The sequence below is a fragment of the Ctenopharyngodon idella genome, chromosome 13, assembly GCF_019924925.1.
Source record: "Ctenopharyngodon idella isolate HZGC_01 chromosome 13, HZGC01, whole genome shotgun sequence".
Taxonomy (NCBI): Eukaryota; Metazoa; Chordata; class Actinopteri; order Cypriniformes; family Xenocyprididae; genus Ctenopharyngodon; species Ctenopharyngodon idella.
The window spans coordinates 20328195-20400283 of NC_067232.1; the positions used below are offsets into that span (position 1 = coordinate 20328195).

Genomic DNA, 72089 nt, shown 5'->3' on the forward strand with positions numbered 1-72089 from the left:
TTGCTCCTACCTGCCATAACGACATCATAGAGAAACTATTGGTCATGGTGCTGTTAGTGCATTACACAAGCACTTTAAAGCACTCCTGTGCCCTTCTCTGCGGGTTTAGACTAAATGCAATAGAGAAAATGCCCAATTTAAATGTTTGAAATCTATATAAAACATTTTGTCCAAGCTAATCAGAGTGCTGAGTTAGTGCAGGAACTATTAGCACAATTATATACGTGATTTCAGCAATTCTTTCACTGCCACATTCGGTAGAACAGGGCAAATGGTAAGGACAAGTGGAACTTGGTACAGCAGTCTAGATAAATCCAAACCCATTATCATGCATTACAAATGAGCTCAGGGAATTCAGCATCTTGCTTAAGCTAATTATCAGTGTCCTAACATGCTGGCAAACAAAGCTAACATCGCTTCAGCTGACTGCACTATTTGTAATGGTCCAATTACACAAGATAGACAGCTTAGTAAAAACTCTGTCAGGGGAGAGGTTTTTGAGTTCATAAAAATGAAGTGTTTTCAGTTCAACAAATCTAGTGAACTGTTTGTGAGTCATTTGACATTTCTGGGTATTCTCAGAACTGCAAAAAAACAAAACAAAACAAAACAAAAAGGACTGTTTTCAGACAGGTTTCCTGACAAATGCTCCCCCGTCTGACATTGTTCCCACCCCCAGACTCGTACCATTGGTTGAGCTAATGTGTCTGGATGTTTAAACAATAAGAGCATGCTTTAAAACTTAAATCTGCTGTTATTTTGGATTTTTGTAAACATTATTCATTTTAAGAATTTGAAAATTTAAAGTTTGAAAATGTCCATATACTTGCATTGAAAAAAAAATCTCCAAAATGCTTTTTTTTATTATTCACTTTCATTATATTGAAAAGAGTATCCAGGGTTTTCTTTGAAAATTCACATTTAATGATCCACAGAAGACAAAAAGTCATACAGTATACATTCAAAACAGTATGAGGGTGAGTACATGGTTATAGAATATTCATTTTGAGGTGAACTAACCCTTTAATTTAGAAAATACCATATGAAATTACCCAACAAAAAATTTTTTTTACAGTGTATTTATTTACAGAGTCTATTTACACTAAGTGCAAATAGCATCCCTTGTTGGCAAATGCTATTTACACTAGCTCTGCCCACCAATGTCTGGTTGGGACACTCAAGTATTAAAAAAGACACATAGAATTCAGCATCTTCAGTGGTGCAGCAGTAGTGAACAAGGCTCACAGATCTGGCATTTAGTGCGATCAACAGGGTTTCGAATCCGGCTTTTGCCAAGCTTGAATTTATTTTCAATAAAAATGAAAATAATGTTCTAAAAGTAGAAATAAACTGCGAATGAGTGTTTAATAGGTTAGGGGAAGGTGTAGGGAGGGTTTTTATTCTCCCAATAAGGCAGCATCCATTTAATAATTTTAATCAATATAATCATTTACACTCTATGATATTATTGCATCCTGTTAATGTCCAAAACAACTGAGGTGCAAATAGTATCTGCCAATATAACATACAGATAGCATCTAATTACTATTTAAACTTATTGCAAAGAACTGATACTTTTACATGGTGTAAATATAATCTATCGCTATTTTCACCTAGTGTAAATAGCATATCGCTAAGAAAATGCTGCTATTGTCACTTAGTGTAAACAGAATATTTAGCTATTTTCACTTAGTGCAAATAACATCTACAGCTATTTGGACTAAGTGTAAATAGCATCTATCGCTAAGAAAATATGCTATTTTCACTTAGTGTAAATAGCATCTATCGCTATTTGCACTTAAATAAATGGCAGCAGCTATTTGCATTATCAAAACTATGATGATATGAAACATGCTTTGTGTAAGTGTGAAGTACACTAAGGTGAAGTGACTGGAAATGTTTGTGTGGTTGGGTGTGTGCGTGTGGAAATGACCTTTATTATTTTTAAAAGGCTTATTTCTCAGCCAATTGTGCAATACTATTGGTAGCCACTGTTTTGGACTGTTAAAGAAAGAGGAAGTCCTATGGTCTGAATTGGCAGACCCTCCTATTTTCCTGCACTTTGTTTTCTTGTGCACTATAAGGATCAGAAATCTCTGAATCAACTGATCCAAAAATGAAATCTTTGTAGTTGGGGAAAGAGTGGAAGTCTGGCTTTCGTAAGGAGTCTGGTCCCGTGTCCATGGGAAGGAAGAAACACACAAAGCCTCTAGGAGGGGATTGTTATGATTGAGATGCATGCGTTTGCCCCTGAGGAGGGTGAAGTTTGGGCTCGCATCAGCACTTTAAACAGTGGCACTGCCAAAACGGCCCGCATGATAAAATGACTCTAGGGAACACGCAGAGGAAGAGAAGTCTCTCATTGCTAAACTGTTTTGCTTATTTTCTATAATTTCTCTCAGTGTTTTTCTTTTTGCCTGTGATTGCTTCCAGAATAAATAATGATTAAGCATGGGTTCACTCTCATTACTGTGTTTGTCCCTCACTGAAGCCAGATAAGAGCCTCGGCTGTTTTTCACAAAGCCTGACATGCACCGTTTCTCTCAAAAATACCACAAACACCTAACCAGAAGTCAATCTCACATTACCAAAGGTATTTACCATGTTTTTTGGAGATGTGTTGGACATCAACACACCTTTCCTCACAGGCATTTTCCACTGCATTTAAGCAGGCTCAAGTAACCCCACTGCTTAAAAAAACCTACATTAAACATTGCACTTGAATAAAGGCCTGTCATTCTCCTCTCATTCGTAGCGAAAACACTTGAAAGAGTTGTTTTTAACCAGGTATCTTCTTTCCTTTCATAGAACAACCAGCTGGAAGTTAACCAATCAGGATTTAAGTGCAGCCCCTCATCTGAGACTGCCCTGCTGTCAGATAATGAAGCTCTGCGGATTGTGAGAGCTGATTCCAAGTCATCTGTTGTCATTCGGCTAGATCTATCTGCGGCTTTCAACACTGTGAATCATTAAATCCTTCTGTCCACCCTGTCATCACTGGAACTTCACTTTGCTGGTTTGAATCTTACCTCACAGATAGATCTTTCAAGGTTGCCTGGGGAGGGGAGGTATCCAAAACACATCCACTGGTCACTGGGGTACCTCAGGGTTCAGTTCTAGGCCCCCTCTTTTTCCCATATACACTACATCACTGGCACCCATTATAAAGGCACATGGTTTCTCCTACCATTGCTATGCTGATGACACTCAGCTCTACTTTTCATTTCAACCTGACAATCCCACAGTAGCTGCACGGATATCATACTGCCTGATGGATATCTTGGCATGGATAAAAGAACATCACCTGCAACTTAACCTAGCAAAGACAGAGTTTCTCATCTTTGAGCTTCCCAGGCACTCTGTCAGTACAGCAGAATTTCACCATTCAACCAGGTTCATCAACAATAATTTCACTGAACTTGGCCAGGAATCTTGGGGTAGATTCCTTGGGGTAGTACTATGGTGGTAATCAACCAGTATTCATGGTGTATATCAGAGAACCTTAGTATTACCATCTGATACCATCACTTGGTATAGTAATGGCATATATAGTTTTAGAAAATAAACAGTACTAATTTGCCTTTACTTTAAAAGGAGACTAATTAGGATGCATTAATGGAATTGAATTGATATTTTTACAATTTAACAAGACTCCATCCAAACTTTTAGTAGTACTCATAACAGTACTCATTTTATATAATTATTTAATTTAAGAAATTTAAGATTTAAAGTTTAAAAATTGTCCCATTTTACATTTGCATTGAAGAAGAATACTTTCCAAAAGTCTGCCCGCCAGCAGTGATGTCCTGTTTGCATACTGAATTCAGATTGGCCTTGTTGCTTACATCGATTTGCATTTTGATTGGTCTTTTCTTTTTTCAATATCTATTTAACCACACAACGTAATTTGCTGGAAATACTGTATGTTGTCACAATGTGTGTAAAATCTAAGCTTATCCAAGACCTTTACACCATTTCCTTTGCTGAAATGTACTTCAAAAAAACATTGCAAATCTAGTTTAAAAACTTTTTTTTTGCTAATTTCCTTTCATTTTAACTTGCAAATGTCATTTTGAAATCATAGGGAATTGAAAATGAACAAGCTGTGTCTAGAATTGGGCAGCAGCTCAGAATGCGTTATGGATCAATGGACATTATGCGGGGTGTTGTTAATGGTTTGCCATAAGTTTCAGGTTGACTTCTTTGACAATTTTTTTTCTGTTTGCTAATACAACGCTTAGACGCAGTACCTGTGCAAAGACGGGAAGCTGCGTGAGGCAACCTCCATTTGTGTCCATCTGTCTGTGGAAGATGGAGAGCGAGGAAAGGATGTGCGTCATATTCCAAACAGAAATAACAAGGACAATAACAAATAAATGAGAGAGGCGGTTTGGCTAGGCGAACGTCCAGCTAACAACTCAGCACAGAAGTGACTCCACAGGTGGTGAGGGAGGAGGACATTCGCTGAGTTTGTGTGCTTGATAACATTCAGCTAACCTACGGGTTAGCCAGGGACACCAGTTAGTTTGGCACTGGTCTTTAGACCCGTTCTGGCATCCTGTAATCCATTCTACATTTATAATCTGCATTCTCACTGTTTGTGGTTTTTACAAAGTCTCTGTAATGCCCTTTGGCATCAAAGCTGCCACTATTGGTTATAATGGCTGAGAGGAACAGAGTTTGCTAATGGAAAGTTCCTTTAATTACCATGTCAGTACTGGCAAACATCCTGGGGCTATTAGGACATTTTCCTGGGCAGAGCAATAGCTTGCGGGGACATTTAAGGCAGGGCTGTCTGTCCCTGCATTTCAGGGTCCAGGAGTTATGCGGTTAGTTTCCCCAAGTCAATTTAAACTGCAGTCTATCCATCCACTCAGCACATTAGTGAAATGTGTATGTCATTCTTTGTCAGTTACTTTAATAGCTGTATGTTGTGTCTTTTCTGAGAAGTTATAGGTGCTGTGTCCTCCTGTCATTATTTAAAAAATTAATCAAGTTAAGCCGTGACATACCATTGAGATGACAGAAATAACATACTGCCGCTCTGACAGAGCCAAATGCACACAGCTTACTTGTGATTGATGCTGTATTTGTTTTTAGAATAGCTGAGCTGCAGATTTGTTTCAAAGCTGGAGGCCCATTATTGAAAGGATTAAAGGGTTTTTATACAGGTTTTACATCAGTAACAAATGTATACATGTATACATGTTGTAGTTGGCTCACAGTTGAGTCAAATACTTTTTAAAGGCACAATATGTAATTTTCGCCACTCACTTATTCAAAACAAAGGCATAGTTTGATGATGCCGTGAATGAGCGTGGAATAAGGGGCGTTGTCATCTTCACCTTCACAGCCAATCTAAAGCAATCTGATGGACTCGGGCAGAAATCATGTTCATGGATAAGAGTTTTACAAACATTATGGTGGTAAGAATTAGGATGGGTCAAGAGCCGTGGGAGCGGGACGAGGCCGCTGGAGCGAATGCTAATGATAGACACCTGCGATACACACCGATCTTGAGTTCAGCGGTGCTGTTATTATGCTTTTGCTGCAGTTGGCTGCTTCTGCTCTTTTCGTTGCATATGTAGGGTAACGCAGTGCTGTTTTACATGGTTAAAACAATCATACTAAATACATTTGAGTTTGTTGAAAGTTATGTTATAATGTTACTCTGTGCGTTTGCTCAGTGGCTGCTATGAGAGACTTGTTGCACTTTGCAGTAATCTAGATCGATATTAGTGAAACTGGAAATCGAATGTAGCGCGTATATGACGTCATTGACAGGCAATGCAATGACACACTCCATGTCCTGGTTAAAATGGCTGATTTCTCTGGATTTAAACGTTGGAAATGTTGGGGTAATGTAAGTACAAGTCAACAAAATACAGTCAAACCAAAAAGTATTCAGACATTTTTGATATATTTTTACTAGTGGGTGCAGGACACTGTAGTTCATTTATGTAAGTGAGGATAGCAAAATAAACTGTGACATATTATACCCAAAAATTCTTCATACAGTGGACTACCAATAAAATTGATAAAAATTTGGAACCAAAAATTCTTCAGACACTTTGACCTGACCATGTTTTGCTTAAGTGTTATCTGACATAATTAAGATTATTTTTTTTCTAGCACAGTTTAACTCTGAGATCTTGTCATATTGTATTACCATTTTTTTTTTTTTAAACTGTGAATAAACTGTATTAATGAATGAAATGTTCAAGGTGTCTGAATACATTTTGGTTTGACTGTATATATATAGTCTCTAAACTATATTACAGTTTGTTATTTATTATTATTATTATTATTATTATTAATAAATGTAACTACTGAACATTAGTGTCTTAGTGTAATCATATTGCTGTCGCCACCCTTTTATTAAAAAAAAAAAAAATAGTGCTTTGTGCCCAAGAACATGGTCAAAATCACTGTAAAATCATGGCTAATATTATTTCTACTATTTTTACTATAACAAAAACATACCAAAATGTAAGTGATACCATGTTTTTCTACATTTAATATGGAAATACAATGTTGTTTTGGACTTGTGCCATTGAACAACCTTGATTTTTCTTGTACTTTGGAGCTGGCGCATTGCGCAAGAGTGATATTTGTGCCATAAATGAATACAAAAAAGAAACCAGGAACAGAAGATTGATATGCTTTAATAAGATATCAGTGCAGAGATACAACTTATTGGGTAAAATTTCCCATACAGTAATGTCAACAATAATCATATTAACAGTATTATAATAATGTCAATATACATTTAGCATATTAAAATATGTACTGTACGTACTTGCTTACTTTTTAATGAGAAACTGCCTAATTTATATATCAGCATCCAAATGTTGTCTTTAAAGTTGAAGAATAACCATAAAATCCAATCGAGGACATAAGGGCAGTAACAATCGAAATCCAAAGGCCGTAATGGGTTTATGGGGTCTCAGTCTGGTGAATGACCTTCATAGTAGTAGGTATTAGACAGACATACATGTACCAGCACTCTCTGCACATTCAAAAGCACAACTCTCACTGTAACATCATCATCAACATCATTATGGCTGCACTGCTTTAAGAAAAACTATGACTGGACCACAAGGTCACCATTTCCTCCGTTTGCATTAACATCTGAAAATTCAAGTAATTAGTATACTGCATTGCTTTATAGCTTAGTTTTTGAGTGACTAAATGGGCAGTGACCTAGATTTGCTTGTGTTAAGGCACCTGTAACAGTTTAAATATGAAATTATTGCCATTTACTAAACATTTTACTTTTTAAAAGCATATGATTTTCTTTGACCCAGACATAAAATAGTCAATTCAGTCTAGATGTATCTGGTTTATTCAGGGAAATATTCAAAATTTCACCCAACAATATAGTTTTCCCTAGACACAAAGAGTGATCCATCTTGAGGAAAAGTCTGGAGAGATCTACATCAGTGGACAGGCTGAGCATGTGTTATCTTTTTGTCTGTCCCTCACAGCTCGGACACCTGTTATCTGTCTACCGGTCTCTCTCCTACTCTTGTATTGTGTCTACTGTAACTGTCTATCACTGAACCAGATAGGAGTGTCAATCTGCGAGTCTTGAGCATCAAAATCTAGTCTGTGAAATCTAGTTTTAAATCTCTGACTTACTGTAACATCTGGATAGTTCAAGGAGTTAAAATACCTATAAGCCACATAAGACATGTTAGAACCTATAGTGAACATGCACATTTCAGTTAAGTATTAAAGTCTGAGTAAATATCACTAAAACATGACCAGGTCACATTTTACCTCAAAATTATATATACACAGTGCTGGGTAGATTACTTACAAATTGTAGCGCTTTACTGATTACTGATTGTAGTTAGTGGCGTAATCTTTTAGATTACACATTTTAGGTAATATACCATCTGACCACTATTTGATTAGTTTTAGATTACTTTTGACCTAACTCATGTATCACATAGATTTGAATAAGATTATTTTGTACCACATTGAGACATAAAAATACAAAGAGAAATATATAACAAAGTGCTTTAGGGGTTCGTGAGTTGATGAAAATCTAATACTTAATTAAATCATAATTATGTAAAATAAAGCAATAAATCACTTTAAAATAAAAACAAAAACACACTCACTAAGAAAATGTACATTTTATTTGTTTTCCTGCATGACAATGTAAAGAGACATGTAAAATAGGGAAAAATCAATAAATTATGAATAATTTACTGTGTTTATAATATATAAAATCAATAAAAAAAATAACTTTAATCTGATTTAAATCAGAGCATTTTAAAATTAATATAATTACAAGTACTTTTCGGAGTACTTGTAATTTTGGACTACAAGTAATTTTTGGAATCTGATTATGTAATCCAGATTACATATAATCAGTTACTACCCAGCACTGTATATGTAGAGCATTGTGACATTATTTTCATGACATTCCCCTTAAATGTGACCATGGACCACAAAACCAGTCATAAGGGTACATTTTTTGAAATTGAGATTTATACATTATCTGAAAGCTGATGATAAATAAGCTTTCCATTGATGTATGGTTTGTTAGGATAGGACAATATTTGGCCGAGATACAACTATTTGAAAATCTGGAACTATTGAAAATCTGGAATCTGAGGGTGCAAAAAAAGTTGTCCAAATGAAGTCCTCAGCAATGCATATCTACTTACAAAAATACATTTTTGATATATTTATGGTAAGAAAATTACAAAATATCTTCATGGAACATGATTTTTACTTAATATCCAAATAATAATTGTTGGCATAAAAGAAAAATCAATTTTGATCCATACAATGTATTGTTGGCTATTGCCAAAATAGCTAAATCTACCCATACGACTGGTTTTGTGGTCCAGGGTCACAAATTTGGTAATTCCCATTATTTGTCAGTGATAATTCTCATTAAATTTTATAAGAGTATAAATTGAAATCAGCAGAACATACTGCTTTTTTTTTTTTTTTTTTTTTTTTTGGAGTGAAATATGACCTGGACAGATTTTGTGCCATTCACTCCTGTGATGAATTACCTTTGTTAGTTGTGCATAGCCACTCTCTCAGACACAGTCTCACACAGCTAATCCACCATAAAGCAACACATCTCCAGTCTGGTCACAAATCTGGCTATTACTTTAAATACTGGATTGTGTGCCAAACCTTATCTTTGTACCTTGAATTACATAAAATCTTAGCAATATGTCACTGTTTTTTTTTTTGTTTTGTTTTTTTCCACCAGGGGTTTAGATTTGTGCTAGAATTTAACAGAAGATCTAAAGTTCTCTGTGAATGCGTGTTTAAGCATTACAGCACAGGAAAAAAAAAAAAAAAATCCACAACCACAGTTCTTGCTACATTGCTACATATTGCAAAGGTCATACCCAACAGACAATTTGGATGCTTTATGATTCAACTTTAAAGATAACCTAAGGGCAATTCAAATAAAAAGACAGTTAATGTTATTATCTAAGTATGCATATGGGTCAGACTGCATGAAGCACCATCTTCAAACAATGCAAAAGATCACTAAGATTAAACTCTTTTAAGGATCCAATATGCTACATAACATATCTAAAACAGATTTTTTTTTTTTTTTTTTATATTAAAACTCCAAATTTTGAACCCAACTGTACTGGCCTGCCAAGAAATGTAATATGCATTTGCATATTTCCAGAAAAATGCCACCAAGAACGAACACAGGACACCAGCACTGCAGACTCTATAAGGACTCTGATTCACATCTACTGAGTAGACAAGACAAAGTACCAGAACAATTAAATGCTTAACGTTATCATCAAAGTAGAAATCTATAGTAGAAATCTTAGAGCATCTTCCTTTAAATATGTATGTTTACAGCTAAATTGACAAAAATATATGTATTTAAAGTGGTCTGCACTATAAGGCAATAAACCAGATCAGAGACAGAAACACAGTATTGCCACAAATCGAACAAAGGCACATGAATAACATTAACATTGAAAGTGGTCAGTGAAGACAAGGCATAAAGACCCCATGAAATGAATTGCGGGCACAGTTTTCCTGCTGAAAAAGGAAGTTTGGGTTGGAAATATTGAAGGATTATTATTATATATATATATATATATTTTTAAATTGGCTTTGTTATGTTACAGTCTTGAACCATGATTTGCTATTTACTAGCTGATTGCACAGAGAAGGAAATGTTCATTCAGAGAATCTGATTGGACAAAAATTGTTGTAGTACAGGATGATGTCATCAATATTTTTCTCCATTTTCCCCAAAAAGTCTAGATTTTAGTAGTACACTTGCACAGTGATTCCCAACCTTATGTCCTTAAAGCCACTCTTCTTACGTATTTAATGTGTTGAATTATTATAATAATCCATGTCATTTGATCGTTTTCAATAATATTTCACATTGAACTATTTTATTCATAATATATTACATTTCTTGCATTTTAATTTAGTAGAATACTGGTAATATCTTTCCCTTATTTTTCTGGTACAGTTTTGCCATTTCTGCTTATTATAATGCATTTTTAAGGGGCTTGTTTTGAGAATACTATCTGCTACCAAAAGCACAATAATTGAGGTCACTGTATGTATTAAATCAGGTTGCTTTTTTGTGATATCTGGCAACTCTTCATTTAGAGCGAACACATTTGTGTGAGGGAAGAGTTGAGAAGCGAGTGGAAGGAAAACTATTATTAATATTTATTGAATAAAGTGGCTTGAACACACACCTTGGACACCAAATTGGGAACCACCGCACTAGAGTGAAGACAAGCTCAAAACTGACATTTATATTTCATGGGGTCTTTAATTATGTGCCAGAGGTAGGAAAGTTAGAACAAATGAAAGAAATTAGAACATTTAAAAACAAGTAGCTTACAGTAGATTTTTTTTCTTTCTTTTTTGTGTGACATTGATAGAGAAAGAGATGAGGAAAATATGCTAAAAAACAGCTTCAATGAAATCATCTGACAAGCAGAGGAACACACAGCCAGCTGAAGACAACACAACATTTAAACTTCTCCAAAAATACTTAAATTCATTCAGAAACGTTCTTGTAACTAAAAAAAATAGTACATGTATATAATTTATGAAGATGTAGACAATAAAAATAGAATCAAAGCTACATTTGTCATGTATGCAGTCAGGTAGGTATGCCTGTGAGGGGGTGTATAAGCATGTCTGTGTACAAGCTGAGGTGCGCTAAAGCTGGGATGGTTATTGTCAGGTTTGTGAGGGTGAGATGAGCGATAGGGTCGGGTAAAGAGGGATTGCATTTCTGTGGGCTAGTGTAGAAACTGGTCTAAGTGGACTGGTCTAATGCTCTTAGGAGGTCACTGCCCTGCAGCAAATGAAGATTGCCTTGCAACGGGACGTTGACCTCGCAGTCGTAACGCGTCAGTTCAGGCAGAGAGTAGGTCTCGAAGGAGGGCCCGATAAGACGACTCGCAATTCCTGCGAACACAACCAGCTCTGAGAATCAGCATCAACAGTGCATAAAGTACAAGTGCAGATGTGTGATTGTATTATTTAAGAGCTCACCATCCATTTTGGAGGAAGGCTGCATGCTGAACTCTCTGTAGTTACAACACTGTTCTCGGTAGCACTTTGCTGCCTGTCCGGTCTGATTACCCGAATACTGGGTCTTCCTGTGCTGGTGGTCCATGCCTCTATTATGGGCCATGCCTTTGTCTAGGAATAAATAAATTTGATTATTAATTTTTTGTATGTAATACGGTTGCTAAAAATCTTTTAGCATTTTGCTATTAAGCCATCCACTTTTTTGGGGGACTTAAAAAAAGTATTTTCCCATTCATTTTTAAAAAGCCTTCGTTAAATAGCTAAAAAACAACGAACCAAACCAACCAGCTACGAGGTAAATCACAACATAAACTTTGATTTCAAGCAAAAAACGTGTGTACTTGACAAACATATTTTTGTTTATAGCAATATAGCCCTTAAAATTTTTAATCTAATGAATTACATGATGTGGCGATTAATTAATTGAATTAATCGGAAATTAATCTAATCAAATAATTAATGAAATTTGGCTGAGAAATTACCCCCAAAAGATAATTTAAAGTCATTATTGTGTTAAATGAGAAAAGCATCAAATAGACATTACAAAAAGTAGCTTTAGGGGCCGTTCACATATCGTATCTTTTGCACGCGCAAGTTCGTTATTTCAAATGTAGGCGTGCAGCAAGCGCACTCATAATAGAAGCGACGTGGTCGCGCATGCGGTGCGGTGCGGTGCGCTCGTTTTTTCCAGGCGCGCATATGCCGTGGCACATCTCAACTTTTGACAAGAACTAACCAATCCGCTTCGGCCTTTACATAACAACATCGAAAGCTCAGCCGAACAACTGATCATAGCCGTACAGGGCGGGTTTTAATTTCTCATCTCCACATATATATCTAGTAATAAACCTAATGCAAGGGCTAGAAATCAATAAATCGTTTGCTGATACTTCCTCGTCATCATGGAGAGCACAGTTCATGGTTGCATAGCAACAACAGATGCCACGGGAGCGCAAGTGCTTGTGGAAAGGAGGAGAAAGCGGAGCGGGCGCGCTTTCTACGCGTTTTTAGACATGATACAGTATGTGAACGGCCCCTTAGAAAGAAATATTTTATATGATTAGAATTTGTTACAGTTTTAGGCTTCAACGGCCATGAGGGTGAGTAAATGATGACATAATGTACATTTTTGGATGAACTATACCTTTAATGGGTTAATTATTAATATGGAAATATGATTTTTTTTATTTTATTTTTTTTTTTATGAAATGATACTCTAAATAAGAAACTAAAACTGCCAGTAGGTATGGTAAATGTCTAATGACTAAGTCATTGATTCATTCATTCATTCGATTTGTTCAAAGTAAACGGGCCACTGAATCATTGGTTCACCAGACTGATTCGCTCAAAACGCTGATTAATTCAGAAACAAAACACCGCTGTGTGTTGCTCGGAGATGCACAACAGTTCTGCTGTGGCTTTACAGGTAATATTTTTGTTGGCAAAATTGAGCAAAAGCAGACAATATTGTGTCTAAAATATAACACAATATTAACTTCATATTTATTGAACTGTTTTAGGGTCATTCTAACTGCAGTTGTGCCCTGCATCACGTTTATCACCAATCAACTGTATGAAATGAAAGATGACCTACGTAGGCCAGAGGCGGAGCAAGTACGTTAAATGCGTTAATAATTTTAACACGTTATTTTTTTTCTCCATAACTAATTAATTAAATTGATGTGTCAAATCAACAGCCCTTATATATATACACACACATACATACACACATGTAATGTAGTTTTTCAAAAGGAATTCTTAAAAACACCAATAATAATCAATTTTCAGTGTACTACCTGACAAAGCGCTAGTGCTGAGTGATTTCCTGTCCATAACGGCACAGCTCTCATTCCTAAGTCTCTTCCACAGTGTCTGTTGTGACTTAGTGGGGGGTGACTCACCCTAAAACATGTAATATGATATAAGACATATAAGACTATACTACAAGACATTTATATAAAAAAAAAAAAAAAAAAAAAAAAAAAAAATCACCCAATATTGGATTAAAAAACATAAATATAATAAAATCAGCTAAAGGTTTAGATATACTTGACTGAATTTACATTTCTCATGATCTTAAAAATTAGTGATGCACCAAAATTTACTTTTTACCAAAACCTAAATTAAAGTTTTCATTTAGCTGAAAACCAAAACCAAATTCATTTAATCAACACTCAAATAAAAATAATAAACATTTAAATTGCACATATAAGGCAAGATTTTATTTCAACTTTAAAATAAATAAATAAATAAATAAAATTATCTTTTTAAAACTTTGAAGTATTGCACCTATATTTTGCAAAATGCTCCTCTCTAGATTTATTTTTTTTCTAGCTGACTAATGATGTATAGAAATCGACTGTCTGTTTTTCAGCAAACATTCATTCATGTTTATTTCGTGTTAGCAAAGGAACTCTTTTAAGATAAAATATGAGGTAGTTTTTGTTTGTTTAACAGTTTGTCGTCACTGCAAAGTTCCTGTAGTTTTTAGCATGAATTTATTATCATTCTAAACTGTAGAAATAGTAGTAATAAAAAACAAGTAGTGTTCAAACCTTTGACTGGAAGTATTTGAAAACTTAGCAAATCAAGTCATTTCAAGTTAAATATAAACAAACCATGGTCATCTGCGTGAACGAGCGCTTGAAACCGTTAGTGAGAGCAAGTCGAGCTGGACTCATATCTCTGTAGTTCTGCACAAAGTTCTCCACGGGCCTGCAAAACAAACACATGTGTCATCCAATGCAAATCCAAAGACAGCAGCACAGCAATGTTATCCTATGACTGAATCAAGAGAAACGTCCTGTAATATGCAGAATTACCTTTGCAAATAAAGTGGCATTCGATTTGCTGGCATGGTTTGGCAAGAGCGCTTTGCAGCTAAAGGATCCATCATTCCAGCCTTGCTGGGTAACGGAGGGTCAGGGGGCCACTGCAGATTCTGACGCCCTCCCATAGAGGACAGCGGGGTGCTGGCGGGATCATGGTAAGGAGGCATCTGCATGGGGCCCCTGCTACAAGGAATGGATGGCCATGACCCTACAGAACCTCCGCTGATGCTCTTCTTATCCCCTCCTGAACTCATGTTGGGCTGGAAGTGGGCAGCTGAAGGTGACCCCAAGGGTTGGAAGAGGCTTGTGATGTTGCTGAAGCTCTGCTGGTTGGTTACCAGGCCTCCAATTTCAGATGCTGGCTCCTCCTGGCAAATGGGATTGAGCTGGAAGTCCTCACCATCCATGGGGATGTAAGGAGCCAGTGTCTCCAAGTCCAGATCACTCAAGTCATTCTGGAAGGCAATGAAGAGGTTAAAGGTCAGAAAGACTAGAATCTACATTCAACATCTGTTTTTTTTTTCTTCTTCAAAATCTAATATTGACAGGATAATGAGAAAAAAATTTTTACTTGATCTCTGGAGATAAAAGACTTATGCTAACTTTCAGGTTTGTTTATAAGAATTTAAAGGGATAGTTCACCCAAAAATTAAAATTCTGTAATCATTTACTCACCCTCAAGTTGTTCAAACAGTTGATGGGCCCCACTGACTTCCATATTATTTTTTTTTTTCCATACTATAGAAGTCAATGGTGCCCATCAACTGTTTGGTTACCCATATTCTTCAAAATATCTTCTTTTGTGTTCAATAGGTTTGAAACAATTTAAGGGTGAGTTTGGGTTAACTATCCCTTTAAATATTAAATATAAATAAAATATTATTAATGTTACAGGCTGAAAATGTATTAACCTCTTGGTTGCAGGAAGCCTTTGTCTCTTGTGTGTCCAATGAAAACAGTTTCTCAGTCAGCTCCACCTTCAGGTCACTGTCCACTGGGGTGTAGTAATCTCCGGGGCTGCTGGGCTGTTCAATGTATAAGATATGCATTGAACACATAATGTACAGTGATAAGACATCAAGTTCTTACATAAACAAATGTATGAGGATAAGAAGATTTAGTATTTCAGTTTACCGTAGAGCAACTGCTTAGGCTGGGAGTTGCACTACTGGGAGGCGGAGCTTGGGGCACAGAGAAGGTGGCGGCCATCTTGGGCATGTCTCCAGCATAGCTTGTCTTGTGGCCATCATGAATAGAGTGAGAAACAGGAGGAGCAACAGAAGACACTTTGCTGTACATTGGGTGCTCCTCATACTGGGGCTGACCTGAAGAAAAGAATAATGGATTGTGCAGATAAAGATTTGTATTGTAGGTAGTGGCATAAACGGTGATAAACCAATATATCAGCTGTTTTTTATATCCGGCCTTTTTGAGACTACACTAGCTGATAACTCTGCACCTGCTTGACTGATTAACAAAGGTTATAGTTGGGTCAATCTATTAAAAAAATAAAATAAATAAAATGAAAATAAATCATCCCCAAAAAATTCCCACCAACATAACGTTACAGAAAATTTTAGGGGCTAAATGTGTTTAAAAAAATCCAAATGGCCCAAAATGATTTTCTTTGTAAAATTGTTGTTTATATATTTATTAGTAATTCATCATTATTTGTTAATTATTAAATTAATAATTTACTGCAATATACACTATACTGTTCAAAGGTTTGAGGTCAATAAGATTTTTTTTTTAATGTTTTTAAAAGTAGTCTCTTATGCTCACCAAGCTTGCATTTATTTGATCAAAATATACAGTAAAAGTGATATTGTGAAATATTATTACAATTTAAAAGAACCGTATTCTATTTTTAATATATTTTGAAATGCAATTTATTCTTGCGATAAAGCTGAATTTTCAGCATCATTACTCCAGTCTTCAGTGTCACATGATCCTTCAGAAATCATTCTAATATGCTGATTTGCTGTTCAAGAAACATTTCTTATTATTATCAATGTTGAAAACAGTTGTGTAAACTGATATAACAAAGTACAAAAGAACAGCTTTTATTTGAAATATTGTCTGTAATATCTACTGTAAAAGTAAATTGTAAATTGTTGGTTTAACTTAAAAAAGCAAGTTACCTGGTTGCCTTAAAATTTTGAGTTCATTGAAATTAAAAAAATAAGTTAATACAATGAAGGCAATTGGTTTAATCAACAGAAACGCAAAATATTATGTAATCTGAACCACATTAATTATCTAAGTTAATTTGACAAAAGAAAAAATGCTGTGATAACAAATCATGAAAATAATTTTTTACAGTGTAGATAGCAGTACCATTGGAAATCCCATATTGGCCCAAAACTGCAAAAATGACTATTGTTCTCACCAAAGTCAAGAGAGATGATGGTGTCACCCGGTGTAGGTGCAAGCTGGGTGAGATCTTCAGGCTCCTCTTTGAGTTTGGTGAAGAGCGCTTCACTTTGATCACTGCCCAGGGATCTTTTGCTTGGACTGAAGAAACTGTTCAAGTTGTGAGGCTTGAACAGAGACTCAGTCTGATCCATAGAGAAGATCATGGATTTCTCCTCAACGTCACTATGAAAAAAGAGCACAATGAAAGGTTGATGGCTTCTTGTGTCACCATATACAGTAAGCAACACTGTAGTGTAACAGTAAAGTTGAGTTTTGAGTTGTGTGAACATTCATCAAACTTTCTCCTTTTGTGTTCCACAGAAAAAATAATTTCATAGTTTTCATTTTTGAGTGAACCATCCCTTTAAGTTGTATTTTCTGTCTTTAATTGGATCACAAGCGTCGATGAGCAGAGAACAGAAAGTGCAGATGCAGTACAAACACATCACAAGCTTTGTCACCTTTCATTTTTTTGCCTTACCTCAGCACGTAGTTCACGCACACAATGCACTGGGGCTGGGAGTTGCGACTGTTGTAGATGACGGTACCCTGGGTCTCCACCCACACATAGCCCCCATTCTTAGCCAACATCCTGTACTGACCGCTCACCGCCTGGCCTTTGGTGCACACTAGAGAGGGAAGAGCAGTAAATAATATAAAAACCATTTTGAGAACACATACATTTTTTTAAATCGACTTTTTCTTCCCACTTTTGTACTGATGTTTTGATTAAATGGCTGGTCCAAATGTTTCCTTAGAGATCTCCAAAACAACATGTCTAATGACTAAGAGGGTCTTGGGTAGCTATAACAAACTGGGACAGACAGCCAGACCCATCAAGGGAAAGCTAACATAAGCAACAGGACAAACAGAGACGCAGACAATGAGGGATTGCTGATCTGAGTTTTGACAGTCTGTCTCCATGGCACGTTCGCCCTGGACTCGGTCCAGATCTGCCGTGGGAAAGCATTGGTTTCGGGTCATACGGTTCATTCCCGGCCTGCGCTTGCACTGCTCTGCAGGACGGCAATGTTGTCGTGGAAAGCCTTGCGACTTCATATACGCATTTGGAAAAGGAAGTCGCGTAGAAAGATATAGGTTCTAAGTGTCCTTGAGTCAACAAGCTTGGTCCTCCCAAAAGCACCACTAAATATTGAGTCGTACATCATCTATCAATTTAAAACTTATATTCCTTCCCACTGATTTGTTAAAAACTTCCACGTCTCATGCGTGGTGTTTAAAAATATAGGAAAGAAACTTTTTTTTATATGTACACTACCGTTCAAAAGTATGGGGTCAGTATGATTTTTAAAAAAACGTATTTTTAAAGAAGTCTTTTATGTTTACTAAGGCTGCATTTATTTGATCAAAAATACAGTAAAAACAGTAATATTGTGAAATATTATTACAATTCAAAAGAACTGTTTTCTATGTTAGTATATTTTGAAATGTAATTTAATTTGTGATGGCAAAGCTGAATTATCAGCATCATTACTCCAGTCTTCAGTGTCACATGATCTTTCAGAGATCATTTTAATATGCTGCTCAAGAAACATTTCTTATTATCAATGTTAAAAACAGTTGTACTGCTTAATATTTTTTGGAAACAGTGATATGTTTTTTTTTTTTTTTTTTCTTCAGGATTTACTGAATAGACAGTAAACAAAAAAAAAAAAAAACAGCATTTATTTGAAATAGAAATATTTTGTAACATTAATAATCTTTACTGTCACTTTTGATCAAATACTGTAATCCCTGAATAAAAGTATTAACTAAGAAAATCTTACTGACCCAACATTTTTTTAACAGTACTGTACATGCTTCTTTTATTTATGAATCAATAGATATACGTTACTTAAAGAGCAGGTAAAAAATGCTTAAGGTTAACAAAAAATTAACTGTTGATTAAAATGCTAAATTTGGTATTACATTGGGGGTGGAAATGAATAGGCTTGGGCTTGGTGCTGGTAACCCAATGCACAGAACAATGTTGATGAAAATATTCATGAAGCTGAAAATACAGAAAAATATGAAAATGCACTCTGTCATTGACTAGATATATTTAAAATAATGTAGGCCCCCCCTTTTTTTTTTTTTTTTCTTCACTGGTAACACATTGCATTATTTTACATTATATTCAACATTATATATAGTAGTTCAATGAAGAATTGACACTAAAACTCTGTAAACTTGAATTTTTCCCCCCCTCACACAGTAATTTTCATTTTGGGTGAACTATACACAATACATATTGTTGCATTCTTGTATTGCAATATATTGTGACACGGTATATTGTTACATCCCTATTATTCATTCTTTAATGTGAAAAACTTGTTTTTTTTTTGTTTTTTTTACAGGCAAAAAATGTACAGTGGAGATGCAACGAGAGGCAAATTTTGTGATGACGAAATCAGAGAAAAATTTCTCTCAGTAATGAATGGGAGTGAGTAACAGAAAATCCAGAACTGTCACACTGTATGAAGAGTGCTTCAGATATGCATTTCTTTTCTGAGAAGTACACAATCTGTAAGACTGTGTCTTCATGTATGGGAAAGGTTTTTTTTTTCTTTTTTTTTCTGGTCGTTTGATAAATAATGGAAGCTCTTGGAAAGTTCAAGTGATGAAAATGAGTGCTGATACATGCGAAAAGAAAGTGGTTGATTAAAACTCAGAAATGCAGTCACGAGGCAGCCCCACACTCTTCCTCTTAACAAGCCTAATCCAGATCAACACTTTTTTCCCCCCTCATCTACACACTTTGAAATGACTCTAATTACATGTTAACGTCACGGTGGACAGAAGCCACTCCACATCCAGCATCTGATTAAGGAGCAATCTGGGACACCTGGCCAGGCTGAGGAGCACCGTAGCTGCCTACTGCTGCGTTCTTATCTCCTCTGTCACTCCTAATGGGGTTCAAGATGTCCTAATGGCTGCTCCGGTCATCCTTAATAGAGCCAATCCAATAAGGCTCTTTTGAATCGTATTCATAACTCAAACATGTATTCGAAATGCAATTTGTCTGAAATGCAATTTGACTCGGGGGGCTGACGATCTCAGTATATATCTCGTTGTTTGCTGTGTGCGGACAGTCTGTGTTTGTGAACGTCAACAGATATTAGGTTTCACCTCTACTTAACAAGAAAGAGAGAGATAAATAAAAGCTTAAAGGCAATTAGGTGCAAGCAGCAGGTGAGAGATGAGTAACAGTGGCTGATGTATATAATGTTGTATGTATGATGATGATGATATATGTGACCTGTGCTTACAAAATAAGTCGCAATAAGCAAATTTTCAAAAAATTAGTTGTATTTTCACATTCTCTATTAAAAAACCTTCAAAATTATGTATTTGTTGGGAAAAAAAGAAAAGAAAAAAAAAGCTACACCTGTTTGAAGTCGATAGAGTCAGCAAAGTCAATTTTGAGAAAAATCGAGTTGAAGTTTTCTGAAGGTTCATAAAACAAAATCACATAGCAACCATACTTTAAAATCCCTGGTAATAACACCAAATTTGGCTCATACCAAGTCAAAACCGAATATCAAAAAAAAAAAAAAAAAAAAAAGTATATTCAGCTTTTTTTCCCCATGATACCACAATTGTTTGATTAACATTAATGAAACAAACAGCCTATATATTAATACCTACTGTACCACATGGATAGGTTATAATACAATGTTACACATCAGATGTTTTTCCCCAACAGGTAACCAAATGTTCACTTAAGATATAACAAATAATGTTTGCGTGAATACTCGCCAAGACAGATATTTTGAAATACTGTATTTCTGTGTATGTGTGTAAATCTGAATCGCATGCTGTCTGAGGCGTCTTTGTGTGCATGCTTCAGATGTGTCAGTCAACGCGAGTAAGATTGGTTTGTTTACATCAGCATGTGTTTTAAAATCACATTTCATTGGTTCAGACTGATGCCATCAAGAAAGTTGGAATACTGCGCTTTAAAACGATACCAAACTTGTGCTGAGGGGAAGCGCCAGTCGCCGAGAAGTGAGCGGAGAAAAACTACATTTTTCATGGACAAAGGAAAGATATTCCTCTCAGAAAATGTACAAATAAAAGATACTTTTAGATGTTTAATTGATATGTGGAGCATTGGGATCGCTAGACAAGGGCTAACTAATTTTTGTGAAAACCTCAAATTCAGCCAAAATTGAAATTTTTCACTTGTTTTGCCTGTATCTTGTAATTAACCCATGCACATTGCACGTAATTAGCCCATCCGACTCATTTTGTCAGCATGGGTCACATATTTCTGTCATGACATCTCTTGGAGTATTTGGCATGGTAATCGATATGACAATGTTGATATGTTTGGTCTTAGCAGAATAGAAGCTCATTGGTTCATTGGCTGCTGATACAGCAGTAACCAATGAGCTTTAAATACTTGGTCAGTGTCTGCTGTAGCAGTTTGCAGTGTGCTTTCCACCTTCCCCAGCTCCACCTGTATAGATTTTCCACAGGTAATTCATGTATGCTATATTGTACAGCAGCAGCAGCAGCAGAAATGATCAACAACAGCAGCAGTGTAGCAGATGTATTCTGCCAAGACTAAACATATCAACATTGTCATATCCATTACCATGCCAAACACTCCAAGAGTGAATTACTTGTAGCATCTCTATACAGGTGGAGCTGAGGAAGGTGGAGGGTTTCTGAAACCATGCTGCAAACTGCTACAGCAGATGCTGACCAAGTGTTTGAAGCTCACTGGTTCATTGGCTGCTGATACAGCAGGAACCAATCAACTGTGAGATGTGATTGCAAGCAGATTGAGTTAAGGACCTATCAGACTGTGACATCTCAAGTTTCATGACAGAACTTTGTATGTGTGTGGTGTATGTTAATAAATAAAATATAAATAAATATTATTGCTTTAATTGTGTTTTAAATATAGGTCTAAATGTAAAATTTGCAATTGGTAAGGTTTTTAATGTCTTTGATAGAAGTATTTTATGCTCACCAATGCTGCATTTATTTGATCAAAAATACAGTAATACTGTGCATACAATAATATAGTGAATTATTATTACTATTTAAAATAATTTATTTATATATATATATATATATATATATAAAGTTGTACATATCAGATAGCAGTTACACACCGAGTGGTTTAATGCTGACTTGTTCTGTGTTGAGGGGTTGAAACAGTAAACCTTGGGAACGCAAGCCTTGCCACCTGTGCTGACCTGATCCGCTGCTCTTTCTCAGAAGCGGACTGCCAGCTCTTGCTTTCTAACCACACTCTCTAATCCTCTTCCCCGGTTCGATCACATGGCATCGTTTGATGCACGCAATGGTAAGGCGATGTTAGGAGTGTGTGTGTTGTGTAGCAGTCATAAGATTATACATGTGATTGTGATTTTCTTTTCTTAAATGTGTTCAATTATATCACAATAACACTTAATTGAAGTGTGAAACTTTTGCACAAGCAAAGAGCTGAAGGGGGAAACGAATGACACATACGGTTCTGGTGGCTTTTGGTGACGTTGTCTGAGTCCAGAGCGTGGTAGAAGTCATATGCAGATCGACCGAGAAGATCTTCAGGACTGTAACCCATCAACTCAGTAACTCTGGAAAAGTGAGAGGCAATTAACATTAACACACACACACACACACACACACAGAATTGTTCTAAAGCTCTCAGCTATTTTCTTTGATCTGCACAAGCTTAGTATTTTTTAAGCCAATTTAATAATGATCCATTTCATGTGATTTGTTTGGCTGATATCAAGAACTGGAGTTTTCAGAAACCTTGTGTTTTCTGAGGGTGAATAATTGAAAAAATGAGAAATTACATATTAAATATTTAATATATCCATAATAAAGGATGATATACGTATACCAGAACTGTATATGGAGAAAATGGACATTGAACATTTTACACTTTACACATTAAATTTTCCTCGTCATGGTTTAAGTAATTTTTACTCTTTAATCAAGAACACAAGCCAATGTGTGATTGTGTGTAATGAATGTGACAGGAGTATTATTTAGTTATGAAAGTGTGCGTTTAGTGTATTTGAGCTGATCCTTGTACTGAAGTTACATAATGCCAGACAGCTGCAGGTCACTGACTCTGTATGCATGAGTGTGTCTGCAGGCCTCTGTTCATTAAAGAGCCCTCTATTCATTCAACTAACCATCTCTGAGCTGATGAGGCAAAAAAGACACACACACACACACACACACACACACACACACGGGGCTGGGGTGGATCTTAGCCAATGGCTGAGAAAAGTCTGCACCTACACAAAAACAGGTGATTTTTCGTCATCTATGAGAAAAGTGGGGAAAACTGTTTGAAAGCTATTTTGAAATACAACAAATATGTTGTTTAATGAAGGCCTTGTATTCCTCTTTCCATAGACGCTGTACTCCAAAAAGGAAATAACCATGTTTTAGACCAATCTTCTCTAAATTTGTGCGCTGACATCATAGTAATGACCATAATTACCACTGGATAGGTGCTCGAGTAAGTCAAATGACTCTACTTTTCTCTTATTCTCAAGGTGACATAAGTCAGAGCTCTTCTCGAAAGCAGGGAACACTTTCAAAAGCTACTACGGAACATTTCAACATTTAGCCAATCATTACATCCATTAAACATGTCTCATCTGGTCTTTAATGTAATGTGTTTTTCAGCTTTTTTTTTTTCCCCCCATTTCCTTATGCAAGCTTTGCAGACAAACTGGCCATTATCCAACATCCAACATGCAGATCAATGACATTGCACTATATTTTTGGTACTAAATCATTATTAAAATACTACTCCTATGACTTGAATTTCCCTCTTGTATAATGAACATGTTTTTAATTTCTGACTTAAAACTGACTTTTTTCTTTTTTTTTTAAATGGGGATGGGGTAATGGAGTGTATGGAGAACAAACCCTAATTTTTTTTAAAAAGATTTATATTTTTAAAAATAAACATCAGCTAATTTGGCCTTTTAAGACAAGGTAAGTAGTAATTGCTAAGCAAATTTTATGCTATAACGAGCTAGCTTTGAAAGCATAAGATCCCACCCTCCCTTCAGAGCTCTTTACAAAGCCACGCTTCCTCCAAAACACATTAATGCGTACAGCAGGGAGCAAACAAAAGAGTCACAAGAGACGTCGTTAAACTGCCTCATGTCTCAAAGCACATAACATTACAATAATAATGAACATAAACAACTTAAAGAGCACTGACCTATACCACCTGACTGCTGCAGATTCATTTTGCCATTGATAGTGTTGTCATTGAAACATAAATTTGAGTCACAAACCACTCCGAGTATAATGTCACGGGTTTCCATCTCTTCCAAATTACGGTAGTTATGGCGTGAATGCAGCATAAGCTTGTTATTTTGATTCGGAAGGAACTGCAAAATGTTGCTGCTGTTTTGGTTGCGGTGTTCGGTGACTGACGTCTGTCTAACTCTGCATAGCATGAAACGCGCTGATGACGTGTGATGTCTGCGCAAACGGTGTGAGAGGGTATGTAAAAACATACGCTGACAGGCAGGTAGGACATCCTATCGTATGCCTCGGACCGAGGGATATGATTGGACGAACATTTTATGGCCCTATGCCTTCCACAAACGATATAAATACATATAAATACATTTAGACCACTTAACTTAGTGTTTGCTATTGGGATGTGAAGTGACTTTTCAACCAGCATAACAAAAAATGTTTTTGAAGCAAATCACCTACCCTGCTTTTAAGAGCACCCTTTATTGATGGTGTCTAGCATCACAAATTTCCTATCATTAACAGGAATTGTGTTCATGTTTATTGTTTAAAATTAATGAGTGACTCCAGTGTCAATTGATAATACAATTTACTCAAACTGCACATTTACTCTAAGAACGCAGGTTTTTGTGTTTGGAGAGGGGAGGTACCTGTCATCACAGTAAGTAAATTTCATGTCCATGCTGTGGCGACTCAGAAACGCCTTGCTGTCGAGCGGTGTGTCGATGTTTGATGGATGGGGAATGGGCTCGCACATCATGACTACACAGGTGAGCGGCGGTTCTTTAAAACCACAGAGAACTCGTGCGGGACAGCCGTTACACACCTTCAGGTGCCCTGTGCAGTGCAGGACCTGGAAGAACAACCATTATGAGTTACAAAAAGTCTGACTCCGGATCAGCGATTATCATAAAGGAGAAGTTATTCACCTTCCAGCTGGCTGATTTGAGGTTGACAGTGCGCCCGCGATTCGTGACTGTGCATTTCATTCTCATGAAGAAATCCCGCTCGGTGTTCAGCTCCTTGCCTTTCTTTCCCATGCCTGCAGATTTACAGACACACACACACAGACACACACACAGACACACACACAGACACACACACAGACACACACACAGACACACACACAGACACACACACAGACACACACAGAGTCTCAGCTTAGAAATGGGCCAAAAATCCCAGGAAAACATTCCAAGCATTCTTCTTCTGTGCATACGGAAGCTTAAACTCAACAGAAATATTTTTTCTTGGTTTATCAAATTCCAAAACATCTTACAGTACTTTCGGCTTTTGATATTATCTCTTTTATAAAAATAAATGTGTAAGCTAACTCCAAACAGAATTAATAATAATAATAATAATAATAATAATAATAATAATAATAATAATAATAATAATAATTAGAATGATAATAATGTGTTTAATTTATATAGCGCCTTTCCCAAGCTCAAGGACGCTTTACCATAAATCAATCAGTCAAACAACCAATCATATAGACAATCATATGGACAACGGACATTTGCCCAGTCCAGAACAAGAGCTGATGCAGTTGCATATAGCGGTTATATCAAATTGTGCAAGACATTCAAATCTATAACAAAGAACACATGTAGATAGCATAGAAAGGTAGACCGTATAAGCATATAAACACAGTGAGAGATACATGAATACACATTATGACTGATAATATTGGGAGAACAAATAGGTTTTGAGCTGAGATCTGAATTCATCAACAGAGGTAGTTGTCCTACTGTAAGTGTCAGTTCCATTACAAGCTGAAGCAAAATGTGACTGTTTGAACATTTAATGCACATCTTATTCTTAGCAAACAGTATGCCATTAGATTTTCACACAATATGCACAATATGTACGATTTTTGGATTAAAATATCCAAAAAAACACTTTTCTTGTGTACTTACATTATCCCAAATGTTTCCAAGAATGTTTAAATCCAGAGAAATAAGCAATTTTAACCAGGACACAGACCATGTCCGTGTGTCGCCTATCAATGACATCATACCTGCATTACCCTCGGTTTCCGGTTTTATTTTGTAGAAACCATGGAAACACCAAAGACGCTTTAATATATTATATGTTTTATTAGACAAGGGAACAACTGTTTGGATACATTTATAGACAGAAAACGAATCATTGTTATATAGCTCAACACATTTAGCCTTATAGTTTGAAACAATTGTTTTCTTAATTATATTAATATGATATTCTAATATCGATCTAGCTTACTGCAGTGTGCAACAAGTGCCTCATAGCAGCCGCCGAGCGAACGCACAGAGTAACGTTATAACATCTAATATGATAAAACCTAATACCTAATATGATAAAACAGTGCTGCGTTACCCCACATACGCTTGACGGGAAGAAGCGGAAGCGGCGACTGCGGCATAATAAAAGTCTCGAGGCGTGTGTCGCGCTCGTCTCTCATTAGCAATCGCTCCAGCGGCCTTGTTCCGCTCCCACAGCGCTCGGCCCTGCTCTGCTTCATACTACAGTAACATTAATAATCTCATCCATGAACATGATTTCTGCTCGAGTCCCTTCGGCTGTGAGGTGAAGATGACATCTCCCATGATTCTGCACTCAATCTCAGTGTCATCAAGCTATGCCTTTGTTTTGAATAGGCGACCTCTAGCGGCAAAAAAATTACATATTGTGCCTTTAAAGGGTTAGTTAAAAAGATGAAAAATTGGTCATCATTTGCTCACTGTACAACAATGTCAGACAAATCATGAGCCAATCGTTCACCAGCAGCTGCTGAATAAGAGGGTCTTGGTTTGGCCACACGACACAGGTGACCACCTGACCCTCTCAACAGCTCTATTAACAACTCAAAAAAGAAGGAGCGACATGCTGCAAAGTTTTATCATAGTGAAGGAGGCAAACACCTGAAATAGCACAATGAAACTTGACCTTAACAGCACAGAGGAGAGAGGTTATAAGAGGCATGCAAAGAGGGGTATGAAAGTGTGGAGGTCAAATAAAGGAGACACAAAATAAAAGAGGAAGGGGTTGTGGGTCGATGTTTTTGAAGGCATGATTGTTTTTTCTTCACATAGCTAATCCTCTCCTATGAAGCTATGTGTTTTCTTTGCATTAGGCCTTTACATACTTGTTTTGGTATTTCTGAAAGTCTGTTTGTAGAAGCGATAAGAAAGTTTCTTGAGAGGCACATATGTTCAACTTGCTCCATCTCCTTTTCCTTTATGCCTAAAACCACTTTAGTCCAATTCATCTTAAAGGAGAAAAGCCCATAAGAAAGCATGTGAAGTAAATTTTACACTCAGAAGCCATGCTGAACTATGCTCTGAAATGTTGGATGCTTTCATGCAAGAGCTTTTGGTTGGTAATTTAGAATTTGGTTCGTTTGGTTGGTGTGAATGCAGTTTTCCAAAGTTGAATGAGCACCAACTCCATAAACGTTAACCGAAATGTTATTTTATTTTATATATGGCAAAACGACTGAGTGGCAGCATTGGTTTTCAACGTGAATGCTGCAAAAAACACACAAAACGGCAAAGAGCTTTGCTATTGACTGTACAAATAGATTTGACAAGAAATCTGAGGTATATTTTTGAAAGCTAAAGAAAAGAGAAGCAAATTGGATCGCTGCAATTTCACAGAAACAACTGGACTCAAGGCAGCAAAACATGGATTTGCAGTTATCATTTTGTCAATATGTTGAATTTTGGGGTAAAATCATACCCTACATATTGTATTGTTATATATTGTATTGACAACTCATCAGTTAAATATTTACCATCATATATTCTGTACAATTGGGTTTTTAAATAAACACTGACAAAAACTATACAAGTTTTAGGACTGGATGACATAGTTGTTATATAAAATATTGATATAAGTGATCACCCGGATTTAGACCTACCAATATTGTATTTATATAAAGCGTTCAAAGAGAAATTTGTTTTACTCGCATTTTACTAGCATTTTTGTCATGCAACAGGCACTTTTGCCACTCAGTCCGGCTGAGGGGGCGTGTTCCGGTGGGAAAGTGACGTCAATGCATACCCTCTATATAGGCTGACCTTTTTATAAATTTTGTAAGCATGTTGTGTAGCTGTGCTTGGAGTCAACTGTTTATTTGTGATAATGCAATCACACTTTTTATAAATTAAGGGAACAAATTAGTAAATCGTTCGCACAATTTAGCAAATTGAGGGAATGAAATAGTAAATTGTGTGCATGATTTACTTTTCTTTTCTTTCTTTTTTTGCATGTCATGTGCGGGGCTCCGTAGAAACATGCCAAATTGTGCAGACATAAGTTTTGGCCAGGCTGTCATACAGAGAAATTATGTACAAACAGCAGGATTTGAAACTAGTGAGGCTGAATAAACAAAAGTGACATACCGGCTTTGAGGCTGAGGTTCTCACGGATCTCTTCATGGTCACAGGGGTGAGTGAAATCAAAGATGCTGTGCCCTGTTAGTTCCACCTACAAAGACATGCAGATGCTGTAATTTCTTTAAATCTTTTTGACATGGATGAATCTCATGAAACCTCTCATTATATAACACTAATGTTCAAAAGGGTGAGGTCAGTAAGATTTCTGTTTGAAAGAAAGTAATACTTTTATTCAGCATAAAGGGCATATTAAAGTGATCAAAAGTGACAGTGAAGACTTATAATGCAACAAAAGATTTCCATTTCAAATAAATGCCTGCTAAAAACTCAGTTTCACAATCATAGAAATAAATTACATTTTAAAATATATTAAAATAGAAAATTAAGCCTACTTTAGGCTCAATATGATTAATTATTTTTTTTTGCCCCAAAATACCCAATATATCAACATTTCTTATAATTATTTTTAAGGTTGATTCTCACTTAGTTCCTATTACTACAATACAGTAAATGTTTTATATAATAACAGTAAAAAATACTGTAATACAATGATTTAAAAAAAAAAAAAATAATTTAAAACAGTAAAACAAATACTGTCATAATATTTTCACATAATACACCACTTTTTATTTTACAGTACTGAGAATTTTTAGCATTACGCATTATTTTTAGCATATATATTATTATTTTGGTGAAATATGACCTGTACAAGTTTTTTGAGATTCATAAACATCATGGATCTTTGATCTTTACTATAATGGAAATTTATCTGATAACAAATAGATAACAGGCCATAGTTCTAGAAAACAGCAGCCATGTGTAAGGAAGCAATTGGCAGCCAGGAGATAAGTCCAAGAGCTTCTGCAAGGGTACGAAAAAAGTGACACATCCTTCCTCCCATACAGTGCTGGAAGGAAACAGGCTTGTGCTGTGGTTAATAATGGCATCTCGTCTGCCTATGATTAAGTGAACCCTGAGGAAATAAATGCTAAACAGACAAACAGCTAATAGTAATGTGACTAAAGGTGAGTATCTGAATCATTTCACTGCAGACGTTGCTGGGCCTCTAATTCTCACCTGTGTGAGACCCATGAATTTGTTGATGTTCTCTGACAAGAAAATCATGTCTCCGTCTGATGTTACCACGGTAATGAAGCCGCCCAGTGACTTCAGATACCAACTGTCCATCAGTCTGTCTACATCTGTCGTCTCTGTGGCAGCAACACAGCCTGAAAAATGGCACAAACACGAGAGTTTCAGAATGTGTGTGCGCATGTGAGTGTGTGCACATTCGCTAGTCTTGCTCTGGCTCTTAAATCCCTGGCTGACGTCCAAAATAAACAACAGCAACTTCATCCTGCTACTCTGAACCCTCCCAACAACACTGACCTCCCTTCTGTCAGTGCCCTCAGCTCCACACATACACACACACACACACCAACATGTGCTACAAATACCCACATATACAGACACACAGACACCCACATGCCCTGCTGTTTGATGGCACTAAATCTGAGCATGTCAATTTAAAGAGAAAAACTCCAGCTGTTACCCTGTATATGGAAAACCCACATCTGTGAGAAACATATGAGAAGGGGTTACGCAATCCAAGCCAATATTTGTGATTATGCTTCTCCGGAGATCATATGCACTTTTGGAAAAACACAAACTTATACAGGGCAATGCAAATATACAATATAAAGTGCATGCTCTAATATATGCTTATTCAATTTCTGCTGCACAAAAATAAATAATACAGTGGGGTCCAAAAGACTGAGACCACATTGAAAACATTTTTATTTAATTCTTTTTTCTTTTTGAAACCCTAAAAATGACATTTTATAGTATAAAATAAGCAAGAAATATTTAAGAGTGATGTCAAAGAAAGAACTCCATTGCATTGTTAATTAGCAGACCCCACTGTATATATAACCGCTTGTTAAAAAATAATTGAAAAAAATAGTTGATAAAGTCAAGTGATCATTTGGAAAAACCTAAATTCCCACATGGTTGGTAATATCACCACTGAAATGTGGACGGGGTGCCAGACTGTGGTTGAGTACTGCAGTAGATCTGGCAAAGCTTCAGGAGGGAGGTGGAGTGGACAAGGACATGGAGAACAGAGTGGCTCCACACTGGGGGGTCGGAAGCTTGTGATTGCTCCAGTGTGCTTCCTCCAGATAAGAAACTTTCTCAAGGCCCATTGAGAGCCTGAGGGCTGGATTTGGGCCGAGCCTAGAGACCGTGGCCCCAGGAGAATTAGAGTTACGTCTTTGAAGGGGCTCTTGCCTTGCAGCTTTCATTCTGAGATGAAACAAATCTGCTCCCAAAATTGGGGTTTCAGAAATTGATCATGTGGAAGAGCACTAACTCAATCTATCTAGGAAAATGATGGATCTGCTCTGTAGAAATATTGACTATTGATATGTCAAGATAGCGCAGAATATCTGGCAACACTTCTGCCCACAAAGATTACAAGATGTTTTGCTTGACATAATATGGAGCTAAAGGTTAAAAAAAAAAAAAAAAAAAAAAACACAACACCACAAAGCCCAACACCAAATGACACAAAAACCAAAACACTAAATGACAAAAAAATAAATAAATAAAAAACACACCAAGACACAAAAGCAAAACACCAAATGACACAAAAACAAAACAAAACACTAAATGACACAAAAACAAAACAAAACACCAAATGAAACAAAAACAAAACAAAACACTAAATGACACAAAAACCCAAACAACAACAACAACAACAACAAAAAAACACTAAATGACAAAAACAAAACACATCAAATGACAAAAAAAACAAAAAAAACACTAAATGACACAAAAACAAAACAAAACACCAAACGACAAAACAAAACAACAAATGACACAAAAGCAAAAAACACCAAAAAAAAAAAAAAAAAAAAACAACAACAAAAAAACAAAACCTTGTAGAAATTTGTTTTGTAACAAATCTACAGACCTTTAATATCTCTGAACTTTGATCAGAATAAACAGGAGGAAATGGCATTTAAGGCCTCTTACTGACAAATGCAACAACAATCACTCCTACATATAGTTTTCAGTCTAAAATGACATACAATCCAAAATGATATGAAATGAAACCATTATGTTTTGTTGTGACAGTAGGCCTATTTGAGACTGTAAAGAATCACAAGAATTGTAGAAGTAGCAGTGAGTCATTGATTTCAATGAGATTACATCTCGTCAACCATTATTTCATAACATTTCTGGAGCCGCCCATGGGCGAAAAGAGCGAACATAGAGAATATCAGGGTGAATGACAGAATCAGTTCTAAGCATCAGTGCAGTGGGAGTGTGGATCTTATGTAAAAGGTGTTTCCCATGCACCCTCAGCATGGGTAGGGTGATGGCGGGAGGAGGAGGGGATGGATGGATGTGCGGCGCCAGGGTTTGCCTGTGTTTTGGCTGGCCTGAGACGGAGAGCGCCAGCCTTAAAGAAAGCACCAATCATGCTTCCAGCACAGAGCTCGCAGACCTGCTGATAACACTATCTGATGTGCCATCTCTTACTGACAGGGCTGCTTTTCAATGTCTCTTTCCACTCCTTCTCTCCCTCCCTCTTTCTTTCCATTTCTGCATGTAGCATGAACTTGAACATTTGACTGTCAAGACACTTTAAGTCCAACAGTGCAAAGTCTTTCAGTTACTCCAAACTGAAGGAACCGAGTCGATCCTGCGTTCTAACTGCGTACTAATTGTGTTCCCTGTCCTTTTAGTGTCTGTGCAAAAACAGAATGGAATGTCGAATGCAGGAGCTCCTTTGTCCAGCTTCCGGAGATTCTAATTTTATAATCAAGACACACAAACAATACGAACATGCTTACATCCTCTCACCATACCTGCTTTAGACAAAGAAACTTTCAAAAGACCTGGGGCCTGATGTATAAACGTTGCGTATTCACAAAAAAGGCAATGATGTGCATACGTAATTTTCCATGCACAAATCTGGATTTATAAAAAACAAACTTAAAGCATAATATCTACGCACCGTCTGCACACTCCAGACCAAGCATACGCACTCTTTCTCTGAAGTGAGCGAAGTAATGAAGTAGTCAGAATGATTTAAACGGTTTTCATTTTTATATACACATTTAGATGAAATTAGTATTGTCTGAATCAGAAACCAGGAAAAAGGAGAACTGTCAACATTATGCTGAACTTCTCATTTTGTGTTCCATGGAAGAAAAAAATGAAAGTAATACTTGATCGTAACAACATGAGTGAAGTAAATAATAACAGAATTTTCATTTTTGGGTGAACTATCCCTTTAAAATCACACATACACACACACACATCTCTTGAAGCTAACTGTATCCATTATTAAACATACTCTGTAGGCTTTCATTAAATTGTTGTATTCATCACATGCAGGCTTTGATTTATAAGATTAGCACCTACAGCTAAAGATAATTAACCCAGACAGAGTTACAGCAGGTCCAATATTCACTAACACAATTATATCCTTACATAAAGCACCTCCTCATTTGTATAATACAACAGTAACCTTAACGCAGTCTGACATGACCAAAACGTTTCCTCATAACAACGCAGTGCTAACGATGGTGAAGCCAGATAAAAGATCAAACTAAAGGTGTAGAATTTGATTATCATCAGAATGTGTATTTGCAAAGTGACTCCTTTGACGTGACATCTGTGATGTTGCTCTAACAGTGGACTCACCCATTTGATAACCTTTATTTATCAAATGGCAAATATAACTGCACAAATATGCACCAGTCACTAGCTATGTTTCCGTCCACTTATTTTTAATTCGCATTTTAGAATATACCATTTAAAAAAAAGCTGGATGGAAATGCCAAGATGCGCATAATTTTGCGCCAAGTGATGATTTGTTCTCTTGAACACATGGGATGGGAACGGTCGCAAACATTCGCAAATGTTTTAAGTGATATTCCAATTTTGCACCAAGATGCGCATCATTTTGCGCCGATTTTGCTGGAATTAATGAATGTTGCAAACATTCGCAAATGTTTTATTGGATATTCCAATTTTGCACACAAGTTACATTTGCAACTTTGAATGGAAACATAGCTACTGTAGTAATAGGATTTTCTGTTTTGTTATCCCCAGAATTTATTATGAAAATACTACATTACTGATATAAAATTAATAATCAATTATTAATATAATATGTATCATAAATTATAATATTTATTTGTAATTTAAAATAATTTATATTATAGATACTAGTCAAAGTGCTACTACTACTACTACTACTACTACTACTACTACTACTAACTACTGTTATTATCATTACTACTATCATTGTTATTTTGTGGATGAGCTGGACCACATATTGAAGTAAAAGCATGGGAACATCTTCAGTTCTAGAGATGCACAAATATTTAAATTATTGCTGACGCTGTTTAAAAAGATGGCTTATAACTAATAAATTGCAGACATTAAAAATCAATTATATTTTTTCTTAACAATATGAAGTGCAGTAAAACTAAACTCAGTAGTTTCTTTCAATGCCAAATCAATGTTGAGATGCCCAAACTTTTGATAGGTAGCATATTATTAAGATTACATATTAGATGATTAAAAACAGTACAGTATGTCTGTGTTTCAGTATCTGGTAACACTGGTATCACTTTTAACTAGCTGCTTATTAGCTTGCATATTGGCTGTTTATTAGTACTTATAAAGCACATATTAATGCCTTATTCTGCATGACCATATTCTACATCCCTAAATCTTACCCTATACCTAAACTTAACCACTACAACAACTACCTTACTATCTATTAATAGGCAGTAAATTAAGAGTTTATTAAGGCAAAAGTCATATTTAATAGTGAATATGTGTTCCCCATACCAAAGTGTTACCCAGTATCTTTGTCCAGTCCAGTCATTTGCATTTGAATACATGTACCTGAGGTGAGGAGTTTGCGTGTCCGCAGGAAGCTGATGGCCAGTCTCATGATGGATGCTTTATCCAGGTGTGAGCTGATGCTGTGTGGGAGGGGCAGCTGGTGGGCAAGTTCATAGAACACCTCCGTCTCCTTACTGCGCCTGCAACGCGCCGCATCACGGGATTTCTCCTTACGTCGCTCTGAGCTGCACCTACAATATGGAAATATGTAATAAAAAATTATTTCAATTTCTAATCATTTAATTAATGCTACATATATTTTCTGTGCTATAAAAATCTAAGAAAAAAAATGCTATATTGTGCAAATATTTCAACTAATTAAAAATAATTGAAGGTCAAAAAAAGCTTTTAAAAAAAAACTTTTACTCTTGTTTTTCTCCCTTACAGGTCAGTGCCCTGATCTGGACGTAATTAGTTATGGGTGAATCTCACAAAAACCTTTCAGCTGACCTGACAAGCTTTTGACAAGTTTTGTGACATTCTCCCTTGATATTCTCCATGTTGTGAAGTGCACGCTGTATACAAACACGCTCAATTCACTTATTTATCAGTGTATTTATGAGGTTTTTAAGAGAATAAGAGTCTCTTTGTGCCCTTGACAGTCTTTCTTATTCAACTCAAGTCACTCTTGCCGAATCAGACATCAGGCCCAAAAACTGGGCCAGTGGAAAAAGAGCCAGTGTCCGGCAGGTGCGAATGAAACACACACACACACACACACACACACACACACACACACACACACACACACACACACACACACACAAAAAAAAAAAAAAACATCACTTAGTACGATTTATAAGCTTATAAACCGTTTTCCTCATGGGACCAAATAATGTCACCACAAGGACAAGTATTTTGGATATTGCCATCTTTGTGTACATGAAGTAGGGTTTACCTGAACCACACACACACACACACACACACACACACACACACACACACACACTACATACATCATTTCAGAAATGAACTTCACTATCAATCAGAGCAGTTCTTTTAATCAACATAATAGTAGAATACAGTTTGCTGGATTGGTGATGAATAAATTTACATGCTACAGCCCAAACATAAGATAAACTGTGTAACAGAATAAATCAGTAATAATGACACAGCAAAAGGAACTCTTATAACATTCACTGTACTGCTTTATTTATTCTAGTCAGCTCAAACTGTCAGGAGCAGATGGGTCAATGCCAGATCTCAAGTGGGACATTCCTGGCTGGTTCAAGTGCTTATGGGAATGATCACTTATAGCTACATCCTGGATTTAATAAACAAAAATATTCTCCCAAATTAGAACACATCTGTTCCATGAAAAGACATTATTTACGGGAACTAGAATTTAATTCCTATTTATCTTGTTGAATGTTGACAACTTTCATTACAAATCAATAATCCATCCATCCATCCATCCATCCATCCTGACCCAACCAAAGCTAGCGGAATTTATTTCTGACTTGATAAATAAAGATATAGATGGTTACAGATGATCAGAGATATCTGAAAATAATACAAATCGGAATGTGTGAGTCATTATTTTCCACAACTATTGTGTTGTAATAAAGAAAGAAAAAGATTACTAAAGAAAATTATTAATATAAAAATAAATTAAACTCACACTCACATTTATTGTTATATTAATACTTTTCATATTTTTTCATTTAAAGAGACAAAAAAGCTCAGTATGACAAGCAAAAGTGTGCTAGTCATGCACCTGCAGTGCCTTGAGCTGTGGTTTGTGGGTCACTTCAGAGGGCAAGATATATTACCACCAGCACTGAGTGATATTTTAATTCACTGTAACTGTGGCATACCACAACCCCTATGTGCAAGCAAGATCACAGATACACCAAAACCCACATGTTGTAAAAAGATTTCTATTTTTTTTTTTTTTTGCATTAATTCTTCGTGGCATAGATTCAACAAGGTGCAGGAAACATTCCTCAGAGATTTTGGTTCATGTTGACATGATAGCATCACGCAGTTGCTGCAGATTTGTCAGCTGCACATCCATGATGCGAATCTTTCATTCCACCACATCCCAAAGGTGCTCTATATTGAGATCTGGTGACTGTGTAGGCCATTTGAGTATAGTGAACTCATTGTAGTGTTCAAGAGACCAGTTTGAGATGATCTGAGCTTTGTGACATGGCGCATTATCCTGCTGGAAATAGAAGAAGAAGATGAGTACACTGTGGTCATAAAGGGATGGACATGGTCAGAAAAAAATACTCAGGAAGGCTGTGGCATTTAAACAATGCTCAATTGGTACTAAGGGGCCCAAAGTGTGCCAAGAAAATATAAACCACACCATTACACCACCAGCAGCATCCTGAACCATTGAAACAAGGCAGGGATGGATTCATGCTTTCATGTTGTTTTTCATGTTGCCAAATTCTGACCCCGAATATCGCAGCAGAAGACTATACAGGTAATGTTTTTCCAATCTTCTATTGTCCAATTTTGGCGAGCCAGTGTGAATTATAGCCTCAATTTCCTGTTCTTAGTTGACAGGAGTGACACCCGGTGTGTTCTTCTTCTGCTGTAGCCCATCTACTTCAAGGTTCGACGTGTTGTGCGTTTAGAGATGCTCTTCTGCAGATCTCGGTTGTAACTAATGGTTATTTGAGTTACTGTTGCCTTTTTATCAGCTCGAACTTGGACATTCTCCTCTGACCTCTGCATTTTTACCCACAGAAATACCTCTAACTGGATATTTTCTGTTTTTTTTGGACCATTCTCTATATGGTTGTGCATGAAAATCCCAGTAGATCAGCAATTTCTGAAATACTCAGACCAGCCCGTCTGGCATCAACAACCAAGCCACGTTAAAAGTCACTTAAATCACCTTTCTTTCCTATTCTGATACTCAGTTTGAACTTCAGCAGATCATCTTGACCATGTCTACATGGCTAAACGCATTGAGTTGCTGCCATGTGATTGGCTGATTAGATATTTGCATTAACGAGGAGTTGAACAGGTGTATATATACACACATATATATATTAGATTAGTGAGAATGACTGATGTTTAGCCACAATGCATCGCAATACAAAAATACAACAATATAACAATGTACTGTTTATAGTTTGCCAAAAATGAAAGTTTTAGACAGATTTAGTTGAGCAACTTAGTTGAGCATCAGACATAGTAATGGTGCATCAAAAATGCTATACCCATATGGTCACACATTTGAGCTTCCATGTTAATTCATTATTATTAATTAATAATTTAAAAAAATATATTATCTAATAAAAAAAAAAATATTTTAAACTTTTTAAATGTTTCTATGCATATGCATATGAATGCAAGCATATATATCTAATATAATTCGGTAACACTTTGCAATAAAGTACCATTTTAACTATTTTGGCTTTGTTCAAAGTATCATGAGAGTATCGTATCGTGAGATCAGTATTGTGTATTGAACCAAATCATGACATGAGTGATGATGTCTCTTGAGAATGACTGATGTTTAGTTTATTTCTTATATATAGACTCAGTAAGACCTTTCACAGCACAGAAAAGTCAACCAAGTCATTCTTCTCTGTGAGGTTACAGGTTAAAAATAATTACGACATATTCATATTGATTGATGATATGCTATAAATAATAAATCATGGTGTGTTATGGTCTCTGTTGTGGCTCATTTTAACATTTTTTTGTTTTTCAAAAAAAAAAAAAAAAAAAAAAAAATACATCTCTGGTCTTGGTCCTACATCAGGACACAAGTGATACAGTCCAAATTGCTCTTCATAATATAGCAGAAACAATACTCCCTTCTATTCTTTCTCTTGTCCTATTTAGAGGAAAATAAATAGGTACTTGACTGGTTTCCATGGGGACTGTGTTGAGGATGTTGACGTCCAATTTTCCTGTCCTGCATCCAATAAGACTGCAGAGAACAAATGCGCAGATACTGCTTGATGCAAAAGCCAATAATTATTTCAATAACCAAAGACTTATTTTATAACAATCTCTTAAGCTAAGATGATCCAAGTGGTCAGGTTGTACCACTCTACATCTGTTATAAAAAGATGCTGATAGCACAAGTGTGTCATACACAAAAGTAAATTAATAAATTTAATTTCTCCTCGCACTCTGAGGTCAGTCTGAGGCAAGCTCAAGTTCTCTTCTCTTGAAAGGCTTCATTCACTTGTTCATACTATAGAGCTCTCTGGATGAATATGTTCAGGTCTGAAGTATAGACAGTCTACTTTATTGTTATTGCACAGACCCAGCAGGACATTAAACAATAGAGACCTAGTGCTCACTCAGGCCATGAAACCATCTAATGAACCCTCTGAACCCTTTGTAGCAGACATGGATGTCTACAGGCTACAAGACCATACGAAGGCCAACAATGGAAAACAGGCAGTGATCCGAAGAATAGCTATCATCAAAGCTTCTGTCACACCAAATATTACAGTACATGCAAAGCACCACCACAAGAGTGCCAGACATCTTAAATGGTAAAAGTTTAATTTCTGGTGAAAGTTTAAAACTGACTGAAAATCTTCAAATCTCATTCAACACCTGCTACCATCTCTTAGTATCATTTGTGGTTCTCAACAGGATGATTTGAAGAATCCTATTTTTTTTTTTTTTTTTTTTTTTTTTTTTTTTGACACTGCAATTTGATTTGATTTGATCTACTGGGATTTGCTGATCATTTTATCCTAGAATGTCTTTCAGTAAATCAGCTTGCGATGTATCTGGTTGCCATGACAGTAACTAATCTGCTCACTGCTGGTCAATGTCGTCCTTTCAGTGCAAGCTAGTTAGCTAAGATGAAGAAATTCCCAAACGAAACTATTTGAAATAAGTTGATACATTTCTAAACACAAAAGGGAGGTGTTTTTTGCTGTCACTGTAATTTTCTGTCACCTCACAGAAGTAAATCGGACATTGTGGATCACATTCAGACATATTAAGACACACTACATTTTTTTACATAGTACAAGCAACTTATTGTTGCACATACTGTATTGTTATGTGGTATTGCCTGTTATTGATTCAGGTTTTTATTTTTGTTGGTAATTTGTTGGTACAGTCACCCTACTAAATCTGAAAAAATGTGTAAACCTTCCCTTTCAAGCCATATTTCATCAATGTATTCACTGAATTTATATTCATTTATGAGTGACACTCATTTAACCCTGTAAAGCGACACATATATATATATATATATATATATATTGACATTAATCCTTTTTAATTTGTGATAATTTTGCACTGATAAGGGACAACAAAAAAACTACGAAAACATATTTTATTACATAAACAGTTTATACATAGAAAAAACTTAAATTTTCGATTCATCAAAATATCCACCATTAGCAGCTATCTGACCTAAACTGGGTTCTAATTGGTTCATTGTATTCTAAACTTAATTGGCACTCAATTGTTGAAGCTATTAAGGTGTGCTGACCCAAAAATCTTTTACAAACCTGGGCCAAGTTTAAACCAGTAACCAGGCATCACAGCTGGGGCATGTCTGACTTTGACATGTATATATTATCATTATTATGTAATCAAAATTAAAATTATTATTGCTGGTCTTCAATGATAATGTCAAGTTACTTTAATGTATTTGCACCAAATGATAAGAATTTATGCTGATGTCGTCCAAAACCACACTTTGCCAGGGGTGTTTCCAAACTTTTGGAGGGCAGTGTATATTATATATACACTGTAATTGGCAGATGTGGAGCACTGCAAATTCATCATATATTTTATATATTTTATATGATGAATTTGCAGTGCTCCACATCTGCCAATTACATCAATCCACATTGCTGCTAAAAGCTTTAGGTTACAACCTGTCTAAGAGTTGCCACCATGGCAAGTGATAAAAATGCGTTCCAGTGCTGGAAATTTAAAAATCATTTCATCCAGAAATCAGAAAAGGGCACAAATATAACATGCAAAATATGTTTTCCAACTATTAAAATGCTTTCGACATCAAACATTTCAATGTCAAACCTGAGGAAGCATCTGCAGGTATGTACTCTAACTTAACCTACAGATAAATGTAAGCAGTCATTAAATAAAGTAGGAAAGGCATCACCTACTCCCGCCTGCCACACCATGCTACTAATTTGTATTCAAGACATATTTTAACTCGGTATGTCCAGTAGTTTATTTAACAATGTTAAACTCCATTCATAACAAATTAGCTAGTCTGCTAGCTAGCTAAAGACATCTTTACCAGCCACACTTCTATTTATGAACCCTTTGACAGAAAATATATAGCTAAAGTTTATCCTCAATGAATAAGAAGAAAAAAAAAAAAAAAAAAAAACAAATTTATATATATATATATAATTTTTTTTTTTTTTTTTTTTTTTTTTTTTTTTTTTTTAATGTAACAGTTTATTAAACCTTTAGACAAATATGTTTGCAAAAGTTTGCGTATCATATTTGACACATCAGGCTTTTATCCAGAGGCCTAAATGGAGCAAAATATACAGTTTGGTGCTGTTGCTATTATTTCTATCGCCAAAAAGTATGATGAAATTCTGATAGCTTGTAATGTAAATCAGTGAGATCTTTATAACCATATAGCAGACTACTTATATAAAAATAAAATAAAATAAAATATCAGGCCTGGTTTCACAGATAGGGTTTAGATTAAGCCAGGATTAGGCCTTAGTTTAATTAGGACACTGAAGTAGCTTTTATAAACGTGCCTTAGAAAAAAGCATTACTGGTGTGAATCTTGAGACAAAACAATGGCACTGAGATATTTTAAGATATGCCAGTGCGAGATGCTTTCAGTTAAGACAGCTCAAACATGCATTTTACCCAGGGACTAGGCTTAAGCCTTGAAACCGGGGGTAAATCTCCCTATAATATGTCCTGTAAGATAATATATAAGTGTGTGACTTTATGATCAAAGCTACAAAGCAAAGTTTTTACTGTGGAGGGCAAAACATATGCAGTCCAATAAAATGATGATTGAGAGATGTAAAAACAAATGTTCCTTAAAAGCCTAATAAATCATATTTGATACAATTTTTTACAATTGTGACAAGAACCTCTGTTGGTCAAACATTATTTTCTCAAAATGAGGTCCACAGCAAGACAAAACTTCTGTACATATGATTGCGTTTCCATTTGCTCATGTTCAACTGGGCTCCATTTAAAACTTTAGCAATACATTCTGCTAATAGTTAAAAGATTTATTTTTTATTTGAGATCACTTTGCAACATCTCTTGCACCTTTGTACTTAAGCAAACAGTAACACTGGTAAATTTCCAAACCAACTTGAATGCAGCAACAAAATCAAACAAACAAACAAACAAACAAACAAACGTCAATTTGTTCAGTGAAACTCAAAGCAGAGCATCAAAAACTCAACCAAAGAACACTCTAGCAAAAGCTTGCACCGAGACTCACATACTGTTGAACCATCCAGATCACACTGAGAATTCAAAGTATTTAACGCAAGAGTGACAGACGTCAACCTATCATGAGAATGTTATCTATTTCAGTTTGAAAAATGAGCTACTGTGAGAGGTTCCTGAAGTCACGCAACTGAAGCTGAAATGTGAGCTGCATTCAGGTCCTAACAAAGCCACAAATAAATACATTAACAAACTTAACTGAGCTACAGACTTGGAAAAATCAGTTTGAACTATGTTTAGCAGGTGGACCGAACAGGTGGACCAATGCCCTTGCACTCACAGATGTGGTTAATGATAAAACGGTTGCACGGCACGGGAGCAGCCATAAACATAAACACGAAACCTGACTAAGCAGTCTTGACCTATTCAGGCATGCAAACAATGACACGCTACCTTATGACTGGAAGAATGGTCATTTGCCTTGTGTGAAATGCACTAAATTAAGTGCTGTCCCCCCAGCTATTCCAGCCCCATAGTGAGCGGATCTCTCCTGGAACTCAAACACTGACCTTCACTGTCCAAATCCTCCACAAACAGCTTCTGTGTCGCACAAGACTGGAGAACCTGGGATTTTAATAGCAACCTACATAAATTATATCAAAATTGAAAGTGAAAGTCTAGGATTTTTGGAAGTAAACTTTTTTTTTTTATTATTTAACAAAAGTTCATGATTTAAAACAATATGAAATGTAAGTACTTGTTATTATGTTTTTAACATAATTTGTAACGAAAAAAAATAGTAAAATGGTCTCTGTGGTTTTAGACTAATATTGTGGAATTATTACCATTTCAAATAATTGTTTTCTGTTTTAATATATTTTAAAATGTAATTTATTGCTGTGATGGCAAACACTTCTTATTATCAATGTTGAAACCATGATACATTTATTTTTTCAGGATTCTTTGATGAATAGAAAACAACAGCATTTATTTAAAATAGATTTTTTTTTTTTTTTTGCAACATTATAAAGGTCTTTCTCATTTTTGAACAACTGAATGCATACTTGCTGAATATTAATTCCTTTCAAAAATAATAAATTAATTAATCTTCCTGACCCCAAACTTTTGGGTTTGGAAGACAGGTAGAGCTGGGTGTCATCAGCATCAGCAAAATGGATACCATATTTCCCAAAAATGTGGCCAAGAGGGAGTAAGTAGTTAATGAATAGAAGCGGGCCCAAAACCGAACCCTGAAGAACACCAGTAGTAACTGCAGATGGTCTTGGTCGGAAATTTGCAAAGTTGGAGGAACTGAGTGCAACTATGAGTATTATATTAAAACATTATATAATACACAAAATTATTTTAATATACATATAACTGTGTATGATATATAAATAAAACATAAAAATCTGTATTAATATAAGAGTGAGGGATTTTTTTTTTTTTTTTTCCCCCTCTTCTTTGGATAATCAAATTCCTAAAAACCTAAGAATTTGTATTAAAAAAAAAAAAAAAAAGATAGATAGATAGATAGATAATAAACCATAAGTGCCCCACCTTTGACCAGGGTAAGCTTTAAAACCAGAAAGGAACAGCTTTCAAAATAATCACCCTTGGTGCATGAAATCACCTCACTGAGTCTGTGGATGCAGGCATCTGCATTCAGCCTTTTCTCAGGGAATTCCTAGAGCATGAGGTAAATGGAGCAAAGGTGCAGTTTTGGGCTTGTACAATGAATCTTCATGGTCCACATATATGTGACCTGAAGCAAGATACTGATTCTCTCATCAGCGTATTCTCCCAACAATGTGTTACACAACCTTCACCCGAACCATATCCAAGTCAGCATCAGAATCAGCCAATGGAACATACTATTTTGAAACTCAAAGTTGTGAGATGCTAATGGTGCATGAATGAAGCGAGACGTAACTTCAAATGATCCCTATAAAGCACATACCTGGCATATGTCTCTACGCTGCAACTGACATTCAACAGAAATTGTTTTACAGTGCACTACATCATTATACACCTGGGAAATAGTAAAGAATTACAGGTTACAAGCACATTTAGTGTGCTTGTAAAAAAAACCTGGAATGCCTACAAACCACTGTGATGCAATTTACTTTTTAATTGTTTATTTTTAGCCCACTTCATTACAGATGAAAGTACAGAAGACAGGAAATGATCGAGAGAGATGCCGAATAGGATCAGGAAATGTCACTAGACAGAATAAAACTTGGTTCACCCGCATAATTGCCACAGCAGCACATTGTGTCAGAGCACAAGCACTAACTGCTAGACCACATCTCCGACAAGTCAATTTACTTTAAAGATATAAAAGTCAAGATATGATCTGCTATTACTTTAAAGGGATGGTTCACTTAACAATCAAGATTATGTCATAATTTACTCATTCTCATGCCATTCCAAATATGTATAACTTCAAACTGTGATTTGTTGTGTACATTTTTTAACGACTCTGATGAATAGAAGGTTTAAAAGAACAGCATTTATGTGAAACAGAAAGCTTTTCGAACATCAAAAGTTTGGGGTCAGTAAGATTTTTTTTAATTTTTGGAAAGAAATTAAAGAAATTAACACTTTTTGTTCAGCAAGGATACATTAAATTGATCAAAAGTGACTATAAAGGCATTTATAATGTTACAAAATGTGCATTATGGAGTTTAGCAGAGTGGATCACCTTCCATTTTACAGTATATAAAAGAGACATTCTGCAAATCTTACAGGTTTTTCATCAAATGAGGGTATATGATGACAGAATTTTTAGTTTGATTGAAAGAAGCATAGTTTTACAATGTCAAAACAAGTATCTAGCAAGGCAACCCTCACCTGTCACTCATTTTTTTGATTGACAGGGTTATTATGCCTCGCCCTCCTCACGTTCTCTGCTTGCTCTAAGATTTTAATCACATTGTCAGTGGAGAATACGTCACTGTGTAGCCTCAGGTAGAACTAGCCAGCTAGAAGCGTCGGCCGCAGCCATCTGCTGTCCTCTCACACAACTATTTTCATAACAAACAGCTCCATGCTTTAGGACACAGCAGCCAGATGCTAAAAGTCCAGACCCAAACCCCCAGGCCCTTGAGTGTTTGTGAACAGAGTAAACAGTTGATTGGTAACAGGGTGCAAGGTGCAGTGCTGCAAGGTTGTGACATCTCACCAGTTCAATTTTGCCCTTTAAAGGGATTGTTCACCCTATTCTCACAAAAAAGGCGAAAATTCTGCCATTACTCACCCTCATGTCGTTCCAAATCTACATGATTTTAGTTCTTTTGTGAAACTTTCACACCTGTGCACATTCAAATCTCAAAAAGTTGAGAGGATTCAGAATTACCGATATTCACAATTCAATATTTTCATTTCATTTCAGTCATTTTAAGCTTAATTACACACAACTGAAAACAAAGTTGAAAATGTTTAGACTGCCAAAAAAAAAAAAAAGCCAGATATATAAAAGTTATTATCATAAGAATCAAATCAATAATATTATCACAAATCATAAAAAGTTCATATTAAATGTGCATATTATGTTTTTATTGTTGCAAACTAATGAGTAATTATTAGTGTCCAAAGCAGGATTATATATAAAGACAATAAATAATATATAAAAATAATAGTACATTTTTAAAAATCAGCAAATTGTTATTTGACACTTAACACATAATAATAATAATAATAATAATAATAATAATAATAATAATAATACACAAAAATCTGTATTGTTATCAAAATCTAAATATATAGATAATATAAAAATATATAGATAAATATAAAAATATAATATAAACATATTTCCAAAACCTGATATTTTATGGGTAAAAAAATTTTAGTCTTAAACTTGACTTTATGAACCAGGAATTGATTGAATTTTGAAAAGTGGTAAATTTGATGTTATTTATAACATTAACAAATATTTGCTTATTTGGGTAGAATCATCTTAAATTTCTAAGTCTGATTCATTTAATTCAAACACAAAAAAAAAAAGTTTTTGTCCTGGCTGCTCTCGGGTCACATTCACACTTGTGCAAATTCAAATCTGGTTTGTAAATATGTCTGTGATGACATTATGACGTTAAACACCATCAGTGATCTGGTCACTGTCAATTTTCGATGGATGAAAACTATCAGTTTGGATTTCAAAATCTCTCCTCCTAGTCATAAAGCTTTGAAATGAAATGAGGTTGAGTAAATTTTTGGATTATGTATTCCATTTTGCTGTCTTTTTCAATTCAGTACACATCAATGAGGAAAATAATACACCCTCCAAGCCCATGTGTGTTGTAAACACATTACCAGTATGTAAACTCAGTGTCTGGCCACATTTAAATTCTCTTCAAGTCCACGGCAGACTCTTTTTGTTAATGTATAACGCAGCAGCAGAGAGGTGAGGTGAAGTCGGCGAGGTGGTGCAGTGGTTAAGATTTCCCATGCCTGTCCACTCATTCTAATAAGAAACACCAAAGCCATTGCTTGCTTACATTCTGTTTTCCGTTCGATTTGGCATCTTGCTAAACACAAACAGAGAACAATGTGGACTAGGCTAATCTCTGATCCTTTGGAACAGAACGTTCTCAAACCCAACCAAACAACCATCGCCGGTACAGCCCTTTCAACCAGAAGAGGAAAGATCACAGAAGCGGATGGGGCATACAGTACGTCATGCTGACTGCAAAGCTGGAGGGCGGACATATTGTAACACATATATACAGGCATAGCCCACACCACTCAGTTGTTCAAGCACATGTAGGATTCTTCAAATAGACCATTCAATTAAATTCTGTTTACTTCTATAGCATTGTTCACAATACAACTCATTTCAAGGCAGCTTTACAGAAAAGGCTCGATTCAATGATACAATGTCATCAGTCTTATCTGAGCATCATCAGAAGTTCAGAGGATTCAGAATTACTGATATTCACATGTTTTCAATACTCAAATGTCAGCTCTCTCAATATGAAATCATCTTGTGGATTTCTAAAGAATAACACCCAATTATCAACAATAATAATAATTAATAAAAAACAACTGATAATATTAAATGTGCATATTATGTTTTTATTGTTGCAGACAAATGATTACTGCTGTGTTGAAAGCAGAAATAAAAAAAATATATATGAAAATTTGAAGAAAAAAAGTTCTGCATATTGTTCTTGGACACTTACGTAATAATAATAACATTATCAACAACAACAATGATAACGAACCAATTAAATATATATCTTTATCAAAAAATAAATATATAGACATATACATATAAAAATAAATATAATATATATTTCTAAAATCTAATATTTAAAGGAGTAAAAACTGAAATAGTATTTTCTTGTAAAATGTACTCTATAATCTTTAAAATAATCTTTTAATTGCAACTTTGAAAAATATTTTTTTTACAGTGCATTTCAAACTGTTCCAATGACTCCTTAGTGTCATTCAAAAATAAGCATCACAGAAGCCTCGCATTATTCATGTATTAAAATGCTTTAGTGAACATATACGTAGATCAATTTTACTGTTTATCACTATGTACTGTATTGTCATATTTATTTTTTTTTTTTTGCACTTTACTTCTGTTATATTCTTTACTAGCCATTCTTACTATTGTAGCCAAAAATATTTAAAATAACCGGTTGAAATGATGGTTCCTCTGAAAATATAGTTAATATAAAATAAACAACATTGGTTGATAACAAATTTATACACATAAAAACGGCAGGTTAAAGTAAATGAGAGGACAAACACTTGCTACACAATGAATTAGGATCATTCAGATGACGTTCATTTTCTGCTGCCACAATGATGTTTACTCGTAGATCTAATTTTTCAGGAATTCTACGCAATTATAGGAAATCAGGGTCAAAGTTTACTGTGGTAGTCGATGACGTAGTTCAGTGATGGGGACCAAATAAGGGTAATGAGAGTAAAGTTCATTTGGAAGCAGCTGATGTTAGAAATTGATGTGACATTGAAGTATGCGGCAGAAGGAAGAATGGGGTTGGTTAACAGGAAGTGTCAGGAGACAGTGGTCTGGAGGTGGTAAAGAATGGAAAAACACTAGTAAAGATCAGTATGCCTTAAGAGAAGAAGGGAGAGATACTGAATCAGAGGGAACTGGAGTAAGACAGAGAAAAACAAGAAAAAGAGAAGGAGAAAATATGCTCCCAGACTGAGAGCAGTGCCTCGCACCCCTGCCGTTAACGGAGGGTGGGGACTATGAAGTCTCCATTCAGGCCTTCTCTAGAGATCCTGTCACAATAAACTGCACATTTCTGTTTAGACAAGTCCTACAGCTGGGAGGCTCTTTGAATTTCTCCACCAAAGTCTCATATCTTAGATTTTCCTATGAAAACAAAGGTCTTAAATGCCCACATCAGTCCAGATCTACTCCAATGCCTATTGCTGCTGATAACTACAAATGACACAAAGTGGAAAAGACATGCAGTAAATCTTGCAGTTGTTTGACGATAATTGAATATGTCAATATAAATGATCTTAAAGCACCTCAAGGTTGATTTTCAGAGGAACTATCTTTTCGAAGTGTTAATATTTGATAATCACAAATCACAACCAAAAAATAAAAGGAATAAACTAAAATAAAAAAGTGGACCCTACTTTTCAAAATTCAATCAAGTCGATCAATTACAGATTTTTATACAACCTTTGAAATACACCAAGTTACTGAATGACTAATATACCACAGTATCTATATGGTACTCCAACTAGCTGTAGTGATTGTACTGACTAGTCAACTAATTAATTAGCTGATTAATTCTAACACTAATTCTTTGGGTCGGTGCCAACTAGTCAAAGTTTTTTTTTCTTTTTTTTTTTTTCAAGAAATTAATACTTTTATTCAACAAGGATGCATTAAATTAATCAAAAGTGACAGTAAAGACTTTTTACATTGATTTTTTTCTTCATTTCAAATAAATGTTGTTCTTAAAGGATTAGTTCACTTTAAAATGAAAATTACCCCATGATTTACTCACCCTCAAGCCATCCTAGGTGTATATGACTTTCTTCTTTCAGACAAATACAATCAGCGCTATATTAATAATCACCCTGATGCTCCAAAGCTTTATAATGGCAGTGCATGGAAACCACCTGTTTGAAACTTTAAAAAAATCCATCCATCATAAACGTACTTCACACAGCTCTGGGGGTTTAATAAAGGCCTTCTGAAGCAAAGCGATGCATTTGTGTAAGAAAATATCCATATTTAACACGTAAAATAACTAGGCTGCCTTCCGTATTCAACTTCCTTGTTTTGTAAGTTGAATACAGAAGGTGTAGGACGTAGCGTCTGGCGGAAGCTAGTTATTTTACTTTATACTGTGTTTAATATTGATATTTTTCTTACACAAATGCATCGCTTCACTTCAGAAGGGCTTCATTAACCCCCCAGAGCGCGTGTGGAGTGCGTTTATGATGGATGGATGCACTTTTTTGGGCTTCAAAATACAACGCCCCATTCACTACCATTATAAAGCTTGGAAAAGCCAGGATATATTTTAATATAACTCTAAAGAAGATAGTCATATCCACGTAGGATGGCTTGAGGGTGAGGAAATCATGGGATAATTTTCCTTTTTGGTTAAACTATCCCTTTAAGTTGTCGCTTGATCTATAAGGTGACAGCATGAAGAGTATCAAGCGTCTATAAGCCATTTGTTTAGTATGCTAATGTAATGACCAAGTATATTTGTAAATATATATAGGGCTTACTGTAGGTAGGACTTTATTTTCAAATGCAATTGAGCATTTAACTAGGGCTGGAATGATGCACTGACATAATCGTTTATTACGATTAATTAAATCAAGAATGCGTTGATTCGTCACACTGTTTATGTTCCCCAATGATGGTGGCTCCGATGCCCGGGCATGCTGAAAATCATTATTACATTATTACAAAAATATCGAGCCCGGTATTTGTTAAAAAGAGACAAACACAGACCGGTTACAAAGCATTTAAACACTAGTTGGTTATTTAAAATATGTAATGGATGAACTCATGCCTCGATTGGACTCATTTATTTAATAACACACTGTCAATCATGGTAAAACTTCACGGTTTTATGGACACTGCCATGTTTGATACTGTCGTTATGGTTAGTTAGTTAGTTAGTACTTTAATCTCCTGAATGAACAAAACATTTCAGGATTTACAGTGGTAAGCAATTGCTGCTGTAAATCCCAAAAAGTGAGTGAACACAGCCACAGTAAAGAACACCTTTCCTAATTAGTCCTACACTGCATAAACCTTATCTTTTGAGACAATAGTATCATTAGGAAAAGTTCATACATAGAATTGTTACAGTTATTATTCATTGGCAAATTAACCAAAAGGATTAATTGACTATCCAGAAAAAAATAATTGTTAGATTATTTGATTAATAAAAAAATAAAAAATAAAAAATCGATAGATTAATCGAATGAAAAATAATCGTTAGTTCCAGCCCTATATACATTGAACAGTTCGGAAGTTATGGATTTAGTTTTAATGAATTAATTTCACTTAAATTTGATGAATTAAACAGCTGGTAAACATCAAAAAAAAAAAATAAATAAAAAATTAAAAAATAAAAAAAATTAAAAAATTAAAAAGTAAAGTATTAAGCAATCATTTAAGACATTTCTCCATATATAGAACCTTTTTAGCATAAAGTGTTCTTTAAAATTGAGCCTAGAACCCTTTTGAACCTTTTTTTAAGGGGCATACAACAACTAACGTAATAAAACTTTGTCACATTTACGTTCATCTGTTTCAGATAAAACTGAACATTTCACTTGAAAGTGTCAAGAAAAATGCAAAAAGCAATGTAATACAATTTTTTTTTTTTTTTTTATAAATGAGCCTGAGTTGTACATGACTGTTTTTGTAACATTCATGACAACACAGAGTTATTAATACTAAGGTCACCAGCTTCCCTTTTTTTAGTGAAACATGAATTTTAAAAGAGAATGAAGAGTTTTATACTCCAATCCCAGGCTAGGTAACTACTGTATGTGCAGGTAAGCGGTTGTGTTCCCTCAGTGTGCAGAGCCAGGACAATGCTCTGAAACAGTGCACAAGTTACAGCAGGCTAATGGCCAGCTTTCAGCCTGAGGGAGTTAATAGAGCCATTCACAAAGCACGGCCTTTCTCTTCGCAAATGAGCCACTCCGCCGTTTTCAAACTCAGTGACAGAATGAACCACAGACAAAGCCTGATGATTCAGGGTGACGTAATAGTTAACTACAATAACAAATAATGAACAAATTAGAACTACAACAAATGGTGAGTAAAAAGTGCCCAAACTGACCAATTCAGGCAATCAATTCAGTTCTATTGATGAGCAACACAAATACTGTTCAGTCAGAGCCTTGATTACTACCATAACAATGACTTCATTAGAGGCTTGCTTATTCCTGTCATGCCTTGTAGTTGCAAACAGTACATAACTGCAGTTCTGATAAAACATATGGATGCACTGAAATAGAAACCAAAAATTAACTTGATGTGATTTGGTTTTCCACTAAATGAAAACTTTATTTGTGGTTTCTGTGTTTTGTGAAGAAATCATTTGGGTGCATCACCAATTATAACTTACTGAAGCTTGTGATATATAGGGGCCATAGAGGGGATCTGGCTATCTATCCTACAGAACATGCATGAATACAAACATGTCAAAATATATATAAAACATGTCATGGTTAAGCTAATCTCTCTCAAGTAAACCACCAAAACATATGGGTTCAGTATAGACAAACACAAACAAATGCACACACAACCTACTGTATGCACACGTAAACACATCCCCTTCTGTTTTTATAAGACATCTAATGCGTCTCACAGTCTGTGATCAATGACAGGCAGGATCACAGTCTTATGTCTTGAGGTTACAGTCTTTGCACCCCTTTCTAAATCAGTCCTGCTGTGTCCTGTAGATAGATACATTCTCTTCATTTGAGTTTTGTAGCGATGTTTGGTTATGTTCTGCCACCCTGAGATTCATCAGATAAGAGGCAGAAAGCTTGTTAGGGAATAACTGTCACGAGGATGAGGCAGACTTCAAGGCGCTCTCAGAGCCGTGACACATGCACAAAACACAATTCTCTATTTTTCTCTCATTAATGGGACTCTTAGCACTCTGATGGTCTTCAATCTTCATGACTCAAGTTACCGGAGATTTCAGGGCCGTGTAAAGCTCATTGAATATTTATATGCTGCCTTATAAGTACTTTAAAAAGTGGTTGTCTGCATTTGTTACCTTAAATAGCTGATTTAACCCATAAAAATTAACTTTCTTGGTATAAATTAATGTATTTAGGTTGATACAGCAGTATTAAATACTATTTTTGACTTGAATAAAAACAGTTAATTAGATGTATGTATGTGCTGCACTAAAAACTCTTCTATCTTCTTCACTGTAACACATTTCAACCCACTATAGCTAAAAGTTTAATTGCTGCCTTAAATAAGTAAAATCAATGTGGTGCCAAAGTCACAAACTGCAGTTTCAACCGCTCTGAATTTAATTACTGATACAGAAAATTAAGATAAAACTCATAAAATGTCATAAAAAAAATTGTATAACTTAAATGAAAACTACATTTTTTTTTACAATGTACAGTGTACTACTATTAATAATTTTAGATATAACTAGTAGAAAGTTAAACAAAAATCATAATAATAATAAAAGCTTAGTCATATGAGGATATTTTCTACATAATTCTATTAAAAATAAATAAATCCTTTCTCTTCAGCACATGTGTGAAAACAATTAAATAAAGTAAATTAATGACATGCTGTCAAATTCTTACAAATTATTATTACTAATACTTTCATTATTCAATAAGGAACTACTTAAATATCTAGATACAGTTATCTAGATGGTTAAAAAATAAACAAATAAAACTTTCTTTCTTCGTTGTGTGGTGCGGTGAAATAAGCAGCGAGTGTCTCAATGAACCATCTTTGGCTTTAAACTGCAGCAGCGCGTTTGAGTCTCACACAGAGATTCACTTGTTGCTGCAGCTCCATAAACCTGAACTGAGCGCAACAGTTGCAGTGTTTACAACGGAGTAGAACACAGGGAATATTACTCACAGCCCGCTCAACTTACCTCTTCTTCTCTTTCTCAGCTGTCATCTCTCTGTCCCCTCGTAATTCCCGCAATTCGTCAGCAGTGAGACCTCTGTGCACACAGAACACGCTCCAAACCACCGCAAACACTCGCGTTAAATAACAGAAAAAGACGCACAATTGATCGTGAAAATGCAGTAAAGTCCACCAGCAGGGCAAAAGTGATTGTACAGTCTCAGAACACTGCCAAGGATTGTACATTCACCCACTTTTGTAAAATCCAAGCGCGGTGAAGCTCGTTGCGGTGAGGGAGTTTCTCGCTTGTTTTGAGGTCAGTGAAGTTCACAGACCGCAGCGTCTCACTGAAGGGCGCTTGACAGCTGAGCAATCAGTTAGAGCTCTCTGATTGGCTGGATCCGCCGTTGGGAACCGCCCACAGTCAGCGCTGACAGGACATTTGCTCCTGCAGGTCTACTTTCTCCAAAAGCTAACATCAAACTCTCATCAAACTCGTTCGAATCAGCTAAATAATATGAGTTCGTTGAACAAAAACAGCAAACTATAAATTAGACAGGGGTCTCTGAAGCAGTGGAAAAGTAAGCTAAAGCTAAAATTTAATAGGCTAATGAAAAACATTCAGGATTAAGAGGCACATGAAATAATTTAAGAATGAGTCACAATTAAAGAAGAAATGTATGACTTTTCTAAGAAACAAAACTGATAGCATTCATCACAGTCCCCTATGAACAAATGTTTCTTGGGGTCTCCAAGGCCTAAATGTTGGACAGACTAGCATAAGTCCTGGATTTGTATTATAAAATTTTCTGTTTTGACCCCTAACAGGAACAGCATCACTATTTTGACAGACATAGCTATTTTAGGTAAAGTCCTTGCCTATTTTGTGAAACAACACAGGTAGCTTCAATAATAGGCCTATCTGTCCAGTGGGTTTTCAATCAGTCAGAGAAAGATATTAAAAGAATTTGAAAAGAAGAAAACTTAATTTTGAAATGACTGTTATCTTTAAATTTGTTTTATGTTTAAAATGTATACCAAATGTATACCAAAAAAATTGTATAACTTAAATGAAAACTAATTTTTTTTTACAATGTACAGTGTACTACTATTAATAATTTTAGATATATCTAGTAGAAAGTTAAACAAATATCATAATAATAATAAAAGCTTAGGCATATGAGGATATTTTCTACATAATTTTATTTAAAAAAAAGAGTAAAAATAAAAATAAATAAATCCTTTCTCTTCAGCACATGTGTGAAAACAATTAAATAAAGTAAATTAATGACATGCTGTCAAATTCTTACAAATTATTATTAAAGTAAATTAATGAAGTTCACAGACCGCAGCGTCTCACTGAAGGGCGCTTGACAGCTGAGCAATCAATTAGAGCTCTCTGATTGGCTGGATCCGGCGTTGGGAACCGCCCACCGTCAGCGCTGACAGGACATTTACTCCTGCAGGTCTACTTTCTCCAAAAGCTAACATCAAACTCTCATCAAACTCATTTGAATCAGCTAAATAATATGAGTTCGTTGAACAAAAACAGCAAACTATAAATTCTGCAAGAAGACAGGGGTCTCTGAAGCAGGACTGAGTGGAAAAGTAAGCTAAAGCTAAATTTTAATAGGCTAATGAAAAACATACAGGATTAAGAGGCACATGAAATAATTTAAGAATGAGTCACAATTAAAGAAGAAATGTATGACTTTTCTAAGAAACAAAACTGATAGCATTCATCACAGTCCCCTATGAACAAATGTTTCTTGGGGTCTCCAAGGCCTAAATGTTGGACAGACTAGCATAAGTCCTGGATTTGTATTATTAAATTTTCTGTTTTGACCCCTAACAGGAACAGCATCACTATTTTGACAGACATAGCTATTTTAGGTAAAGTCCTTGCCTATTTTGTGAAACAACACAGGTAGCTTCAGTAATAGGCCTATCTGTCCAATGGGTTTTCAATCAGTCAGAGAAAGATATTAAAAGAATTTGAAAAGAAGGAAAATGACTGTTATCTTTAAATTTGTTTTGTTTAAAATGTATACCAGGGCGATTTGCTCTTATTTCTTGGGTAACACAACTTGATGTTTCACTGCACATTATATCCTCCTGGGACCCAGAAAAAAAAAAAAATGTTTCGAGCATAATCAATTTTTTTTTTTTTTTTTTTTGAAAAATTATATTTTATTTATGTTATGCTATGTCCTATGTAGTGGACAACAGGACTAAGTTGTTTAAAAAATAAAATGACATGAAATGACAGGCAAAAACAATGGGATTTTATTTTATTTTATTTTTTTTTTTAATTCACCAATCAATTTTTAGGCTTCAGGATTTTATTTTTTTTTTTTAGCCAAGCTTTTGTTTAAAGATGATTCTCAGCTTTGTTATGAAAGATATAATGGAATTAATTGATATACCATTTTACTTTATGCAATATATGGGTAAAATAGCCATACATGGGTCTTCCCATTCAATACAACGCATCTATACACTGTATGTAATTCACATATTAATGTGTTCTTGGGGTAACATGTAATGAAAAAAGAAGTGTAATAATGGGAGTAATAATTGGCAACATTTTCATAATAATATCTAATAATTAATAGGAATATTGATATATAATTTCTTTTGCTATTCGCTTGTTGTGTCTCTCAAAAAGCCTGACAAACATGATTTAAGTCCTGGTGTCCTCTACAGTGGACATGATTGAAATCAGTGACCTGTTTTGTAAAAGAAAGTCATATTTTGATTAGAAACCCCATAATATTTTCCTGAGATGTTGAATTATAACAAACCATTTGAAAATTAATCCGATTTAAATGATAATTACAAAATATTATCATATTTCCATAAGAGTGCTAATTTTGATCATTAAGTTGAATGTCAGTCATAATTAAAGACCAAGGAGAAGTTGTTGTCATGGTGACACCTCCAAAAATTTGGTATCTCTGCAAAGTCCTGAATGTGCTCTTTACAGGACTCCTGAGTTAAAACTGTGACATGTATGATGTCAGAGAAAATCACTAAAATATAATATCCACTACAGAGGACACAAGTCTATTCTTGGGTCCCAGGAGGATAAATATAACACGCATCTTAAACAACTATGTCTGTCCTATCCTTGAGCAGTCAGTTATTATCAAAATACAGCACAATATAACGTTAACTTTTGTTCTTAAGAACTGTTGCTCAAAGAGCAGTTCAGATTATTCAACTTATAGAAAGTTTTGAACATTCCCAAAATGACAAGCATATGCATTCCCTCATGTCCTTGGACATCTATAGCCTCTATTTAGAATAGAAGGTCACATGTGACAGGACAAATCCTTCACTCTTTGTTTTGGTCATGATGACCAAAACTCTCTGTAGGGTCACCCTCTCATTTTTCTCATCCTTAACTGTTTGTTCTTCCAACTATTTCCTCTAAAGTTTGTTCATTCATTAATTAATTCATTCATTATTTATTTCAATGATTAAATTATTTTTCTCTCTTTCGGCTGTCTCCCATTAGGGGTCACAATGATTAAATTAATAATGCCCTAAAATTGCAATCTAATCATCTCAGCTACAGTACTGTGCATCTGGAGACTAATTTGGACTTCAAACAGTTTGGTTAATTTCTGACATCTTATTTAATAGGTTACAAACCAAACAATGCACATTCACATCCTTTGAGAACAGTACATTTGGCACATAGTAAAATGCAAATAATGACATGACAGTGACTAATGGCAAATATGTAAAAAAAAAAAAAAAAAAAAAAACATTTATGTCATGACATACTGTACATATAAAGCTGCAAAATACAATAAAAAAGAAATACATACACATTTATGATACTTACAGTGACATAAAACACTTATATAACTTATATTAATATGCACTGTACCTCTGTATGTACAAATATGTATTCCTTTGTGATAAACAGATTCACGTTTAACCAGAGAGGTACTTTTTCATCTATTTTGCTTGAACATGTCAACGTGTTTCCTAAAGAGTCATTTCAAAAACAGAAAAAATAAAAAAATAATAAACATGTCACTCATGAAGTCAAAATAACATTGTAAATTGCGCATCAGGGCACAGGTATTTGGCAGGTGTAGCTGTGTGGGTTTCCATTTTTACTCCATCCAGGCCATTAGATGCCGGTTCAGAAGGGCAAAAATAAGGGCAAACATGCTTTGAGAAAACAACCAAGCAAATGAAAAGTAAAAAACAGAAATGCCAAAAAAAAAAAAAAAAAAAAAAAAAAGAAATAATCTGTAAAATATGCAGTAAAAAAAAGTGAAAGCCTCAAAATCAACATGAAACACTGTTCACAACCTCTCTCAGATAGTATTACGATAGTCTTTTCTTCCCTATTGTGACATATCCGAGTGTATGGAGCCCCGCACATGACATGCAGGAAAAAAATAGTAGGCTAAATCGTGTGCATGATTTAATTCGTTCCCTTAATTTGCTAAATCATGCGCATGTTATAAATCGAGAGAACGAATTAGTAAATCTTGCACATGATTTAGCAAATTGAGGGAACGAAATAGTAAATTGTGCGCACGATTAAGTAAATCGAAAGATCGAATTAGTAAATCGTGCGCATGATTAAGTAAATCGGAGGAACGAATTAATAAATCGTGCGCATGATTAAGTAAATCAAAGAAAACAAATTAGTAAATTGTGCGCATGATTAAGTAAATCAAGGGAACGAATTAGTAAATCGTGCGCACGATTAGGTAAATCGAAGGAACGGATTAGTAAATCGTGCGCACGAATAAGTAAATCGAAGTAACGAATTAGTAAATTGTGTGCACGAATAAGTAAATCAAAGGAACGAATTAGTAAATTGTGTGCATGATTAAGTAAATCAAGGGAACGAATTAGTAAATCGTGCGCACGATTAAGTAAATCAAGGGAAAGAAATAGTAAATTGTGCACACGATTAAGTAAATCGAAGGAACAAATTAGAAAATTGTGTGCACAAATAAGTAAATTGAAGGAACGAATTAGTAAATAATGCACACAATTAAGTAAATCGAGAGAACGGATTAGTAAATCATGTACACGATTTACTTTTTTTCCCCTGCATGTCATAAGTGGGGCTCCGTACGAGTGAAACCGCTTCTTGAACAAGAAGTAAAAAAGTGTAGGGCATGACTTGATTTTGTCAATAGGGAACTGATTGAATGGTTGTGGTTTGCTATTGCTGTGATGTCATGTGAGTGACATGTTGTCCTGCCCTCGCGCCGGTAAACATGTCATCAGAGAAGAGATATCATTGCAAGAGGGAAGGGGAAGTTATTTTGTTCAAAGTTTACGAGGGCACGTGAAATGTTTAAAAATCATGATGTGCATGAATAAATAATTTATAATAAATATAAATATTCTGCAATACTCCATAAAAAATAATAATTGTTTATTTTGATTTCCTGGTGGCTTTAAAAAATATAAACAATCGTTTTTTCTATTTCATGTTGACTTTAAAGCCTGGTGTTGGTAAGAGTCTATGCAAAAAGACAAAAAAAAAAAAAAAAGATTAAGATGTTGCATTTATTACAAATGCACTCAATATCTATTCTGTTTATTAATAAATGAACTGATTAGACTTTCTTTAAAAATGTTACTAGTCTTGCTTGCATCACAGGTGTTAGATTGGGAGAAAGTCTAAGGTTGTGCTATATTTTGAATGGAAGGTCATGTGTATGCATTTAACTTTTTTTGCCACAGGAGCTTAATATTTTGTCTCTTTGTCTAACTAGAGTATATGAAAGACAGAGGCTGTAGCAGCTGAAATAAAGGACCTGTGCTGGAAATCGCATGACCTGACAACCTAACAATTAGCAACCAAAACATACAGTGGAAATCACTGACATTGAATCAGAAGGTGAGATGGAGGGAGGGGAGGGGAGGTCAACGCTAGACTAACACACACACACACACACACACACACACACACACACACACACACACACACATACACACACACACACACACACACACAGACAGAGAGAGAGAAAGAGAGAGAATATTGCACATAACTGTTTCTCATATTCTAATAATACACGAGAATATCCATAATAGGCATAACCATGCAGTAGATGATTAGTCTATTTTCAAAGTTCACAGGCTAACAATCAGGGTAATCAGGACATGTATGTACTGTAGACTGAAAGACATGATTGGCTACTGTCCTGACCCAATCATAACAATGGGTCTTGTTGCATTGTAGAGAAATCAACAATTTCCACATCCTAGCAACAAAACAATCCAGTAATATAATGAAAACACACACACTGTAACACTAAAGAGGGACCTTTTTTAACCTTTCCCTCCAGTATATACGCGCACACACACACACACACACACACACACACACACACACACACACACACACACACACATTCACACAACACTTGTTTTGGTGACATGAGTATATGTCAACACTGCTGTTTCGAATGGAAACGGCGCGATGGTCTCATGAAAGGCAGTTCTGAGTCTGTGCATCATCTTCCCAGTACCCTCCAATCACTGTCTCTGGCTATCAGACCATCATGTGATCAGATCCCAATGCTGAGTGCTTTAAAACTCCCAATTCACACTTTCATAAGCATCACATCTGCAGTACAATCACTAGTTCTTTACATTTGTTTTTTGCATTTCAAAACAGTTTACTTGTGTAAATGTGTTGACTTCAGTGGTACCATTACCCTGATACACTGCATTATGGGACAAGAAATGAAACATAAAAAATGGCTTTCCATTAGATTCTAATGAGCTCTATCCAGCTGCTTTAGTGATGTCACATGAGCTTCTCTAAGTATAGCTCAGTGTTTTTACATACATTAAATAAATATTACTCTGTTTCATTTGGTGGAAATGTGTGAGGATCTGTGTATGTTTTTTGGGGGGATTCAGCAGTAAAGACTCTCTACTTTTAAATTAAAGCATCAAATTCTTGGTAAATGATGGTCTAAGGATAAGCTTGTGGGCATTCACAGCGTTCGCAGCACACTTGTGTGCGAAGTACAGCGCAGGAGATGGAGGTTGTAGTTTTAAGACAGGGTCTCATCACCGAAGTAAGAGAAGCCTTTGAACTCGTCCTGGTTGATTTGCTTGATAATGGCGTCTTCTACCAGGGTGAGCACCGGCTCCTCGCGGGTGAAGTCCTGGTCAAAATTGTTGACGTCTCTTTTGGTTTTCTGTGGATGGACAAGGAGAAAGTGTTATTCATGAGAGATTTCAGGACAATAACACACAAAAACACACCTGCACATACATCCAAACACAGTGGGGCCTTCAGCTGTGTGCACCATAAGCACTCCGACTGACCTGAGAAATGTTTTCCTTGCCAATATTTCAGCAGTTATTATGTGTGTCCCATATTTCTGTCGACTGAACCAGCGATGCCATTCATTTGAGAATTAATCATTCTTTTCAGTGAATTGTCCAAATTGGTCTGCAAAATGGCTTGAATTGATTCACATCCGTTGGGACCGTTCTCTCAATGAATCATCAGAAGCGAATTCTCACTCAGTAAAACAGTATTGAGATATTTAAGGAAGAATATTTGAAACAAAAGGCTACTTTCTGAGAGATAACTTTGAGAAAATTCAGCTACTGCTGTGTCATGCCTGCATGTGCTGTTTTTCAGTTGTTATCCTATGCACTAGATAAATGTCTTTGACAATTTTGTTGCTTTTTGCTGTTTTCTGTTTTAAAGGAATATACACCGATCAAGCATAACATTATGACCACCTTCCTAATATTGTGTTCCCTCTTTTGCTGCCAAAACAGATCTGACCCGTCGAGGTATGGACTCCACTAGACCCCTGAAGGTGTGCTGTGATATCTGGCACCAAGATATTAGCAGCAGATCCTTTAAGTCCTGTAAGTTACGAGGTGGAGCCTCCATGGATCATACTTGTTTGTTCAGCACATCCCACAGATGCTCAATTAGATATCAGTATATCTGGGAATTTGAGGCCAAGTCAACACCTCAAACTCATTGTTGTGTTCCTCAAACCATTCCTGAACCATTTTTGCTTTGTGGCAGGGCGCATTATCCTGCTGAAAGAGGCCACAGCCACAAGGGAATACTGTTTCGATGAAAGGGTGTACATCGTCTGCAACAATGCTTAGGTAGGTGGTACGTGTCAAAGTAACATCCATGGATGGCAGGACCCAAGGTTTCCCAGCAGAACATTGCCCAAAGCAACACACTGCCTCTGCCGGCTTACCTTTTTCCCATAGTGCATCCTGGTGCCATGTGTTCCCCAGGTAAGCAACGCACACACACCCGGCCATCCACGTGATGTAAAAGAAAACGTGATTCATCAGACCAGGCCGCCTTCTTCCATTGCTCCGTGGTCCAGGTCTGATGCTCACGTGCCCACTGTTGGCACTTTCTGCGGTGGACAGGGGCACCCTGACTTGTTTTTGGCTATGCAGCCTCATACGCAACAAACTGCGATGCACTGTGTATTCTGACACCTTTCTATCAGAACCAGCATTAACTTCTTGAGCAATTTGAGCTACAGTAGCTTGTCTGTTGGATCAAAGCACACAGGCCAGCCTTCGCTCCCCACGTGCATGTCCACGCCCATGACCCTGTCGCTGGTCGTATGCACACTTCAGAATCTCCCCGGAAGTAGTAAGTCATACCCGGTCATACCTTTTTACCAACTGTTTTATGAGTACTGTTTTTCACCTACTATATAGTAGGGAATTTGGATTCTACGGATGCAGCCATAGAACGCATCATGTATGGTTAAACACGGAAGCTTGTGCAGGGATCACATGACTCCATTACATGCTAGAACAAACCTCAGAAGCAGGCGCCCCTTTCCAAACATGCATTTACATACTTCTATATTTTTATATCATGGATCGGCAATCAATTGTTTTTCTTGGTAATCACTTTGCCTTACTGGCCCAGTGAAGAAATTTCACCTTGTTTAAACCACAACACACAAAAAATATATTTGTATATGTTTTTTTTGTTTTTTTTCCAACTCTCCCAACCTCCCCTTTCCCTCACACCCTCTAAAGGCTCTCATCAGCCTTGTGAGCAGGCGTGAGAATGAGGCGGACAGACAGGCCCCTTCTCACACTATCTGAGATGCATTCCACACACACTTACAGCAGCCAGCATGCATCTCTGTATCAAAGTACAGCGTCTGATGTGTGCTGAGAGTTCGAGAGAATCTCAGATATCCCACTGTTCACACTACCAAAAACAGACATGTGACACAAACACTTCAAAGAACCATGAGGGTCTAAGTACTGTAATGTTCTAGATAACTGCATTTGGAGTGGCCCATGTTTATGTCTGTGGTGAACCAGCCAATATACAGAGTTAAAGTGTGTCCTAACCAGATACAATGTGATAAAGCGTCAAGCGGTATATCATAGTTCCTAAATAACAATCAGATTTTGATTCCCCTAACTAGATATAAATGCAAAAAAAAAAAAAAAAAAAAAAGTAAACAAGACATATTGTAGGTTATTAGGTTTTGCATCTGGTTAGTTCCCAGCCACAGTGGAATTTCATTGGTCCAAAAAATCCACACAATGTTTAATTTATTTGCTAAATAAAACAGCAACATTTCAATCAATAAATATATTAGCATATATCCTTGTAGCTTAAAGTAGGTCTGTCTTTCAAGGTTTATAAGATATCGTTCAAAATCAGTTTCCTCTATAAATAAAGTGAATGGGATTTTTACTTCTAGAACCCAATTGTTGCACTCTATTAAACATAAAATACATTATAATTGGCTGTTATTTTGTCACTTTGCAGCAGCGTTTCGACAAATGACTTGTCCACACAAATGTATTGTCACGCCAGGTTAGTGTTATACATAAACACACAATGGCTCTATTTGAAAAACTTGGTGAGCTGCCTTGCTTCTTAAGGTGCGGCCACATTTTTCATTGTTCAGTATATTTTCATGGGTGAGATCTAGTCATTTCCATAGGATTCCAAGCGTGAATTTCCCCACACAGATTTCATGACAGGTTCAAGTTGGTCATGCATATTCACCATGTTTCTTCATAGATCGCTACACTAGTGTCAATAGACAACATACCTTTTTTAGCCTGTGATATTGCACGAATGTGACTGCACCTTAAGGCAGAATTTAAATGGAATCCTCTACATACTGTAGGACAGTGTTTCCCAACCTTTTTCTTGCCACGGCACAGTATTGATAAGTAAAAAATCCCATGGCGCACCACTGTGCACTAAACAACAAAATTGCAAATTAAATTATAAATGGCATAAACTGGATATTATATAAAAAGTAGTACTCATATTTTATGTGAAACTTGAGCTTAAGTCAGGAAGGAACACAATAAGGTCATATAGGTAGCTAAATGATGTTGGTTATTATAAAACAACAATTTACATATCATCGCTGTTGGGCAGAAACCTCGTATTTTTAAAAGAATTAAACAGTGTCATCGAAGTTGGTATTGTGGCTTTACATATGTCATACACATGCATGTGTCATTGTAATATTAACATTTTATGAAAATCAAGCTCAGATGGAGTTGCAAGGTTTTTGACCAGCGAATTACTTATTTTGTGTGTCACTGGAATAGCCGCATCTGAGACAGTCAGCGCGTCGCATTGTACTTTTTCATGAACTTACAGGTTATAAAGTTTATTGTAGCTATATAGGCACTCGGTTTTTCTTGTTGTTGAATACATTTGGACAAAATCTCATATTATAATAGATAACGCGGGATATTTAAAACAGTAGCACACTGGCTACAGCTAGACGGAAAATATCAGAGTAAGGGCCCTATCATATACCCGGCGCAATACAGTGTTTTTTGCTAGTTTCAGCCCGACGCAGTAATCATTTTCATGTCCAGCGCCCACGTTGTTGAAATAGCAAATGTACTTGTGCCCATCTGTTTGCCTATGGGCGTGCTGGTCTGAAAACGAGGTGTGTTCAGGCTCATTGTTGGTGTGTTGTTATTTTGAAAACGACTGTGCCACTGACCAACAAAAACCTGTTTTTTTTTTGTTTTTTTTTTGTTATTTAAAGGGCACGTAATATGCGCCTATAGGTGGGTGCACAACGTGCATACACTCTGCTTTTTACACACACAGGGATGCGCAGCAGCACGCAAATATGCCAAATATTAAAAATAAAAGGATTACAATGTAAAAGATTATTATTGTTTACATAAAGATAAAAATGCCTTCATGTCATAATGAATAGTCATTGCATGTATCAAAATTACTTATTTGCAGTAATGACAAATGAAATTGGCTTATTATTTGACCAATCGTGGCAATACACACATGTATTTAAACTGTCTCATCAGGTTGAGTGTGTCTATATTCCACCGTCTAAATACCAGTCCGCCATGGTGCAAGCACACCTAGCTTTTAAAGGGAATGGGAGATGACACTCTGATTGGTTTATTGCACGTTACGCCCCAAAACACACCCATGACTCATTAAGAGACTAGGCAAAAACTTTGGACCATGCGCCTGGCACGCCGACCATTTTTTCCATTGTTAAACTAGCAAAAGTGGATTTGGACTCTGTTTGCCTATGGGCGTGCTGGTCTGAAAACGAGGTGTGTTCAGGCTCATTGTTGGTGTGTTGTTATTTTGAAAACGACTGTGCCACTGACCAACAAAAAACGTTTTTTTTGTTTTTTTTTTTTAATTTAAAGGGCGCATGCACCTTAGATTGTTAAAACAGGGCCCTAAGACTCTTCTCCGCTTTTTAAATTCATAAAACATTAGCCTTCATAGTCATAGTGTTTCTTGAGCAAAGAAAATGCTGTACTTTTTTTTTTTCTTCTTCAAACATCAGTTCTTTATTTACTTTTGCATTGCAAACAAGCAGAGATCTATCTCCAAACTGCGTGCAGCACTTCATTAATGCGCGGAGGGGGGCGGAGTTATGAGGTTTGACTGACAGTTTGAGGATCCAATGGAGTTACAGGGTTTTGTTACAAGCTCTGTCAAATCCTTTTAATTGGTAAAAAAATTGTAAACCCCACATATAGGCATAAAGGGTGACCAATAGCATTGATTTTTAAAAACAAAAAAAACCAAAAAGGACGAAATATAGAGATACGAGGTTTACGCCTGACAGTGACGATATTAACTGTATAGCATTTATTTAATTTAATTTTATTTTTTGGCATTTGGTAATTTTCCATGGCACACCTGACAACCTGTCACAGCATACTAGTGTGCCACAGCACAGTGGTTGGGAAACACTGCTGTAGGCAGCAACTTCATACAAATAACATTCCTCACGACTTGTTCATATATTTATATTCAACATATATCTTGCTTTTTTTACACATTGCAAAGCATTCTGGGATTGACTTCTGGGGAAAGAATAAATGCACTGTCTCCCTGCGTCCCAATGTCCATACTATCCATCCTAAATAGTATGTGAGATTAAAATAAGTGTGTCCCAAAGCATAGTATATAGTATAAAGAGTATGCCAAAAGTCCCCGGATGGTCTACTAGATTTTTGAAGTGTGGATCCGTGCACACTATAAAGGCCAATATTGCCCACAACCCATTGCGCTTTGGATGAGGATTCAGTTCAGAACTACAAACACGAGTAAAAAGTGTTAAAAAAACTACAAAACATGGCGGATATGCGCAACCGCCGGTGAGAGGTTTGAGTGACTAATAATCAGTTTAACCTGATAGAAAATATTTATGTAATGTTATCCGTGTTATATTTCATCTGTAATACCAATGTGGACTTTTTTAAAGATCTGATTGGCCATTAACTTTTAAATGCATCATTATGCATTAATATGAGGAGAGTTCTCCACATGAAAGACCCGCAACTGCATATCAACGCATTTCTCTCCGATACGGTAGGAAATTAGCTAAATGGAATGTGGAGGATGTAAGATGATTAGCAGGCCAGTTCACGGTGACAGGATGCGACAGAGAGCAAAGACGCAATTGTATGACGTGATAGTATGTCCCAAAGCTTGTCTAGTCTTTTGCCTCACACTCAAAAGTATGTACTTTTTGTTCACAAAAAGAATACATACTTTTAGGGCGTAGTATAAGTAAACGAATTGGGACGCAGCATCTGTCTTAGAATTTGCAGCATGGCAGCATAGCCATGTCATCCACCTCACCTATGATGCCTTAAAATGCTGCCTATTATGATACTTACAATACGTGGTTTGAATGGTGGCTTGATCTTCCTCTGTTCCAGAAGTACCCAATCAATCTCTTTGAAGAATGGATGTACTTTAATAGCTTCCTCCAGTCCTTGGGACACTACACAACCCAACCGCTTACTGGGGCTCTTCGTCATGAACTAAACAGTGGTGCGAAGAAAGAAGAAATGATTAGAAAAGCAAAAATATTAAAGAATTGGGTAAAGATGCTGACAGCAAACATTATGTTGTATATGCATTATGTTGAGTTGGGATGGTCAGTGATGATGTATGTGTGATGTAAGAATGCATCCTGCGGAAGGATGACCTAGGGTGACCATAGGTCATGTGACCACAGTGCCAGTGAGACAGATTGCAGTGTGCATGACACTATCCAAGACAAACAGACTGCGTTTCCCACAAGGCTTTAAAAATGGTCAAAGGACAGCCAAAGTAAATCTTGGACATGTGAAGGAAAAAGGCGACACACAAAAAAACACTATATATATATGTTAATATATATATATATATATATATATATATACACACACACACACACACAAACTAACATGCCCGGACACTATGGTTACATTCACACTGCAAGCCTTAGTGCTCAATTCTGACTTATTGCTCAGATGCATTTTTTTTTTAGCTATTCACATTATTTTTTAAATGTGGCCAACATCAGATCTGATGTGAACTGGTCACTGAACTGACCTGCATGTGCAAAAGAACATTTAAAAAGATGACACACAGCACGCTGTCATACAGAAAAAAACATAGAGGCCGTTGAAGTTAACGTTTACGTGTTCATTTATAAGGTGATGTGCTGCGTAAGCCAGTAAATTCATGTGGAGGATGCAGACGAGCATGAGAAGGGAGACGAGAAAGAGAGCAAAGTTGTTCCTGTATTTTTCTCTCAAGTTTTGCTTGTGTAGAGCTGTAACTGTAATACTTATGAGCAGTGTTGGGTAACACATTACAAGTAACACGAGTTACGTAATCAGATTACTTTTTTCAAGTAACTAGTAAAGTAACACATTACTTTTAAATTTACAACAAAATATCTGAGTTACTTTTTCAAATAAGTAACGCAGGTTACTTTGTTTCCCTATTTATCGACTGACACCTCTTCTGTCCCCATGTTGAGAGAAATAAAGTGCAGAGGTGTTGTGTGCGCTGCGTGAACATGATGGATATTATAGTTCTAGACTAAATGTAAACATGCATTTACTCATCTCACTTGCACAAAAACCGATTCAGTTTTCTTCAAAATGAATAAAAACAGTGAAATGCAAACTCAGATTATGCAAACCTGCAATAATTATATATGTTAAACATAAATATACTTATATGTATTTAGTCTCACTTTAACCAATGTCTTTGCTGCTGACCTTCGATGATCCAATTCAACCATAACTAATAAGCAAAAATGACTTTAGATAAACATCACATTTGTGTTTAATTTTTGTTTTTATTGCTGAAGTAAGTGTGTTAAACTTTCTTCTACTACGTCCTATTCTTCTGCAATCCAGAATGACAGCACAGCTGAAAGTTTTGAAAGTAGTTAAATATGATTAAAAAAAAAATCTGGGCCACTTTTGCCTGCACTCTGAACATAGGCTTTGAGTGTAAAGTAGGAAACCCTTAAACAGAAAAAATGCTGAAAACACAAGCAGTCATGCATACAAATACACACAGAGAAACAAGTTAAACTAGCTAGACAAATAAATATGAGCAATGTGCATTGACTGAAAAGACACTGCCCAATGGAATTGCTTTAATATTGCATTTGTTTCGCTTAGACAACAATATGAAATGGAGAACAAACTGAGACTTTTGCTGAAAGGAATCAAAAATGAAAATTCTGTCATCATTATTCACCTTTGTGTCATTTCAATCTTGTTGACCTACCTGATTCTTTGGAACTAAAAAAATGACATTTTGAAAAGATTGAATTGTTCAGTCCAATGCGAACCGGGGCATCTAGTTAATTGAAAAGGACCAGAACATAGCACACAAGTTGTATGGACTTGTGGTACTTCTGTTTTTTATGTATTTTTGTTTTCCTTTTTTTATGGAAAACAAGAGCTGCAAGATAATATAAAATATCGCATTATTTGTTTCACAGAAGAAATAAAATCATATGAATGAGTTAATGATAACATTTTGTCTGGTCTTCCATAGATGTTCAGAAATGAAACTCTCTTTTAAATTCCTTGGACATCAAATGATCTGAGCTGTGCCATTCACATTCATTTTTTAATTTGATACTTTTACTGTCCGTCAACAATTTGTGTCTATTTTTATGTTTCTGAAAGCATTTTAGGAGTAACATTGGAGACAAAGTAGATATATAAATGAAACATGAGTCTCCGAGCAATAAAAGGCTCCTCAGCTCTTTTTATATGCACTTAACCAATTCGTACAGTTAAAAAACAAAGGAACCCAAGCAATGGTGGGCTGCTCATCCTGAAATGAGACCTCTGAGATTACACAATCCAAAAATCCAGCAGAGAACACAAACAATCTGTTCTTTTCCCAGAAGAAGAGTAATTTTTCTGAGCTGTCATCTTCTATTGCTCTTCTATTACTTAACCAATCACAACTGTTCTTTCCAGAAGAGTAAGAGAGCAAGCAGAGAGTAGTAAGAGCAAAGGTTAGGAGTTGTCAAGACGTATACAAAAATGTTTTATTTGCCAATGTCTTTAATAATAATCAGCAATAAAAATTCGTTATTAGCAAATTCCCTAAGAATGGACACATACCGCTTTAAGAATGCTGACGGCCTCTTTGCTGAGCCACACAGGATATAGGACGTCATCATGGAGAATGGACTCAAAAAGGTCGTCTTCATTATCTGCTTCAAAAGGAGGCTGACCAGCCATCATCTCATACATCAGCACACCTAGAGCCCACCAGTCCACTGATGGACCGTACTCAAGCTCCTGCAAGATCTGCAAAGGACAAATCACAACAAAGCGAATGTCATTTGAAGCTTACAACAGAATAACTGAGGATGAAAGCACTTATTCTGTACTGATTTGGCGAGAAAAACCAGCAGTTCTCAGTGAAGTTCTGCAGCCACTGATGGTTATTACTTTAAACAAAATATGAAAACTCTGAATATCTGAATGTAATGAAAAACTAAGACTAAACCGAAAGTGGAAAACTCTAAAAAACTAAAAAAATTTCATTGGGCAACATTCATAAAACATTCATGGGAACAATAACACATCAGACAATATGTGCCGTTCATACATATTGCGCCTAAAGGAAGGAAGGGAAGAAGACATCTTCCCTTCCTTCCTTTGGGCACAATATGTATGAATGGCAACAGGGTTTGAAATTAACACCCGCCAACCCGCCCAATGCGGGTAAAAATCAGCTGTGGCGGGTAACACTGTCAAATCGCTAGCCAATTTGGCGGGTTACTTATTATGTTTACTCACTGGGGAAGTTCATGTATTCCAAATATGCACTGATTTAGCGCAAATACTTAACTCGTGAGTCATCGTGATATATTAAATACAGCGCATTGTGCAGAATCTGACTTATTTGAACATACGCATCACTAGGCAACAGAAAACGGCACGCTTGTTCATTTGCATTAAAGCAATAGCGAAGATTAAAAAGAAGCATAATAATGTGGTGATACATTTGGTTAACAGAAAATACATTATTATTTCCTACAACTTTAGCAGATCCTGGCTTATCCATAAAAACGCAGGTTTGTTTTTTTCCGTGTGGTGTTTGGTGTTCAGTGTAGGGGAGAGCAGGGGCGAAAGTACCATTTTTCAGAAAAACTTAATTTTAAAAGATAATGTTTTTGACAGAGATATACTTTTGCTGTGGTCAGTAACTCACAAGTGTGGTCTATTAATACCAGGTGGCATTTTCTACAAATGTAGAATGACATTAGCATAATTTCACTTTGAACATAAGTTGCACATTGTTACTTTCGAACCCTTCAGTTGGTACGGAAGTAACACAGGTTCAAAAGTAACACAATACAAGCTAGATTTTTTGTGTTACTCTTGTTTTTATTAAATATACCGGATTATGACCTTGTTACTATGTAACTGCAAACATCTTTTTTCCTTTATCTATGAAAAACATGTACATTTTACTGTATTGATCTGTCCACCTAAAAAAAAAATCGTGAAAAGGATGAGGATGAAAGAGGAAGGGAGGAGTTTGCTGGATGACAGGATTTTGTTTGAATAAGAAATGAATATATAAAACCTAGATTTTGTTTAGTGTGTGTGTATATATATATATATATATATATATATATATATAAGCTGTGATGTAGTTAATCTGGTTTATTTATGTTTTTTTGACAAGAACATTGTTTTGGTTGTGCTTTGGCTCTGTGTGATGAAAATGAGTCTTTCTCATGACCAAAAAAGACACTGACTTCTAGGCTTAAGAGATACTATAACCATAACATGTAGTTAATCTGGTTTATTTATGTTTTTTTGTTTTTTGGCTAGTAGAAGTTCTGAATGGCCGGTAACTTAAAAATTTAGCAGAACAGATAAATTGCCATGTGTAGCTCTCTAACAGAGTTCATTAAAGCATTATCTATTGTGAAGGGATATTTCATTATGGTTGTTGTAGCGCTGTGCTGGAATCTGTTTTCAAGGAAGTATTGTGTCTATTAATGGGTAAAGCTACAGTAACGTCTTCAGATAGTCAACTTGAGATCCTTTCCATCTAAACTGGTTATAGTATCTCTTAAGCCTAGAAGTTAGTGTCTTTTTTGGTCATGAGAAAGACTCATTTTCATCACGCAGAGCCAAAGCACAACCAAAACAATGTTCTTCCAGAAAATGCATGCAGTTTTGTTTTTTAACCACTAGAGGGTCAAAAGTTACATAGTGTACCTTTAAACAATATAAATAATAATATTTCATAGCTTTGATGAGAACCAAGCTGTAGAAAATGAGACTTTCGAGTGTTCACTGGGCATTAGTGTCTGTGAGAGTGTGAAATACTGTACCTCTGGGGCAATATAATCTGGTGTGCCACAGAATGTTGTGGTCGTGATGCCATCCAAGATTCCCTCCTTACACATGCCAAAGTCTGCCAGCTTACAGTGACCTTCTGCGTCCAACAGAATGTTGTCTAGTTTTAAATCCCTGCAAAGAAAAATTGAAGCAAATGTAACAAACAGCAATATTAACCCACATGCAGCATGTACTAAAACATTCATATTATATGAAAAAGGGACTTCCGTGAAGAATTTTGGAGTAAAATGACACAAATGCAAAGGTTAACTTTGAATGAACAGAAACGGACAGTTTGATGAATCAAACTCACCAACATTTCTTAAAAAAAAATACCTAACTTTATTATTTTTGCTTTTATACTCATCTCTGCTTTCTACCGTACATTGTGTACCATACATTCTTAACCGTGAATTAAAATTTAATAAAAGAGCAAAACATCTTGCCATCTTAAACATCCTGATATAACTGATGCATGATTCAGATTCTGGATGTCTCTATCCAAATATTAAGCAACACTTGCAACATAGCAGGTGAATCATTTACTGACACTCATATGCCTGATATTAGTTTGATCAAGCGGACACTAATATCCTGATGTCCGCCTGTGCCCACGGACAGAATTTTAGTCAATTAAAGGTCAAAGTATCAAGCCAAAAACAAACAAACAAAAAGTTTCCATATTTAATCATTAAGATTTTAAAAGCATTTTTTCTTAGCTATTGAACTTGAATAAATCAGAGGACATTTTCATGCAAAACTAACTTTTTTCCTCAAACTGTATAAAACAACATTTACCTTTCGAAAGGGAACTCTACACTGCGTTTGAAACGCATATGGGGAACGCCTCCGTGTGAACCGGTGTCTGAAAACAATATCAACTCACAACAATCCTATTGGCCGGCGACAGCCTATGACGTCATCATAGCGCGACCCGGAAGTATATAAGGAGCGCCTAGAGAACCAGTCAGTATCTTTTTCATCTTCAGGGACTGTTCTGTTTGAAACGATTTCAAACCGATATTAAGGTAAGACAATTTATGTCTGACAAACGTTTCA

At 35.9% G+C, this 72089-nt stretch overlaps 2 protein-coding genes across 3 annotated transcripts in view; both read right to left on the minus strand.

Moving 5' to 3' along the window:
- Positions 1–6649: 6649 nt before the first annotated feature.
- Positions 6650–53187, minus strand: epas1b (endothelial PAS domain protein 1b). The gene is made up of 16 exons (XM_051916523.1): positions 52873–53187; positions 34394–34584; positions 29540–29691; positions 28469–28553; positions 25010–25122; positions 24731–24933; positions 22311–22417; positions 17305–17452; positions 16798–17006; positions 15543–15733; positions 15320–15433; positions 14400–14863; positions 14196–14292; positions 13374–13479; positions 11539–11688; positions 6650–11451 (listed from the first exon to the last, which is right to left on the minus strand). The coding sequence occupies exons 1-16, from the start codon at positions 53091–53093 to the stop codon at positions 11300–11302; spliced, it is 2703 nt and encodes a 900-aa protein (XP_051772483.1). The 5' UTR covers positions 53094–53187; the 3' UTR covers positions 6650–11299.
- A 3277-nt stretch (positions 53188–56464) lies between these two features.
- The window catches only part of prkceb (protein kinase C, epsilon b), a 135123-nt gene continuing 119498 nt past the window's right edge, over positions 56465–72089 (minus strand). For both annotated transcript variants that reach the window (XM_051916629.1, XM_051916628.1), the window contains exons 12-15: positions 71024–71162; positions 68787–68975; positions 66033–66179; positions 56465–60049 (exon numbers count right to left, since the gene is read on the minus strand). In XM_051916629.1, coding sequence (XP_051772589.1) covers positions 59903–60049; positions 66033–66179; positions 68787–68975; positions 71024–71162 — 622 coding nt within the window. In that variant the 3' untranslated portion in view covers positions 56465–59902. The remainder of the gene's footprint in view (positions 60050–66032; positions 66180–68786; positions 68976–71023; positions 71163–72089) is intronic.

Coding starts and splice junctions, on each gene's coding strand:
- epas1b (XM_051916523.1), bottom strand. CDS start 53,093: ATGTACAATCCTTGGCAGTGTTCTGAGACTGTACAATCACTTTTGCCC. Junction 25,123..28,468: donor GAACCTCAGCCTCAAAGCCG/GTATGTCACTTT, acceptor GTAAATCTGCAG/GCATGGGAAAGAAAGGCAAG. Junction 15,434..15,542: donor GCCTAAGCAGTTGCTCTACG/GTAAACTGAAAT, acceptor TACATTGAACAG/CCCAGCAGCCCCGGAGATTA.